Below are 62,189 nucleotides of genomic sequence, written 5' to 3' on the forward strand. Positions count from 1 at the left end.
AGTTGCAATAGTCTGCGGTCGTTTGTATGTTATCATCACGTTTTGATTCAATTTAAGCAAGTTTGGAAAGATTTTCGTCCAAATGCTTATGTTTTTGTTACTTTCCTTCGTTCTTTTTGTTGGTTGTCTGAACCGATCTTTCCATTTTTCTGTTTTTTCCAGCATCTTTACAACTAAACCCTCGCAAAAGTATGATTTTATGCACTTATCTTTCAATAGTTTCAAATCTTCCAAATAGTCACAATCCCGTTCACACAACCTTCTTAATCTTATAGATTCGCTAAATACAATAGATTTGTAAATTTAGCGAGGATAATAATATCTTCCATTGATGGAAACCCTATTGATAGCGGTAGGCTTTATGTAATTTCTTACATAAATGATAAAACCCACCTTTTTCTTCTTCATCTATGATGTGATTGACATATAAAAACTCCAACTCTTTGTTTTTACTTTGGTAAGAAATTTCTCAAAAAATAAAATTTAAATTATACTTTTGAAACACAAATTTAAGTTTGTCTTTGATATTATCTGTGGCTTGAATCAAAACGTGATGATAACATACAAACGACCGCAGACTATTGCAACTTTACTAACTAACTACAAGAAATTGGCTCATGAAGTTAATAATGAAGAAGGAATTTCATCCCCTTGTGGTAAATGTTTGCTTTGCAAAGATACAATGGTAAAAAAAACAAGCTTTGTAAAGTTAAAAAATAGAAAAAAAATACTTAAATTGCAAAAATTTTGGGATATATGCGGCGAAATGTAGTGAATGCGAAGAGTTCTATGTCGGCCAGACAACCACGTCCTTTTCGCAAAGATGGTGCTCACACAGGCACATCTGGAAGAGTACAATCACAGATGATGTTAGTGCTAGAGCAGCACTTAAACTACATTACGCCAAAAAACACAAAACATCAAAAAAAGATTTAAAAGAAGCTTTTTTAGTTATCTTTGTAGACACCACTAATAATTATTCAGACTTAGATTTTTTAAAAAGTAAATGGATCAATAAACTCAAAGCAACAATAAATATAAACAAAACTATATTACCACTTTACAGATAATTGACTAGAATACTATAATTTAACATGTTTTAATGTTTATAAAGTGTTTTGATTATACATTTCTAAATATCTTAACAAACTAAGGTAATACTCATTACTACTTTTATCGACTTATTTATTATGATTATTTACTCTATTTATTTTTGATTTTTTAACTTTAACCAACAATAAGCTCGATTACTAATTTTATTACTATTTTTATGGTCTTTTTACATTTTAAAGTATTATAAAACATTAAATTAAACACATCAAAGTTTAACAATTTAATTTCATTTAGTCCTTTGTCTTTGATTTTATTTTATATTATTTACTTTATTTCATATAGTTTTTGCGAGTTTAAACTAGAGATATTAATAAGATTTACTATTTGAAAAACTATTCAAATTTTCAAAGACAGGCATTAAAAAAAAGTTTACTTTAAAACTTGATTTATAATTACGTCAGTTTAAAATTTTGAATTTATTCAGTTCTAATTGCCTACTGAAGAAGAATTTGAAAGTACTTAAGGCAATATAACGAATATTTATAAATTTTTAGATTTTTTTTTGTAAAAAAAAAATTATTTAAAACGATGAATTATAAAAGGAAAGAAAGGTTATTAGTCTAAAAAAGCTGTTTTTTTTTTGTAAAAGCATAATTTTAAATGTTATATTTTCTTACAAACTAAAGCAAGTTTGATATTTTTTAAGACATGTTTTGTTTATTAATAAATCTTTTAAGTCATATAGTTTTATTAGAAAATTTGAATAGTGAAATCATTCATAGCTGAAATTAAAGACAAAAAAAAAATTAGACGTTTTTATTTTTATAAAGAAATTGATTAACAGTACATGTGTCTTCTATGTCTGTTACAATAGCGACGGGTGGAATTTTTGTTAAGGGCTGTGAAAAGCTTAGAAGCTTAAAAAATACTTTTTTAAAACTAATGTTGTAAGATAAATTTACATAGTTACAACAAATCGTTTATAAAAAAAGATTTAGTTTTATATTAATATGTTTAACATATTTATAGATTTATGAAAAGTTCGTTAAAATTTTAGATGAAGTATCTGATTTTTTACCCCACACGACGATCTTGGTCTCTTAATATTGCTCTTTTCGCTATAAATTGAATTTTAGTTTCTAGATATATATTTACAACTGTAAAAATCTAAAGTTTAAAACATGCATTTGTTCTAAAAGCATTTAATTTTCAATTTTTAAAGCCTATACTTGATCTATTTTTCAAATCATTAGAATTTAAGACGATTTTTGTTGAATCTCTTAATCATTTACTATTTAAGTAACATTTTTACTCATGTAAATTTAATATTAATTTAGTTTCATTTAAAATATTTATTTTTTAAATCCTTATTTTGTCTTTTTCTTTAAATATATTCTAAGTTTTAAACTGCTAAAAATAATTTTTTCTTAGCTTAAGAAAAACATTGTAACCTTGTAATTTTTATATTCGATTACCGTAGGTCTTTTTGTATATCAGGTTTTAACATTTTTGAGCATTTCTTTTTCGCGTTAAATAAAGATGTTATTTTATAAAAGTATTTTGCTAGGGTCTTAAACTTATTTCGTGAACAAAAACTTGAGTACTGTATTAAAGATTTTTGTTCAGTATAACTTTCATAAAGTATATTTTTATGATGACTAGCAATCACAGAAAAAGAAAGCACTTTTAATTTTTTGAGTATAAAATAACTAAACTCATTTTCATTACTGAAAAACATTAGATAGAAATAACAAACAATTTTTTTTTAAAGAAATCGCTACCAACTAATTTAATAACAATAATATCATACTAAGTTAATTCTAATTATCTATCTATAAGTTTTTAATAACGTTTTATTTCTTATATCGTTCATATATTTTTTCAAAGAGGATTGGAACTTTTTGTAACAAAAGAACCAGTTTGAGTGACTATAAATCTAGCCTGAGTTTACAAAAGGGAACAAATAAGATCCAAAAACTAAAAAATTCTAAAACTAATGAAGTTTAGAAATCATAGTTGTAAAAAAAAATAGAATAAAATACATACTTTAGAAAAAACATCAGAAATCTAGCCTACAATTCTGTAAGAAGTTCAAAATTAGCTTTGAACAAGCCTGATTTATATATTGAAAAACCTAATAAGATATTTTTATACTAACATTTAAAACCAGCTTGAGTGTTTGGAAGCCTTGTTTAAACACCATTACTTTTATATTTAAAGCAGTTTAGCATAATTATACTTAACTTTTTGTCAAGTATAAATTGTTAATTTATTGTGTGAGGCTTTATCTATCTGATGCTTTTGTACAAAATTTTATATTTTTAGCTAAAATATATAATTACATGCCCGACAATGTTGTTATAAACTTTTGTTAAAAAGTAATTGATCAGACACAAATTTGTAATCAAATAAATTTTAAATTAGTACCACGGCCTACGAACAAACAAATTAAAATCTTTTATGAACTTTTAGTTTTATAAATAAATTGTTTAATTAGTTTTAAATGTCAAGTTTTTTACTTTAAATTTTTGGTTGGAACCCGTCTGAGGGATGTAGTTTACCGACCACTGGTTTAAATAGATGTATTTATATGTATTAATAATTTTATTTGAATAATATTGTCAGTGTAACAAAAAAGTTTACATGAAATATTTTTTATATAAATATATTACTTTAAATGTTAATCATAACTTCAATTAGATTAGAACTTTTATTTCTATTTATAACGAAAATTCGCTAAAAATCTTAGAACATTTTTATATACTCTATAACTAAGCATTACACTAAAACTTTCTAAAAAAATTATAGGAATTAAAGTGATTTATGTAAATTTAGTTTAACTTTATTATTTATAAAAAAATCTAACTTTATTTCATTAAAAAAAACGATGTTTAAGTATAGCGACAAACTATTGAAGATTGTAATTAATATTGACAAGCTAATCATATCATTATAGTAAATTTATTGGCTAGGTGTCAAAAATGCACGAAGGGACCTTTTAGCGCAAAGACTCTTTTGAATGGGTTAATTTATATTTATTATCACTTTTACTCTTACTCTAGTCTTTTTTCCTCCAATTACTTTTTATTTTATCTAATTATAATTTATTATTACTGTTTTTCTAACTATCACCCCCTAACCCTTCGTCGGTATTTTTTTTACTCTCGTGCAAAAGTGTCTTCATGCATATTTGACCAATCCCTAAATTTATTATGTAGGAAAAAGTAATAAATACTGCTAACAAACATAAAATCCAAATAAACAATGATGTTATGTATTAGTTTTAAGCTTTATTGATGGGAGCTACGAGCAGTAAAGGAGCCACATGGGAACCAGGTTTTAATGGTAGTTCTAAAACTTATACTAGTTATTATAGAAATATTTTTGAAACTTACACTACATATTCTGAAGTTGATGATGAAGAGCAAAAAAAAAGAGACCTTAAGCGGTTTTTACGGTAGTTTTTAGAGAAATCTAGTTGGGGGGCATAACTTCTTTAACGGAGGCCCTTTGAAAAAAAGGGAAACCCTGATCTAAACAAACAACTAAAATTCACAGTTACAAATAATTTAATCCAATAAATTTTAAAGTATTTAATGTAATAGTCATTTATTTGTAGTTTTGTGAATTTTAGTTATTTGTTTAGATGGAAGATCAATTTTTGCACTGAACATTTGTACCCTACATTATCTAATAATTACGTCAGTGTTTTATGTATAACTTTTGTATTGTTGTTTATCAAAGTGCAATTCATTTCGAACCTACAGCTGATGACTAAAAATAATTTTATTGTTTTAATGAAACATATGTTTTGTTATTTTTAAACTCGAATTTTCTTAACAAATATCATATACAATTATGTTAGCAGTGCATGAAAAACTTTTTGAATAAAAATCTGGTCCGCAACTTATAGTTTTTCAGTAAATTCAGCCCTGCACTTTAATCAAGATGCTGAGTGCAGAATCCAGTTTTAAAAATTTCTGAATTAATGAACTAGAAAAGTGAGTAGGTGTCAGAAATGCACGAGTGTCACTTTGCACGGGAGCAATACTTTTTTCTAAACCAAAATTTTCGAAGTTTAGTTAAATCAAAATAGTCCAATTTAAAAATGATTTAGCAAACTTTTTATACTACTTTGTGGAAAACAACGTTTAAAAAAAAAGTATTAAATTATAAAAGTTCTGAATTCGAACAATTAAAGCAAAACTTTTTCTATAAAAATATATTGACCTTCTCTATTTCGTAGCTTTATTTTGGATTCTTATGTAAAACTTAATCAACCATTTTGAATAACTGAAAATAAAGTTAAACTAATTAAATTTAGTCCAACGTTGCGACCACAAAATTAAGTTTTAAGAAATTGTATGAATTAATATTGACGACATTTTAAATATGTTAGTGTCAATAATTTATAATTTACATTCATTTATACCTATATAATTAGATAAATTAAAGGTTAACAACAAAATTGAATAAACATACTTAAAACATTTATTACTAAAGTAAAAAATGCCTCAAAAACCATTTCTCTTGAACTCTAATAAAATAAAGAAATAATTAAATTAGCTTAATTATTTGTTTTTTATTTATCCATTTATTCAACGAACTTTAAAATTGTGTGTTGAATTAGTAGATCACAAAGAGTATTTTTAACAAAATTTTAGTAGACTTTAAACAAAATTTAAGCAGAAAGATTAGCTTGTTTAAATTTTTAGCTTTTTATTTCAATCTTGTTAGCATTAAATATAAAAACGCATCTCTACTATAGCATAGCTAAAACATTATTTTTACAAACTTAGAGAGATGGCAGTCAAAGTCAAAACATTAGTTAACAGAAGTATTTATTTCACAATTAAGGTTTATACTATACAAGTTTTTTTTTTCATATATATAAAACATAATTTTAATTTATTAATTGTTTGTAAACCTTGTTTTATTAGGAAGCTTTAAATTAATTTTTATATCTATTTAAATTCAATGAAAAAATATAATTTTGAAATTATAATAAAGTATAACTTTAAATTTATAACAAACTATTATGAAAAAGAAAATAAATAATAGAAAATTAAAGAAAAACATTTCAAGAAGTAGGGTACTTGCTGCAAGAAGCAGATGCAGTTTCATTTGATTCTGAACGCTCAGAACTTTCTTTGAGTTTTTTAAGATCATATTCTTGTTGTATTAAAACTATTTGCTCATGTTTTGTTTGAAACAACAACTTCTTAACAACTTCCTCTTCATTTGTGTCGTCAACCCAATCACCTTTAAAATTTTTATATTTATTATGTGCTTATCTTTCGTAATTTACTTAAAGTTACTATATTATAACGAGTAGGTGTCAGAAAAGCATAGCGTCACTTTAGCACGGAGTGACACTTTTGCACAGAGCGTCACTCTAGCACAGCGTCACTTTAGCGTAGAGTGACATTTTAGAACGGCGTGACATTTTAGCACGGCGTCACTTTCGCACTGAGTGACACTTTAGCACGAAGTGACACTTCAGCACGATCGATATTTTTAAGTAAATAAACTAAATACTAATTAAGAATATATTTGATAAAATGTTTAAAATTTAACTTTATTTAGTCAGCATCCTGTTGATTACGCAGCTTAGACTTTTTAAAGTGTGAGTTCAAGGGAAAGTATATCTACCAAAGTTATTTTTGCTTAACATAATAATTAAATAAGGAGTAAACTGTCTACATGTTACATAGTTTAGTTTTATAAGTTTAAACATAGCAGTAAAAATATTATGTAAGCATAAAAAAAGAATGTCAGTCCATGCTAAAGTGACGCCGTGCTAAAGTGTCACTCTGTGCTTAAGTGTCACCCTGTGCTAAAGTGTCACTCTGTGGTTAAGTGTCTTTCTGTGCTAAAATGTCATTCCGTGTTAAAGTGTCACTCCGTGCTAAAATGTCACTCTACGCTAAAGTGACGCCGTGCTAAAGTGTCACTCTGTACTAAAATGTCACTCTGTGCTTAAGTGTCATTCCGGGCTAAAGTGTCACCCCGTGCTAAAGTGACGCCCGTGCTTTTCTGACCCGTTCCCTTCATAACATACTTATGTATTCATAATTCTTACTAATGTTTAAAAACTGAAGTTAAGTATTAAATACCATTGAAAAAAGCATTTAACAAACTTATTTTTCCGAAATAGCTTTCGAAAGACTAGCTTTTGCTAAATATTTTGTATTTCTTAACAGTATAAACTTTTTGTAGCTACAGTAACTAATAATTAGTGATCTTCCGGGTTCCAAAATTAGGATCCAGCCAATATGGATATTTCAAACTATTAAAAACTACTAATGCTAAGCTTCAACCCAAGTATAATTTGTTATTTGTATAACATCTATTACTATGTTCTAAACCAGGGGTCGGCAAACTGTGACCCGCGGGCAAAATGCGGCCCTCAAAGTCTAAATCAGCGGCCTGCGACCTCTTTTTCAGCTAAAAATATATATTTTTATAACAATAAAAAATTAAAGATTTTGTAATAAAAGCTTACATTTAGGCTCTTAATTCAATAAATACTCATTACTAGTGCTTAACTATTGCTTAATTTATCAAATTTTTTTGATCTAAAATAATACTTTTCTACTGATTACTAGAAATTTATATAAATAAATGCGGCCCTTGAAGATTTTTTTTAATAAAGCGGCCCGCGAGCATTTTTTCGAAGGAAAATTGGTCCGCGAGCTGCAAAAGTCTGCCGACACTGTTCGAAACAATGGTGCGAAAATCTTTAAGTCAGCGGGCATGATGTACCGAAAAAAATCTTTGCAGGCCAGACTTGTTACAGAAAGTGTTTACGGGCAGCATAACTTTGAAAAGTATACTATAAAAGTTTTTTTAAATTAAGTGAGATTATAATAAATTGTTCTTTTTAAAAGTTCTTTTATGCACCGAAAATAAACTAAGGTTTTATCATACCTTTTCGATCATCAGACCACAACCGGTAGACTAAACCCAGGTTTGGCTTTTACGACTGTTTGGCGAGTTTTAATAAAATTAAAACCCGGGTCTAAGTCTTGTTGTTTGTCGAAAGCTTGTTGTTTGATAATCGAAATGGCATGATAACCTATATGTTAACTTAAGCTTGTTTACGGCATATGTTAGTCCAAATTTGGTTCTGACAGATTTCAGTCGCTATTTTTTCGTAACAAAAATAAAGTTTTATATTTTGCATGTTTCAGTAAATTTATTATAGAATTAAATCATTATAGTAATTATAATCAAACTTAATTAAATACAAAACTACAAACACCAAAAAAAATCTTTTTGAAGGCATAAGGAATGTTATCATAGTCGTGCTTTATTTAATTAATGTGTTGTTATAATGGTCTTTATATTTTTGTATCTAATTAACTTTGGTAAAACCAAAAAAGATAAAGAAATTTAAAAAAAATTGTTATACAAACTCTGTTTTTTTTTTTTTTTCAAACACAAAACGCATTATTGATTTCAATTAATAACTGGCTTATTATTATTTCAACATTCTTAGATGGTAACTAAAAAAACTGTTATTAAAAAAGAACTAAGCTTTTAGATAATGAAAGAGTTTATTAGGACATAAGTATATTAATCGAGTAAATTTTAGACTTAAAAAGTAATGTACATTTTAAGTAGACCCTCTACGTTTAGCTAAAAGTGACTAAAACTGCGCCCGAATCTAAAACTTGAGATTTGGCCCACGAGGACTAATTGTCTACCAACCCCTGCAGTAAATAATATTAAACTGATTTCATCACAGTCTTATATAATCTTATAAGATCTTTTTTTTTATCACGCGGCCCGATTTTTTCCAACAAGTAAGGCCCGCAAAAGACTTTCAGGGTAAGTACAGCTCGCCGACTAAAAGCTAAAATAGTAGAACAAATGAAAAACAACAATCAAAGTTTTTCTAAACAGTTTATTGTAAAAAAATAATAAAACTATTTTATTACAAGAAGTTACGTCAGTTGCAATGCTTATAGCATTTTTCTCCAATTTTGTGCAGTAGCGTGTGTTATTATGCGTGTTGAATTCGATTCGTTTTAAGCATATGAGGATTTGTTATCTTTATTTCTATGAATGATTATGAGTTATTATCTTTATCATTTATATTGTAACCAGTTATAATTTAGGTCTTGCTTTCTGTAGTGTACATTTAACCTTGTTTACTTGCTTTATTTTGTGTAAATACAGTATATCTCATTAGCATTTTATTAATAAAATAAAACTATTTATTCTTTCAATGACCCGATAGACAATGTACACACCCAATCTACCCCTTAAATATCCGTTATTATCCTGTAAAACTACTTAGTGCTTTTCACCCTTACATTAGTATATAAATCAATTACTTTTTGCAAAAGTATCTAATACTTCGGATTTTCAAATTTGATAACTTGCTCAAGGGACGTTTTGTTAAAAATCAAGTGTGAATAAAATTTCTCAATTTGACTCAAGTTTCTTGTAACTATTAGATTTAGTAGATCAGTATTTATACTTAAAACTTGTAAAATATAACTTCATCTACTTTAAAATGTTTGTATAAATTGTATAGCAATCTGATTATACTAAAAACAAAAAAAATAATTCTATTTCAAATAAAAAATACATAGTTTTAAAAATATTTCAATTTATTTATTAAATATTACTCAATTGTATTTATAGCTAATTAATTTAAGCTCTTTTTACAAATCAAAAGCTTTAAAACTACTACTTTTCTATATGGTTTAAGTTGCATTTACAAGTTTAAACGTTTTTATTTAAAACTAACTTTGTTCATCTAAATTATACGCATGTTGGGCTGATGTAGAGGCTAATTCATGTTGAAAACTCTGTGTAATAATTTTTTAAACTTTATTTCTACGTGTAATTTTCAAAAACATACAAATTTGAATTTTTAATACAATTAACAAAATATCTTAACTTTAATCTAAGGTTATGTCCTCTGAAATAGCTAAGCCAATAATCAATTGTAATGGAATTAAATAATTGAAATTAACTTACTGATAAAATATTATTGTTGTCCTTATTAGACGAGCTTGTTGCAAAAGACACCCTAGAATTATCACTAAATCTTTGTGGAGACGTTTCAGGAGTTTTTTGATGTTTTAAAAAGCTTCTGCACTTAAGAGACTTTTTCTTAAGCGGCGAGGCTTTAATTGTTCTGGTAAGAATATTTAAATTTTAGTATATTCATTATACAAACTTTTTTTAATTTGTTCATAAACTGTCAAAAAAACTTCATAAATAATATCTAACTTTGCAGTAGGCAACGTACGACCCACCAATAGAAATCTCCTGTCTGCAACGAACTTTTTACTTTAAAGACATCTTACATACAAAGACAACATACAAATCAAATAAAGTAGAGCCTATTCATGTGTTTAAAGTTGATTTGTAGTATACAGCTGTGCTCATTAAATTATCATTTAAATTAATTTATATTTGAATGGTTTATTTTTTATAATAATATTTTCACTCTTTTTTAATATAAAAACTAAGAAATAATATACTAAAAAAATACCTGTTAATGGTACAATAGTTCTTTAAAAAAACTTAAAACAAATATTTGATAAAATTGAAACATAGGATTTATAACAAATACTTTTTTAAGTAGACTACTGTATTTTAAACAAAACTTATTTTTACTTTATGAGTCGAACTAAATCATAGATAATTATTCTTACTTGTTTCTTTAATCTCTCGTACCAAAAAACTAAAAAGGGCACAAGTTTAAAACAAAACTCATATACTTCAAAAACTGTTTTAAAGTAACCAAATATATTAAATAAACACAGTAAAACTAATCAACAAAATACAACTCTAACACAAAATGAATTTAATTTAATAGTTTAATGGTAGTCGCATTCATTTTACACAATTCAAGTGTATTAATTTAAAGGTTTAAAACTGGCTTGAGTCTAATTAAATCAAAAATGTTAAAACATTGCTTTCAAACTTAGAAGTTTCTACACAAGTAGAATTAGTATTTAAATGTTCAAATATAGCTGTGAAACCCCAAGACCGTTAAAAATAAGAATTAAGGACCGTGTACCCTACTGCTTTCACTTTTATGTTGGTGATAAACAGAATAAAATTATTACAGCAGTAACATAAATGCTGTGAAAAGGCTCGGTAGTAGATAATTCAAATTTCTTATTCATATTTTCAAAATCTATATATCAAAACAAACTTTTATCTTAAAATTTTACTTTGCTATGTAGACTTAAAAAATAAATCGTTTAAATAACATACAGTTTAAATAAATAAACTATGGTAAACCTTACAGGAGGGGTCGCCACGAATTTGATAGTCGCAGGACAAGTTTCGAAAAAAAAAACCGCGGGCCGCAGTTTTAGTTAAAGCATGAACTTTTTCACTGTTCAGTGTTCATATTACTAATTTCAACAAATACTCCATGAATTTTCAAACAACTTATTTCAACAAAACACAATGTAACATAATAAACAATTAATTTACAACTTGGGGTGAATTGAACTTTTTTGCAGTAAGTGTGCACAGATTTTAATTACCTTCACTGATTTAGAAGGCCAGATCTACATGCTCGTGGGCCTCAGTTAACCCATATCTTCATTAGACATATTTAACAACGCACGTTATGAGTTAAAACTAAATACTACAAACATAATTATCATTAATTTAATCCTAAAGTCTTTAAAGTACTAACCTTTCTTCGTTTTTAAATTTCTTTTTTTGTTGCATAACTTGCATTTTTCTACAACTTTCAAGCGAATTAAATTTTGCCCTTCTTATCATTTCCTCCTCAGTTGTTTCTACATCCCTACTTCCGGTCATCAGCAATTTGTCCTCTAACATTTTTTGCTCTAACTCCTTCATTGAATCTTGTTTAACTTTTTCCATCATTCTTTTGTCAGCAGCCTATCACCAGTTTAAATGTTTTAAATATTCTTATATCTAAACTATATACAGTTGACTTTTAATTAAAACGGTATTAGATTAAAATTAATCAATAAATATACAAATTTAGTTATTATACAACGTGGTAAATTTATTTAAGTTTGTGAAAAAGTTTAATCAATAAAAAAGGTTTTATAGTTTCAAAGTGCATAAAAACGTACACAAAAATACATAATTTGCAACTAAGAACGTACCACTTCAATTTTTAAATTCTATTATGTACACAATGTTTCAAAAAAAAAAATTAAACGAGATCTTCAACTGCTAATAAAATCTTGTTTAAATTGTTTACAGGACTGAAACTTTGTTTTAATAATAAAATTTATACTTATTTGTCTTAACTAAATAATATTGTTCATTTTAATGTAAACAGCTTTTTCAAATATGATAACTAATGTGCAAATGAACTATTATATAACTACCCGGTTTCAGTGGAAAAAATTTGATTTTTCCAATTAAAATAAAACAGTAAATTGCATAGAGCAATGATAATTTAAAATATCATGTCAAAATTCGCATTTGCTTAAATCCTATATTCTTAGGTCATAATAATTAAAACTTTCAGTTTAAACTGTAATTAAAACTTTAAGATAATTTTTATTCAATCTACCGGATAACAAAGAAATTCAATATAATTACAAAAAAGCTTGAAAAATTTTAAATTAAAAAAAAAAAAAAAATGTATATAAAAACTTACAAAAGCCTTTATATAACAGTACATTTAATAAATGTTTTAAAAAACTAAAATAAAATATACATAACTCAATATCATAAAACAAAACTACAAGTTTATATTTTACTTTTAACATGTTATTATTATATCTAGTTTTAATAAAATATAAGAATTGATGAAATTCACTTAGTTATGAAAACAAATCTTTTTTTAACAAACAACTTTCAGTAACAAAACTGTAGTAAACACAGGAAATATAATTAAAAATTTAACATACAATATCTTAAATGATTATCAGCTACTATCAGTACTACTTGGCAGAGCATGATAACTTTTTTATTTTAAAAATTAAACTAAGTATATAATAACCAAGCGTGTAGTAATTAAAAATAAAATCTTTATAAAATCTTAAATTGCGTATTTTTAATATATATTAAGTTGATTATTGATTATAAAAAAATTTTAATAATATGTATTAAAGTTACTATCTAACAAAGTTATTCAGTTTTGTTAATTTAAGTAACATTAACTATACATAAAACAAATAGTGATCTTTTTTGTACGCAATCATTAAATTAAATTGGTGGCGTTTTGCGTTCCCAGAAAATATCAACAATTCTACAGAGTCTGTAAAGAACAACGTACTTTTAAAAAAATGCATTAAAAAATTGTATACAATACGTATTTATGGGACGCTTGACGATTTTCAATTTCTGAAAAATTGCATGTATTGTGAATCTCTTTTCACTTCAACATTAATTTTTATCACTTTCATAACCTTTTTTAATTGCACCTTCTGGTTCATTCTATTTTTTGATATTAGTCCATTAGAAAATGATTTAACAACTTGATAACTAGTGTTATTGTTTAAATGTTTTTGTGACAGCACTACTTAAACTTATTTCTAATTCTGCTTTTAGAAGGCATTTTTGATAGTTTTATCAGGAAGTTTCTCTCCTGTCTCTTTAAAATAGTTAACGGCATCTAGCAGAATTGCAAAGCTGCCATAAAGAACACCAACAGATCATATATAACACTTTTACTTTTTTGTTTTGAATAGTTCTTATGGTGAATAATTTTATTTTAGAAAGAATTTTCATTTAATAGTCATCTGTAAAGTTTAGTAGCTTTTAACATGTTTGTATTAGACTTAATGTAGATAAATTAAGTCCAGGATTTCTGCGTACGCACTTTTGCGATGTGTTCAAAGTCTTCACTGTGTTTATTTTTTACTGAAAATTGTTAAAGTTTTAATTATAAATAATTGTATAGATTAGAAAATAGTCCATCAATAAGCAAACTAAGTTAAATTAAGCATATTTATGTTTCAAATTTATCCAATACTTTTTTGTGTTTTATTTTGTAAAATACAGTTTTCTAGAGTCTTCCAGTGTAGTGGCAACCTTCTTGATTTTATTAATTTATTTATAACAATAAGTTATTTGTAATTTAGCAGTTGAATTAGCTGATAAGTAAATACTAACGTCACCAGATTCAAGACCAGGCATACCAAGCCCACAGCCAACAGATGGCTTACTAGGATCAACAACTGAGTTGTAGTGACATTTATTATGTCTTGATATTCTGATAGGAATATTCTTATGTTTATTATCTTCATTGTTGTTGCTTGTCCAACCTATCTTTTCCGGTCCTGTTTAAATATTACAGCATGAATGCACATTAAATTCTTATTTCTTGGTTGTTTACATGCAATTTTTAAGGGTGCACGACAATTCAAATTCTTGAAATTTTTCATAATTGGCCTAAACTCAAAAAATAAAACATATTTGAAAAAATTAATAATACGTATGTCGGTAAAATTACTACCCACTCACCATTTTTATCTTGTAAAGTTTTGATTATTTTTAGAGATATGGCTAAAACAAATTTTAAAATATACTTATTCTTATTAATTTTAAAATTAATTTTTTATTAGTTTTTATTTTCAGTTTATTTCTTTTATAACATAATTTTATTTATTAGATCTACAACCGTTTTTTTTTTATTTTTTTAAAACACTTAACACTTTTTGAGATATGGCCTATTAAACATTTTTTTAAGAACTTGAGTTGTCAGAATTTCAACTGTCATGTAATTAATTTAAAAAATAACAACCAATTAAAAAATATTAATTACAACTGATTAAATAAATTTTTTCCAGGTTTTCTGAATTTATTACAAGTTTTTGAAAACATAAGTTGGTAACTTGGTCCACTTTTAGTATAAAATTAAATTTAAGGTGAAAAACTGTCTTAAATATAAAATAGTATAGTATAAAATATTGAAAAGGTACTGTAATGCTACTTTAAATGTGTTGAAAAAAAAAATTCTAAATAATAATAAAAAAATGGTAAGATTTTATGTCTAATTAAAATTTAATAATTTTACGTGTAAAAATTGTTTAAAGTTCTAAGCTTTTCGAGGCTTTTTAGAGATTTCTGTTCATAATTCCAGGTTTGTAATCACATTTTTTCAAATTTCTCAAATTCCAGCTTTTTCATTTTTTTTTTGACTAAATTTTTAAATACTAAGTACTTCTAAGTTTTTGGCAACCCTGTTACTACAAAACTACTTAATAAAAAAAGTCTAGTCTGATAAACGAAATTTTTCTGCTTACATAAAATGGGGTTTAATGATTGATTACATAAGGCTTCCCGAATATGTAGCTGAAAAGAGTTCTCAGCTTGCTTTGTAATTAATGACACACTCATAATTATTACTAAGTGTTGCCCAATTGTAGAAAAATAGTTAAAGATAGTTCAACAGCGTTAAATAAGTCTTAAATTAGATTCTAGTGTACTTAAAACTTACTTATTTTGGTAACAATTCTGAAATATTTCCTAATAATATATATAACAAAGTTAACCAGGTTTTGGGCTCTGTTCATTTAAAACAGTTTTCTACACTAAACGATCTCTAGGTGTAATTTATAAAGACGTTTCTCGCATCCAACTTCATTTGAAAACTTAGTTTTCACTGTGGTAGTGACTACGTGCAAAAAGGTTTCAGAGATTTAACTTACAAATTGATCAGCATGTGCTAAAAATCTTAAATGCTGGTTTAATAGTTTATCAGAAAAACCTGGTAATAACTGCTTTTCTGCAATTGGACAACACTGAATTGACAGTCATGAGTGTGCCATAAATTAAATAGAGAATAGTTTTTCTGTTTAAATGAGAGCTGAGAATGTTTTTCAGCTACACATTCTGGAAGCCTTATGTATCCAATCATTAAAGCAAAGTTTATGTAAGCAGAAAAGTTCTTTTATCAGACTATATTTTTAAATTTTATTATTAAGTATTTTTATAGAAATCGTTTTCTTTAATATTTTATAAGTATAATTGCATATTGTTTATAGTTAATATAAAGTTTATAATTTTAAAGTTGGTTCTTTCTAACATTATTTTAAATCTATTAGTTTGTTAATAGTAAACAGTAATGTTTCTTTAGCTTTAACATTCAGTCAATTTTTAAAATCCAACTTCACACTCGACTACAATGTCATTTTATTTTTTTTAAACTTATAAACGTTTTTAAAACAGTATACTTTTGTTTTGGTTTAATTTACTAAGACACAGTTTTTGATAAGTCTTAGTTGAAAACACGTAGTTAAATAATAATAAAATTTGCATTGTTGTATTCCTACAGAGATTGTGAGTTTATTTATTGGTACAACTCATCATAATTAAAAACTTCATTATTTAAATAGTATCTCACAATTACAGGGTTCGTGCGCGAAATTTTTTTCATTTAGCCTGACTGAGACCAATTTAGCCTGGCATTTTTTCAAAGTAAGGAAAGTACCCTTTAGAAGTCATTTTAGGTATATGGGGGTCTTGATTAGTACTATTGTAGTCTCCGATCAACCAGCTTTATCTCAAAAATATTTTGAACTTTAAAAATCTGCAAAAAGCAACTCATAGCTTAGTTAAAACTAAATAAAATAAGACTAAATTGTAAAAAAGGTGATTGACCCCCCTATGCCCTTAAAATAACAAATTTAGTGATAAGTTTTAAAATAAGTGTTGTATCTAACCTATTAATAGTGTAAAACTTTTATTTATATTACTAAACACAATTGTTCAATATAATTAAGCACTAAGTAAAAACATTATAACTATAAGACTTATAATAAAACCACGTGCTTTGTCGTGTTTTATTAAAATTTAAAATGAAACGCTTACATATAATATAAATTAGTAAGAAAAGTTTAATATAATATTTTGACGAATGCTTAAAAATGATACATAGTTATAAATCCTAAACTCTAAATAAATCTGTATTCTAATCTCTAAATAAATACATTGATTGTTGATGTCGTATCAGATTTGAAAAGCTTACACTTAAATTGAAAAAAAAAACTTTAATATTTTGTTCTTGTATGGAAAAATGAATTGTACCTAAAATTTGTACTCCCACAAAACTTAGTACTTATATCTTATAGCTAAGTTTTAGTGTTGTGAATATCTCTAATAACTTTAAACAAACACTAAAATATATGAATAAACTGCTTAGAATTTTAATCTAATAAGTAATTGGTATAAAGCCTTTAAACTAGAGATTAAAACAGTACATCTACTCAAAACAAAATTATGATTTTTTTTTTTAATTTTTTAGAGATTCAACAAAAGTTTTAAGCATTTATATTTACAAAAACTGACTGATTTTGCCTTTAATAACTAAATATTTATTAAGAAATAAATTCACATCTCAATTTAATCTTAAAAAGGTTTCTCAATTTTTTTTATAAAATTTTTTAAAGCATTTGAGTTGAGAAAAACTGAGATTCTCAAATTTTTGAATAAAAAAACTGATTTAGCCTGACGTTTTTCAACTTTTTTCAAAAAAACTGATTTAGCCTGACTTAGCCTGATTTAGCCTGACGCGCACGAACCCTGCAATTACTAGATTATATTTTAGACTATTCATATTAAATAAGGGGTCCAGTTAGAGCAAATGAATTTATTCTAAAAATAAACCGCAATGATATAAGCAATAAATTTCAAAAGTACAAATTAATTTTGTAACTTTTATAAATTTATTGGCAATAGTTAAAACCGAATAATAAACCAAGTTTTAGTGAGTAGTTAACTATAAAACACTTAACGAAGTATCAAATATATAAATCTAAATCTAAAGATTTAAAATAATTAAATATAATCTAAATAACAACTTTGTATTTGAACAATAGGAGATAATAAACATACAAATATCACAGTTCTTATACAACTTTATCATTAGGTACTTTACACAGCAACATAACAACAAAAATCTAAAAATATTTTTTAGATAAAATTATGCTTGAATACACTTGCGTCAGAATTTAAACTTCATTATCTGATTACTAAAACTACATATTCAAAACTCAAAATAATGAAAATACAAGTAAAATAAGACGATATACATTGATATATTATTTGAAAATGCTATGAAAAATATATTTTTCATTCTTAAGTAGTTTGCAGAAAATCAAAAATTTTACTTAATAACTAAAATCAACAAAAATTAAAAACAAGATCATGAGTTAACTAATAAAAATCAAAAAAAATCAAAAGTGTCATTAAAAAAGGAACAAAAAACTAGCATAGCTTTTTCAGAAAAAATCTTAAAACTAGCCTGAACTGTAAAAAACAGTGCATTTTTTTTGGAAGGTAATAAAATAGTATGTTAAAGTTCAATTTATCATTTAATGTAAGTATTAAATTGAAAATAAATAGAATTAAGTTATTGCTAAAATTATAACAAGACCTTACGTAAAAAAACTTATGTATATAATAAAAATCACATTAACTTTTTGAAATTCTGTCAGTTTAGTGAGTCATTCATGTAAGTACTCCGTTTAAAAGTGTTTAAATTTAGGCAGTTTTAATGATGTATTTGTCTTTATGTGATTGTAATTTTACTAAGTATGTAAAACTGTTAGAAGCAACAATGCCTATAACTAGCTTATTGTTTGTTTATGTTTAATTGTTAAGTCTTTTATCACATAAAGTTCTAGTTTAGCTTTTATTGTGTACTTGGTTTTTAAAATCAGTTATCAATATATATTTTTTTTATAACATTAGTTGGTTTACTATAATCAAGAGCACCAAAATCAATCCAAACCTTTCTTGTCTTTTACTAACCACTAAAATACCCCTACAAACCATTTAGAGGTATAGACAGGATTAGAATAGGTTTTTGAAAAAAAAATTCTACCCACAGTGGGCCCGCAACTGGAAAAAGCAAAAAAAAATTTGAATTTTTCTTTAAATTTATGGGTAGTAAGCCAACATTCTAACGCATTTATTGTTTCAAATTAAATCAAAAAAAATCCATCTATAACTGAAGTTATGTCACTTGGCGCGAGGCGATTTGAATGTGTTTTTTAGTTCAAATTTTGATGTCTTTAAAAATAGAAAATCAACGCTTAAATAAAAATCTATTAAAAAACTACCGAAACATCAAATTATTTTATCACTTCTTTCAGAGTTAAAAGAAAATTTTAAGAACTGTTAAATTAATACAAGTAATTAAGTTTATAACTTTCTTTTACGTGAAAAAAGTTTTTGTATACTTATTTTAATCGACATTCTAGTTAACTTTTTAAGTAACAAAAATTCCAGGTAGGTGAATAAATATAAGTATATATTTTTTAAAATCCTCAGATTTAGTAGATTAATAAATCACTAACAAAACATCATCCACCTACCCGAAATTTTTATAACAAGAAGCATTTCAGATTGAAATAGCCAACAATTTTTCCAACACCCTATAGAGTCTATTTTTGAAATTTGGTTTAAAAATTTTAGTATAAAGAATTCTTTTTCATAATTAAAATTTTATATTTAGTATCTACTAAAAATCTAAAAGCTGTTAAAAAGAAAAAAATTATTTAATTATATGTTTAATTTGCCTTATATTTTATTTTTAAAACAAAGATATTTATAATTTAAAAATTCATAGAGCAAAACTATTTTATAAGAGCTACCACTTAAATTCCAATTAACTTTATTCTGTTAGAATTTTTTTTTAGTTTTGAAAACTTAACAGATACTACAATAGATTACATTAAAACCAAATACTGTAAAGAGCTACAAATGTTAATTTTTTAATGAAATCTCCCTATTTCTAGTTAAATGCTATTTGGGCCACTGTGCGACCTTTACTGAGTTTCTTCCATGTTTCTTAAATTTTCTTCCAAGTTTTAAAAGTGAATTTTTTTGAAAATTGTAAGTTAATCTTAAAATAAAAAAAAACGTGTTTTTTGAAAGTTTACTTAACTTAAATTACTTAAAATTTACTGTATTGCTTTTTTTTTCGCCTGTACTAACATTTTGAATTTATATCTTAAAGTTCTTATCATATGATTGTTCACTATACATATAAAACTATACTTTAAAAAAATTAACAAAACTTTTTTTTAAACTCATTATTATTTCTTGAATTACTTTCAAAACCGTCGTGAGCAAGAAAGTATAATAACAAATGTTAGTTCTTTAAGTATAACTTTTTTTATATAGTAAATGATAAATTCAGAAAAATCACAAATAACGGTTGACATACCATAAGGACAATTTGAGAAACTTAAATATAATAGTATTATTACTACATATAATTGTTAAAAAGCTTTTATACAAAAAACTTAAATAACCATAAATCTAATTAAAACTAAGATGTGCTTTTTAGAGGTTGTTTAGTTTTAGGGTTGCCAAATTGATTTTTTTTTTCCAGTTTTTCAAAAAAAAATTAGTAAAAAATTTAATTCAAGGTAAAAAAATACTGTCTTAAGTAGTATAACAACATCAAAAAAATACGGTAAAGCTACTTTAACAATTAGTTTTTTAAATGATTTTTGTTCAAAATTTCAGGTTTTTCTAGTTTTTTTTTTAATTTCTCAAAATCAAGGTTTTTTCAGAATTCTAGGTTATTTGAAAACTCTGTTAGTTTTCTTTATTGTTCGTTAATAAAAGACTTTAATTTTTGTAAAGCTAATAATAAATTTATAACTTTTAAGATTTTGTGTTTTGACTATGTATTAGTGGGTTTAAGGACCTATGTGTGACACATAAGTAAAGTATTTACTTTAATAAGTAAGCCACTAAACAGAGCTGGTCTTTCTGCAGCCTAGTAGTGACTACTTGTGCAAGCCGTAAAAGAACAACTTACTTTATTATAGCTTTTTAAATATAAAAACTGTTTTACAATAAATAGATAATGAGAAGATCGTGCCTTTTAATAATTGGTTTTTGTGTTTTACCTGTATAGAGTTCTGTGTTCATAACTTAATTGCTCTAAAGTATTAAATTTAGGTATTACAAGTATATAATGTATATAATAAATATATAATAATATATACAAGATGTAACGTTAAAAGGCATTAAATCCTGGAGATCCTGATAAACTAAGCTTATCGGATATATTCTTAGCGCTTTATTGAGACTCCGTAGATCTGTTCTTAAATTTATTTGAGAGCAGTGAAACGCCGTTAGTCGGAATAAAGTTTTGACACAAAAACATCTGTACTAATATATATATACATATATTTTTTTTTATCTACTTCTCAAAACGTGTTAATAATGTTCTTGTTTCTTTTATTATGAAGTAGTAGAATACTACAATAACAAAACAGTCAATAAATAATGACTCTCTTGTTATTCCAGTACTTTTCCACCTCACACACAAAATCAACAATAAAACTATGCTAAAATTTTGTTGTTACCATTACAAAAAAAAAATCGAAAAACTTTTTTTTTAATCATGAAATCTAACTATTTTTAATATATATTTTTTTAATATATCAAACTTTAAAGAACTTAAGCAATAGTAAAGGTAGTATTTTTACATTTCTTACTTATCTTTTCTATAAACCGATTAAACAAAACGAGCATTTAACTATAAACAGTATATCTTTATACAATTTAAAATAAATATAACTCATTAAAGGTACTCTAATACAACTCTAAACATATTTCTGCTTAAGTTTTTGTTAAACCACTATTATACATAAATATTATATATATAAGTAAATACATAAAAATTAATAACTTTTAAAATTGTAAAAACTAATTACAAAACAAATTACAGTTATGTATTGTTGTCATAATTATTTATAATAAAAATATTAAACGTCAAAACTATCATATGATTCATTATAACACTTACTTTTTAAACATTTTAGCTTTTTTAGAATATTGAACTAAAAATTTTACTTTTAAAAATAGAGTTTAGAACTAAAATAAAAATTATCATGGTACAAAAGTTTTTTAAACTTATTCTCCATATAGCAGGTTTTAAAAGTCGGGCGAATGTCACTTATACACAACAAATTTTTCATTTAAAATAAATGTATTTCGGAAGTAAACAATACAACTTCCTTAGTTAAAGAAATACTGGTATATAAAATTTTTTATAAGGATAATAGTTTTTATAGTCCATAAGGTTTTTGATTAACTTTTTTATTTCTTTTACAAATAAAAACTAATAAACACATTGCAAACCACTAAAGAAGGAGACAGACTATTTCAACATAAATTAGTTCAATTTTACTTCCTTTCAAAATATAAAAACAAAATATTAAAACTAAGTTGCGCGGTTCTTTTACTTTATTAAAATGACATATATTTATGTGTTATAAACGAGTTAACACAATTCGACGGAGTTCTGTAATAAAAAAAAATACCGCAAGGAAAGAATAGAAGGTAAAGCAGGTGAGTATGTATATTCTCCTAAGGTAACCGTAATTACTTAACTAATAATGCAACATTAATGGCATAGGATCCATTTGATTTTTACTAGTTATATTATTTTGCAGTGAGCTATCATATATTTTTAACCGCTTAACAAAATTTATAAGTAATTTTTGAAATGTAAGCGATCAAAGTCAGTGACCTCAATAAGTTCCTTTTGGAAGGCGCAAATTAAAAACACGAAAATACACTATTTCACAAATAATCTATCTTCTCCTTTATTTTATAACCAATTTTCTTCGAACTTTTACGGTAAGTCTATTACTATTATTTAAACTGATTTAATACAGATTTTTTATTTTTAATGAAAATAAATTTAAAAAAAAACACCTATCTTTTTATCTAAAAAATTTAATTAATTTAAAATTGCAACATATAAAGTCTCTTTAACTATAAAAGGAAGAAATTTTAAAGAGAAATCCTTGAAAAATGAAGAGGGTAGATTAATAATGGATAATTCAAACTTCTGAGAAAATTGATCCTAAAAAATTTGCGCTACATAAAATTGTATTGAAAACTTTTTACAAAAACGTCTATATCTCAAAAAATAATTAAAATCTTTATATTCTATAAAAAATGGCTTGTAGTTTATACTTTAAGCTTTCATATAAGAGCCAATGTATTTTTTGTAAAAATAATGTTGCCTCTTTATGCTTAAATTAATACTAGATACCATAAATGTTATATAATTCGACTGATGAAAATTAAAAAAAAATAATGAGTATATAAATTTAATAATTAATTTAAATTTAAGTACTACGAACTACTAGTTTTAAAGTGCTTAAAGCTATAAAAATTTGTAGTATTACAAAACTATATAATGTTACAAAAGAATAAATCTAAACTACAACAAATGTTTACTAAAATACAAAAAAAACAATGACAAGTATATAGCATTTTGTAATACTTAAATTTAAATTTACTAATTAAATTTATAAGTTCATTAATTTTTTTTTTTAATTTATAAGAGTCAGACTATAAAACATATTTGTATCTTGTATATTGTAACGTGTCAGAAAAGCACGGCGTCAGTTTAGCACAGAGTGACACTTAAGCACGGTGTGACACTTAAGCACGGTGTGACACTTTAACACGGAGTGACAATTTGGTACAGAGTGTCACTTTAGTACAGCGTTACTTTAGCACGAAGTGACGCTTTAGCACGGTATGACACTTTAGCACTTAATCTATTTTACAATTTTTTTTTTCTATGCTAGAATAACATTTGTACTTTATGTTTGAAAATCTTAAAACGAACTATGCAACATTTAAATTAAAAGTTAACAAGTTTTTAATCGGTTAAACGTTCAAGCTTTAATTAAAAATAAAGTTGATTCAAATTTGAAACCTTTATTAAATTATTTTACTTCATAATTTTAATAAAAATATTTTGATAATTTCAGTTTTATATTTTATGTTATGGTATTTGCGTTATAAAAACTATATACAGACTACTACAAGGGTAAATAAAGTTAGTTCAACAATTTTTCTACCTGTTCAGCTTTTATTTTAATTTTTATTGATTTGAAACTTTAAATTACGGCTTAATTTAAACTTACTAATTAAATTTATAAGTTCATTTTTTTTTTTTCTAAATTTATAAGAGTCAGACTATAAAACATATTAAATTTAATTTAGTTTAAAATTTAATTAATTTTTTTTAAGACGATACTTTTAAAAGTGTTAAAACTAATTTTTGCATTTAATTGTTAACCTAACAATCATTAATTAATTGAACATCATAAATGAACATTTTAAAAGACCTTAAGTTATTCTGTGCTAAAACTTCACGCCGTGCTAAAGTGTCACTCTGTGCTAAAGTGACTCTGTGCTTTTCACTTTTTTTTCACATACCCAAAATTAAATCTTAATCTATAGTAATTAGGCTTACATTTAATAATTACACATACTCACGTACTTAACCTTTTATTTTTTCCTTGCAGTAAATATATTTTACTAAACTCTGTTGAAGTGTGTCAACTCGTTAACAAGGATCTTTATTAACAAACGATTAGCTTGGAATTCTAAACATTTAAAACAAAGGAACTAATTTGAAAGAGTTTGCGTAATAATTTTTTTAATTTCATGTTATATGTTTTGATTAAGTCTGAAATATAAGCAATAAATTGAAAAAAATGTTTTAAGTTTTGGAAATAAACATACAAAGCTTTTAGATATGCTGAAATTTAAAAAAAATATTTTTAAATAAATACCACAGATGTTCTTGTGCTAAAACTTTATTTCAACTAACGGCGTTTCACTGCTCTCAAATAAATTTAAGAACAGATCTACGGAGTCTCAAAAAGCTCTAAGAATTTTGAGACTCCGTAGATCTGTTCTTAAATTTATTTGAGAGCAGTGAAACGCCGTTAGTTGAAATAAAGTTTTAGCACAAGAACATCTGTGGTATACATTCCGATAAGCTTAGCTTATCAGGATCTCCAGGATTTAACGCCTTATAACGTTACATCTTATTTTATAAATAAATAAATATCTTAAGTAGTGCACTGCTATAAGAACTGGAATTCCCGTGAATGAATAAATACATTGTTACAGAGCAGCTTCTGTTGGTCAAATTCAGTTATTTGAATAAAAAGTATGACAAAATGAAGTAGAACATGTAGTATAAACGTAGAAACTTGTAGAACGAAATGAAGTAGAACGAAAAAATGGATCGGCCAAAAGTGGGCACTATCGGTCTTTTAGTTCAGCACATAAATAGTTTATAAAAATTTTGTCTATATTTCTTCCAAAAATTATATTTTTTTTTATAATTCAATTCAAAATTAGTAAGGTAGCGAAAAAGTAAACGGGTATTTAACTAGTAAAAGGGCGATTATGATTAAATTTTCTGTCATAGGGAAGTTTATGAAAATGTTTATTGAAAAAACATACACAGCATATTTAATGCTTTTTTATATTTTCGTTTATACTACATTAAATATAATTCCTTTTCTTTAAAAATGTATTTATATCACTCTGATGATATTTTCTATAACTTATTATCAGTATCTTTTTTTCTTGAAGTATAAAAAAAGCATTTCAAACTCACAAAACTTCGAACTCAAGTAGAACAAATTACTATCAACAAAACTTTTTTTGACTTATACGAAACTATATAGCATGTAAAAAGGTAAAAAATAGAACTTAAACTTTGAACCAAGTTCCAAATAAAATTAAAGATAAGATAATTCCAACTATTTAAAGACTAAAGAACATAACAACTTTCTGGTCCTCAGAAGCCTTTCTGGTCCTAACTTTAAAATGGAAACAAATACTTGAATCACCCCTGACTATATAAAAAACTAAGTAAATTTATAGAAAAGTACTTAAAACCTAACAATGCCATTTTTCTAAAAATTTTATTTACTGGTAGAAACCAACCAACTATAAAATGCATACGCAAAATAAATTTAAAAGTAATAAATATTACACGACCAAAAAATTTATTTTAGGAAATTTTCAATAAAATTTTCATATAAATCTAGGAAAAATCCAGGGAAATTATTTTAAGACGATTTATCCGCCAGAAGTCCATGATATTTTTAACAACACATTTATTATCTTGAAATATTATCACTATTTTTGTTAACTAGTTAAAAAAAAAAATAATTATATAAATACAATTAAAATTTAAATTTATTAAAAATGTATTTACATACTTAACTCTTTTAGTGAGAGGCTTCTAAGTTTTAGCCGAGTTTGTAGCACTATAAGTGGCAAAAGATTTGACTACTTCATATACATGTAGTTTTTTTTTTCTTTTTTTTTTGGTAAAACTATTAGAGTTAAGGTTAGATCATGAAATATAGTACACGTTTAGGTAAGGATTAAAAATAAGATATAATTTATTAAAATTAAATAAACAAACTCACTCAAGCGCATCGCTTAAAAACTTCATATGTATATAGCAGTGCTATAAACATGGCTAAAACTTTGAAGCTCCACCTTTAACAGTCTGGTATGCACAAAACATATTTTACAATCTACAGTGCAAAAACTTTTAGGAGTTAAAGAAAAGAAGCACTGTTTCAAGCTACTCTTCATTTATATCTTAACCTACTCTTAATGGCAACTCATTTGTTGAATATTATTGTACTCATTTATCATATAACTAACCATACTTTTTTAACTATAGTTTGCTTTTAAAATTTATTTGTGAATATTTTATATAGTATCTAAAATAACACAACGAAAAGCAATTCAATTAAAAATTAAAAACTAAATGCAGCATTCAAATAGATAAAGATTATATTCCTCCTGAATGCTTAAAAAATAAGAACGGGTCACTTTTGCACGAGCGTCACTTTTGCACGAAGACACTTTTGCACGAGGGGACACTTTTGCACGAAGGGTCACTTTTGCACGAGGGGACACTTTTTCACGGCGTCACTTTTGCACGCAGGGTCACTTTTGCACGAGGGGACACTTTTGCACGGCGTCACTTTTGCACGCAGGGTCACTTTTGCACGGCGACTCTTTTGCACGAGCGTCACTTTAGCACGAGGTGACACTTTTGCACGGCGTCACTTTAGCACGCAGGGTCACTTTTGCACGAGGTGACACTTTTGCACGGCGACTCTTTTGCACGGAGGGTCACTTTTGCACGAAGGACACTTTTGCACGGCGTCACTTTTGCACAGCGACATTTTTACACGTCAAAACTTTTGCACGACGTTACATTTGCATGACGACATTTTTGCAAAGCGTCACTTTCGCACGGCGTTATAATTTCACGGGTATACTTATGAACTGCAAAATTTTAAATAATCAGTCAATTTTGAACGGAACTTCACTTTTGCACGCTTCTAATTTTTATTTTCTCAAATAAAAATATAAATAGATTTTTTTTTGTCAATTTAAATAATATTCGCTTTTAAACGCAAGTTGTTTTGAATCAATAAAATTGTTGCAGTTTTTTAATGAATTTTTAATGTAAAGTTTTTATGAAACTATTGTTGCAAAAATTTATTTTACAAACTAAGTTTCGGTCTAATACCTCGTCAGTGCTTAAATAAATTTCTTAAATAAAAGTTTTTATCTTAAGTTTTACGGAGAACAATATAATTACGTACCACAATTCATTTATTCATATTTATAATCTTAATCAAAACAAACTAGATGAATAACAAGCAATTTCGAACAATTTAAATAAAAATTATCTGAATCTCGTAAAGTTTTAAAGAGAAAGACAACCTTAATTTAGTAAGGCTTTGAAACACGAATCTTGAGTATTATTTTTTATTTATATTCTCTTGGTGTTAAAATTAGCAATATATAGTTGTTAAACAAATGGTTAAAATTCATTTTAATTTTAAACGATTGTTAAAATAAAACAAAAGATTTATTAATTTTTGAATTGTAAAGATATTTCAGATTTTACTTGAAGTTTATTTTTCAGTCTATTTTTTAATTTAGCGTGAGAATAAAAAGAGCAATAAAATGATTTGAACTTGGATTATTTCAGCATTATAACTTTGCATGATCATGATAAGCCAAAGAGAAAGTAACATTTGGAAGTTTGAACTTATGTTAAAAGAAAATATACCATATTAGTCTTCAACCGCTGCAACATTTCAATAATGAGGCTTGGCAGAATTTTTTTTATCGGTCAGTTGAAATATGGAACAAACTTACAAATGAATTAGTTTCTTGCAAAAATTTTAAAGAATTTCGATTGAAGTTAAAAATTTTTTATCAAAATTATATTTGTGTTAGTAAAATTAATAAGTAATTTTCATAAACCGTTGATTTAATTTTAAGATTAAGCTTAGTTTATAATTCAATTTATTATATTAGCAGCACCTTTACTCTATTAATAATGAGTCCTTTTTCAATGTATTTAATGATTACTCATCTAGCCAATCTATTTTTAATGTCCTTGGAGCGTTAGATTTTTATTTTTGTTGTTAATCAATGCGTTTAAATATTTGACGTTCATCGTTCTACATCAAAGCGTAAATAAGTATAAGTTTGTGCTTAACATTTTGCTTTTTATGTTAACCTATAAGTTTTATGTCAAACTATGTTTTTATCTTTGTTTTAATAAATAAACTTCTTGTATTAATTTTATTTTTTTATTATGTTTCTTTCAGTTTAAGTCGTCTAGGTTTTGATGCCTAGGTCCATCATATGGACAATAAACTTGTAACTGTGTAGTAAAATATATAATATGACATAGTTGTTGACTAATATATTAAAGTTCAAAATAAACTAGAACAACTTACTTACACTCAAAGTATTTTTTATCCTAGTTTCTAAATTATTTTTTTTTTTGTCCCTGGTATCAATTTTTTATAAATAATTATATTTTATCTTTCCTTAGTTTGTTTCTAACATTAACTTTTACTGTTTAAGATTTTAAATCTTTCATTTTTTGCCTTTAATATAAGTATGTTAAAAATTTGGTACTAGCTAAAGAACTTTTTACCCAAATGAAAAATTGATGTTCCGTGCGAAAAAATCATTGTGCCAAAATGTCGCTGGGCAAAATCTTCATCGTAAAAATGTGACGTTGTGCAAAAGTACCGTTGTGCAATAATGATGCCGTAACAAATGTCGCCGTGCAGAAGTATCTCCTCTTGCAAAAATGACCCTGCGTGCAAAAGTGACGCCGTGCAAAAGTGTCCCTTCGTGCAAAAGTGACCCTCCGTGCAAAAGAGTCGCCGTGCAAAAGTGTCCCCTCGTGCAAAAGTGACCCTGCGTGCAAAAGTGACGCCGTGCAAAAGTGTCCCCTCGTGATAAAGTGACGCTCGTGCAAAAGTGACGCCGTGCAAAAGTGACCCTGCGTGCTAAAGTGACGCTTGTGCAAAAGAGTCGCCGTGCAAAAGCGTCCCCTCGTGCAAAAGTGACCCTTCGTGCAAAAGTGACAGTCGTGCAAAAGTGTCCCTTCGTGCAAAAGTGACGCTCGTGCAAAAGTGACGCTTGTGCAAAAGTGACACCCACCCTTAAAAAATATACACGTATATAAAATCATAATAAAAATTGTAAATATGGTTAAAAATTGGTCTAAGACTAGCCAAAAAATTATGATCAAGGAAAACCCAGATTTTTATATGATTTTTTTAATTATATAAAGAAAAAAACCCAGTGTTTTAACTTAAGTTTTAATTATACATTGAGATCAAGGGAAATACAGGGATGTATGTGGGAAGTATTCTTGAAGTAAAATCTTGATTTTTTTTTGTTCAAAATAATTATTTTATTATAAATAAAAATTTTAAGTATCATGATAGCAAACAAAACTAGTCATAAAATTGTTAGACTTAAGTAATTAATTTTCAAATTAAAGATAACTTTGTGGTTATTTGTCTGCAACCAGTTCTCCTTTAATTTAATAAGTCTCTTTTTTTGGTAACCATTTTTAATTTTAAGTCTATGCATTTATTAATCTTAAACTTTATTATTTATTAAAATAATTATTTACTTAAATTACCAATTTTTTTAAATTTAAGCTCTATAATATTAATTTTATCTTTACACTTCAACATTTTTATTGTACCTTCTACAACTTGCAATAGTAATAGAGAAATATATTTTTACTACGTATACTTAAACTAAAACATCATTCCATAAAGCTTAAAAGAAACTGTTGCGTTTAAGTTTATGTTCTAGAATGGTAACAAAAATTTAACAAACTTACTAATATTGCAGTCGTACACTTCAATAACTCTGCAGTACATTTCGGCCATAGCTTGTATTTCTAAATGATTACCATGTTCGTAAGGTCTTCTTTTTCTAGTAATGTACTCAGAAAAAGTTTCACCTGCTATGTATTGCCTAAAATGGTCCTCATTTTTTTCCTGTTATTTTTAAAATTTGTTTTATTTTTTAATTTATATGAATTTGTGAAAAAATGATTGAATAATCTTAAATTTAATTCAGCTGTGATATATCTTCGAATTATACAAATGATGCTACTACAGAAATTTGAAGTAGTAGTGTTGTTTATATTGCAGAGCAGTGAAACGTCGTATATTAGTAAATATTTGCGTATAAAAACGGATGTTTTAAATTTCTAATGGCCTCTGCTTGTTTAGATCTCTAGAATTTAACGCCTTACTACATTATATATCTTATACATAATTTATCTGAGATAGAACATAAGATTTAATTTTAACAAGTACTAATAACTACATATAATGCCACTAATTGTACTATATATATATATAAATCCCTTAAGGGAATTTATAAATAGTTTCAAAGAAGTTTAACATTGGTTCTTATGTGATAGCTTTAAGTATAAACTGTATATCATTTTTTATAGAACGTAAAAACTTTAATTAACCTATGAGGTAAAGACACTTTTATTAAAAGTTTACAATACAAACGTATGAACTGCAATATTTCCATTTTCAATACTCAAAAAAATAAAAAATTCACTAAAATTCTATAATTAACTTTATTTTTGAGCTAATACCTCAAACTATCGAGAAACATGCTTTATATAGTTTAAAAGGCTTTGAATATTGCATTTTAAAAATATTTAAAACTAAACTTCAATTTTTTTTTCATCAAAGTTTTTTTTTTTTTTTAATAATTCGTGCAATAAAACAACTTAAATATTATTATTGGACTTACTGTGGAAATTGGAATAAGATTGGTTAAAAGTTAAGAAAATAAATTTTTAGTGAAACTATCTTTTTTCACGTTTTTGGATTGTGCCTTTCATTAGAAACCTCTTGAGCTTACCGACTTGTATCTCATCTCTTGATCGCTTATATCTCAAAAGTTTCTTTGATTTGGTTAAGCAGTTAAAAGTGTCTGATAGATAAGGTGTATATAAAAATATAACAACTTTTTAAAACAAGTTGGACCGCCCCCCTGTGCCCGTAATAAAATATTTTAAGAACCAAAGAAGACTGGAGTACAGTAACGAACTCTGATTACAAATTAACTTGTAAATATTTTCCAGTGTTTTAAAAACTGTTGAAAAATAACTTTTGCATGAATCTTTAAAATCAGATTATGTCTTTTTTATACTCAACTTATTCTTATGTTTTTATACCAGATTTGTGGCACCATATAAATAACAAGTAGATTTTTTAATCATTTTCGAAAATAACTTAAATTTCTCCAGTAAAAACTAACTCATAACACTGTCTTTCAAAACTGTTTCTTCATGGGACTAAAAAAGATTAGTCTGTGTATAGGAATATAATATACAAAAATTTGCAAAAAACTTTAAAAATCAGCAACTTTTAACAATGTATTGTAAGTATATAGATAAAAACTAACAGGTTTTCTTGCGTGGCAAAAAAAATCAGTAACCAAAAAACTTTAACATAAACCAAAAAATTTTAAACTTTAGTAATATTACTGTATAGGTCTTAGTAGAAAAATTATTGCTAAAACCTAACCAAATTATAATAACAACAAATAATAAACTTCACATTAATACCATCAACAACATCATCCGAGAAAACTTACGCCCAGTTTCGTCCTTAATAGGACTCATCAGTCAGGTATAGTTGCGAGAAACAATTGTTGATATCTAAACCAAGCGTGGAAGTGCATATGCACTGAAGAGACCGTTTGTGTGTAAAGTCCGAAAAATTGACGCAGCCAAATCGTTCACAGCCCAACGTCAAAGACATTGTCAGCTTATTGTGTGATTTTAGTCTACGCTCGTTTGTTCAGTTTTAGCCAGTATTTATTACGGCCATCATCAACTAAGTTAAATATTTTGCGCCATCAATAATAAAAAATGAAGTTCACTACAGACATTCAAATCTGTGGCAAAAGAAGTGAGCAAATAACACGAGCTCTCTTTTTGATGTAGCGCAGAGATCATTTATAGGCGCAGAATTATGTAAATTAGTATGACTTTTTTTGTTAGACGGGTTGCAAAATAATGTTGGTGTAAAAAAAAGTTGGGTTGTACAGAGACGATGGTCTAGCGGTACTGCCGAATTATTCTGGCTTTAAAGTTAAAAGATTTAAAAAACGCATGCCTTCTTCAAGTCTATGGGGTTACAAGTTACTTATATATCCTAATTAAAAATATAGTTTTATTCATTTATTTTTATATATTTACTCACACATGTTACTTTCTATTCTTCAACATTTTATATATCAATTTTATTCTTCGACTATAGTTCTTCATATTTTTCTATGTGTTAAATTCCAAGTTTAATTGGAAACCTGTATTAAAATCACAGATAAACCGTGCTTTTTTACCAATTACGCCCAATAGAACAGCTAGAGGTCTTTTTACCGCAGGTTTATAATTAGCATAAAAAACACCTTTCTGTTTTTATGTTCTACATTTTAACTTTCATACTGAACAAAAACCCGTAATTTATAACATAGTTTAATTATTAAATATTTTTAACATATGTATAAGACCTTTAATTTAAATACCCGACTGCTCCTTTCTAAAACAATAATTAACTAATTATTTTACTTATTATATAATATATAAGTAGTTTAAATCACGGTGGTTTTATGTATGACGCTGTAACTTAATTATTGGTCAGGGCTTTGAAAGCTTATTAACAAGTTTGATTTTATTGCTTTGTTTTTCAATTCTTTTTAATTTTTAAATTAAAATTCAATCTGTTTTTTAATTGTATCTAACTGAAATTTTGTTATAATCGGGATTTGCGTACTTTTTGCTATAAAGGTTGCAATCAAAGTTCTCGACTTAAAAAAAGGAGAATGATTCAATGATAAATTTTTTAAATTTTATTACAATACAATGTTTCACTCGTTTAAAAAAAAACGAGATCTTCAGTTGTTTAAAATCTGGATTTAACAATTATAAACATTCAATAAATGAAATATATATTATATCAAGTTCCTGTGGCTTTTATTGCCTTTACTATTGTTTAATTTATTAATTCAATAATTAATGTTTGTTGTTTTACTTTTTATTCACACTAGATTACATATAATTTTTCTAAATTAAAGCGCTCTACTACTTTTTCCAAACATAAAGAATAAATTATCTAACTTTGTAGTATAAATTAACTAGCTAGTCCTAATGTTTATATATACTGTAACGTAATTATCAGATACATTTTTTCAATGATTAGTAACCAGTAAGTACTTAGAATTAGTATTCCTTCATTTTCATGTAAGTAGTTTATATTATGATTTGTTATTTTATTTTGTTTTTTTACTTTACTTTATTTAATTTATACTTAATAAATAACTGTTAATTTTTTGCTAACAAATGATCCTAGAGAAACAAGTTCACTGGAATATAAATAAAAACGATTTATACAGTAATCTTCCTTTATTGTACCAACATATGTTTCTGTGTGTTTACAAAACACACTTCAACTGGGTTCTGAAAAAAATAATTACTGTAGTAAATAACTAGAATTATAGAACAAAGTAGGTGTATAAACCCTACATTATTCTATGCTTCTATTCTTTCATTGCAGTAATTATTTTTTTACAGATCCCAATTGGAGTGTGTTGATTTGTTAAAACACAGAAACATATGTTGGTACAATAAAGGAAGATTACTGTATAATTTGTTTTTACTTAATAAATACAAATATTATATAGTTTTATAAAAGTCGGATTTTACATTGAGTATTTTATCTATTATTAATCATTAATCTATAAAAATCTAAAGCAATTATTTTTATTTATAATGAACACATTTATATATCTACTTTAGCTTATATTATTTCCTTACAGAATTTATTTTTTTACAGAGCTCCGTTGAAGTGTGTTAAGGCCATAGGGGGGGTCCACTTTGTTTTTTACAACTTGATCTTATTTTGTAGAATTTAATCTGAGCTATCAGACACTTTTAACCGCTTAAAAAAACTCAAAGTAACTTTTGAGATATAAGCGACCAAAGAAAGGGCGTTCAATAGGTTCCTTATGGAAGGCGAAAACTAAAAATGCGAAAAAAGACTATTTCACTAAAAATCTATCTCCTCCTTCATTTTTTGGGTAATCTTTCTCAAATTTTTACAGAATGTGTATCATTAAACTTTAAAGAGATCTATTGTAGGAATTTTTTAATTTTGAGTAAAAAAAAATTATTGTCAAAAAACTACCCTTTTTTTAGTTTTTTTGTGGATAAAATTTTTATTTTTCAAAATTTAAAAAATTCCCACATTCAGATTCTTCAAAATATTAAAAGGAACATTTCCTGAAAATTTGAAGTCTCTAGGTCAAAAAATGAAGGAGAAGATAGCTTTTAGTAAATTTTTAAATTTCCGAGAAAATTGACCCCGAAAAATTTGCGGTCCATACGTTTGTATCGGAAACTTTTTACAAAAAAAAATATCTCAAAAGTTAAATTATATTTTTGAATTCTATAAAAACAGGCTTGTAGTTTGTATTTAAAGCTTTCATATAAAATCCAAAGTTATTTTTTGTAAAAAAAAAGTCGGACCCCCCCCCCCTATGGCCTTAATCCGTTAACATACAGAAACATGTGTTACTGTAATAAAAGAAGGATACTGTATAATTTGTTATCACTGTTTAAAAACATAGATTTAAGTGTTTGCTAATAAAAGATCCTAGTGAAATAAGTTCACGGGAATATAAATAGAAACAATTTATACAGTAATCTTCCTTTATTGTACCAACATATGTTTCTGTGTGTTAACGAATTAACACACTTCAGCGGGTTCTGTAAAAAAATAAATACTGTAATGAAAGAATAGAAGCTAAAGTAGGTGTATACATGTGTTCATTAAAAAAAAATGTGTTTATATTATGATTTATTGTTTTGTTGTACATAGGTTTATAAGAGTCGGATTTAACATTAAGTATTTAACCAATTATTAACTATTAACCTCTAAAAATATGTAGAAATAATATAATTTTAATGAGCACATGTATACACCTACTTTGATTCTATTCTTTCATTAACGTATTTATTTTTTACAGAACCCAATTGAAGTTTGTTGATTTGTTAACACACAGAAACATATTTTGGTACAATAAAGGAAGATTATTGTTTAATTTGTTATTATTTGTATATACATATTTAAATAAAATAGAACAAAAATAAACTCTTTTGGAACAACTGTTTCTGCGTTCAACACGCGTCTTCAACCAATTACTTTATTCAACTAAAGGCAAACTTCTAAGTAAAGTAAAAAAATTATAAAAATTAGATATTACGTAATAATAGAATAATTAATTAGTGCATTAAACACATTAAAAACATAGTTTTTATGTAAATAGTTTTCGATATTGTAAACAACCAGTTTGCAATTTTTTTTTGTTTAAAGTTTCAGATTTTTTTATGTTTGAAATTTCTATTTTTTCTGCGTTGCATAATTAATATCCATTTTTTAAACTGTATTTGTTTTTCATTCTTGTAAATATTTACCAGTAAATTTAAAAGTTAACTCTGTTATTTTAGAGTTTCCAAATATACTGTGATAAAGTTGTGGCATTTCCATGTTTTTCATGTTTAAAACTGTACCTGTATTTTGTGTAGCGATCGTTGATCGTCTAGTGAAGCCAATATAAATCTTTGTTTGGTTTTCAGTTTTCACGGTCGCTTTATAAATCAGATTTTGCTTTCAACACTTACCATTAACCGGACATTCTTGCTTTCTACAGTCACACATTCGCTTCTCTTTTTCTTGCGTGTCTAACATCTTTCGATCGTGTGCCATTATTAGTTGCCTAATGTTTTGCATACAGGAATAGGACACTTTTAGTGTCTTACTGTTAAAAACTTTAATATATGGTTGGTCTTCAGTAAAGTTTTTATCCACATTCTCTAGTAAGCGTTTTACTAACCGTGTTGCTACAATTTTGGGAAATGGAGCATTGAGATATGGTAAAAAATGTTCTTTCTTTTCTTGTTCTTAGTCTTCTCGTGTTTTTGGCTATAGGCTAACTTGTGATCATATCCTGTTCAGGATTGCCACAGATCAAGCTGAGAAAAAAATCCTAACTTTTCCTGACTTTTTACTAAAAACTGTTTGACTTTTCTAAACCAAACTCTTAATTCAAACTTATTTTAAAATACTTAATCAAACACTTGAAACTATCTAAAGCTCTCAATCTTATTTTTATACAGGTTAAAATAAAAAAATTTTGCTGAATTCAATCATCTAACTTCTATTACATCACTTGAACCATCTGTTAATGATTGATGTATTTTCAATAAACAGCTCTATCAGCAAAATATAGTCAGACTTAGCATTAAGGTTGTAAAATAACCTAAAGGTAATAATATCTAATAATCAAAATATTTATCTAAGACTTATAATACTTATATAAATTGTTTACTTAGTTTGATAAAATACTACTTAAATCATGTAATTTATAATCCTTAAATTAAAAATCAATTTGAAAAGTAAATACTAAAGTAACTGTAAAAATACATAAAAAAGTAAACTATATATCTGTTATATAAAATATTTCCTTTTATCATTTAGCATAAAATTAGAAGCGTCCTTGCCACAGACAGGGTTGCCAAATGTTTTTGTCACATTTTCTCCAGGTTTTTAAAATTTCCTAAAGGTTTTTAAAATCATACGTTTTAGGGTCTATTTTTACTTTAAAATTAAGTTTAAGGTATAAAACTGTGTTAAATGATATAATGAAATAGAAAAAATATCTTTAAAAGTCTTTAAATGTGTATTTTAATAGAAAAATGTTTGATGATGACAAAAAAAATAATCAATGTGATAGATTTTTCGAGTCAAATCGAAATTTTACTACTAAACATATGTTAAAATTGTTAAAATTCCAGGTTTTTTAAGGTTTTTAGGCAACTCTGCACAGATAATCAACACTAAAAAGCATACAAAAACTGCTTAATCAAGTAGGGTAGTTGTTCAATACGTTAATAGAAAAAGTTTGCAGTTTTATAAAGGATATTTTATTAATTTATACCAGATGAAAGCATTGGATTTCAAGTAATTTTGTACAGTTTTAGGAAAATTTCGCAATTTTAGTCTGACATAGGAATTTTCAATTGATTTTCACCATTTGAAGGCTTTGGAAAATAATGAATTTTGTAAATTAAACTGCCATATCTAACTTTTCTTTAAATTTTTTTAAATTTCTTGATTTTTGTCTTTTTTTTTTTTTGACTTTTCCTGATTTCCTGACCTTGTGGCAACCCTGCCACTTGTTCTTATAGCTTCCTGGTAGTGTTGGATTATTTCCTTAAATATGCTTTGATTGCTAGAATCGTTTGAAAGTGGTTATTCACCGCGACCGGGATATTTTTTAACACATGCTCTGGATGGTTTGACTTGCTATTCATTGTTATTATTTTAATTAAAATATAAATAATACTTTATATATAAAAATCTATGTTTTATTTATGTATATTTTTATAATATTAAGTTTTAAATGATACATAGGAAAACTTATTTTGATAGATTTTGATAATCAAACCAAAGTTTCAAATGTTACATTTAAAATTAGTTTGAAATTACAGATTCTTCCAGATTTTTTAGTTATTTTTGTTCAAATCCCTAAGTTTTTTAAAACTTCTTAACTTCCAGGCTTTTCCAGGTTTTTCTTATCTAAATTGTCAAATTCCAGAATTTCTTAGGATTCAAGATTTTTGGTAACCCTGTGTTAGCTCTGAAATATATCACTTTTATAATGAAAATTATTAAATACCGGACTTAATATAGAATATAGGACTTACCTTCATAATAAAATATTTAAATTATTCTTTGTAATTTTTGGATTTAAATAAAATTTAAAAAGGCTTTTGGTTGCGAGAATGTTCTATAAAGAATTGTAATCAATTCAAAATTTATTTAAAAACTCACTATGTAATTCATGCAATTTTTTCTGACAACATCATGATCGTTTTGACTACCATAAACTTGATGCGCTGAAAAAAAATGCAGTTTAAATAAATCAAATAGTACCTTATACAATTTAAATAAGTATATTTTATTATTTTATATTTTTATAAATTTTTACACTTAAAGCTTTTCGAATCGTACATTAAATTCATTTTCAAATTAATTGAAATGTACAACAGTTCTGAGGAATCTAAAACTTTAAATTTAAACTTATTATGACGTAATTACACAGAATATAAATAAAACAAATCGTTTAAACTAAAATTAAAAACGAAAATCAGTTTATGTATTGTGACTAGTGATCTACCGGATCCAGTTAGTTTGGAAGAACTTTGTTATCTACGATCATCTTTTTTCAGTTTTATATACTTATATTATTGTGTTTTGAATATTTAATATATATAGAACTAATCAAGCGAAACAGACAAATTAAGTGATTGAACTGTTTGTTGTGAACATACAGGTACATACATCCATTAGAGTAAAAATAATGGATCGTTAATTTTAAGTTTCTTGCAGATTAGATTCTTCTACTGACTCATTAATTTAGTTCTAATTATAAACTTAAAATATTTTATTTTGTTAGTATTTAAAATATTTTTGAATTTTGATTTGTTTATTGATTCAGTTGATCAGGAGATTGAGACAGAATTTAAGATTTTTTTGGCTGGAGAAAATTTATCATCTGTAGAAGTTAAAGAAGCTGAAGTCTTGTGTTGGTGGAACTCAAACAACAAAAAATACACACCACATCTTGCCAGGTTTGCAAGAAGGTATCTTTCGGAACCACCATCTTCTGTTTATTCTGAAAGGTTATTTTCAGAAGCTAGTAACTTGTACGAACAAAAGCGAAATCGGTTGGTTCCATAAACTGGCGAAACACTTTTATATCTTCAAAACAACTTGAAAAAACAAGAATATGTTTTTTGTAGCTTAATGGCGTTGATATAAGTAAATTTTATTTACTAAATATCTTTTTATTTTTGTAAACATAAGCAGTTGCTAAAAAGTCATTGTTCATCTTATAGTTCGAACTTATATAAATAAAATTATAATGTAAAGCTTAACATATTTAAAATAAATAAAGTTCGTTATTTTTAAAATCATTGTTACAATTAATTTATTTTCGTTTTATGTCATACAAGGTACAAATTAATTCAAGTTTAGTCGTATAAGTAGCTTGAAATTTAACATTTAAACTGAGATTTCATAAAAGCAGATATTTTTTTACAACGTTCCTTTTCCTAGTTTTAAAATACAGTATTTAGACAATAATATTATTTTTTTAAAGCATTTGTATCAAACAAATTTTATAAGTTAATGGTATTATAATAATTAAATTTTAAGAGTTCGTTCTTTATTAAAACTACATATAACTTAAAACATTTAAGATCTGGATCTTAAATATATAAAAATGACCCGGAACCGGATAAGGCTGGATTCTAAATAGTGGATCCAGTAGATCACTTATTGTGAGAAACAATTGAAGATACGATCCGAAAACCTTCAAGTAAATTCTTTTTTGAGAAAATGAAACAACTATTAAAACTGCGTTGATATGATTCAATGTTCGTTATATCAATACTTTTTTATTGACTTTCTACCTTTTTAACAAAATTTACTCTTTAAATTTTTTAAATGTTATTACTCCAATAATACTTCTTAGTACAGTTAGTTAAATAAAAAAACATAAGTAACTACTTAAGAAACTTAGTTTTCAATTTTTTAAAAACTTAAACAGTTTTTAGACTAGTTTTTGAAATGCAAAACTCTTGTTACCTTCTTTGATTGTACACAAACTATTGTGAGTATAAGCATTTAAAATAAATCAAGTGCATCTTAATCTGTATTTTTACATATCACTGTTATTAGTAAAATATAAAAACAGTGCTTTTGAAATTAAGGTATTTTATCAATTAGATCAAGATTATAAACATAAAAAACAAAAAATATTTGAAACAACAATAAGTACAAAAAGTGTATTACTTTAAAACAACCCTTTTATGATTTAAAACTAAATTAAAATGTTAGTGTTATATATTTTCAATATATCTAATCAACATTGAAAAATTTATATTGCAAAGTCTAGTCGCAGCAATGACTACCTACAGGGTTGCCACTCTTTGAGCCAAAAAATCTTCCCTGAGTGACCAAAAATTTCCCTGAGTAACCTTAAATTTCCCTGAGTTTCCCTGAGTATTTTTCAAATCTTAAAAAATATTTTTTCTCTTCTATCACAAATTATTAATACCTCATTCTCATGTTTCTTCTTTAATAATAAAAGGAAGGTTGTATGTGTATGCTTCTGCATTAAATTTATGAAAAAAACTGTTTTCAAAAACTCAATATTAAAAGGTTTAAACCAATTAAAAATTAAAAACTAAATTTTTGCACAACTTAGTGTAAACTTGTTAGTTAATTTTCTACATAAAAGAATAAAGTTTAATTTGTTTGACATTTTAATTGACAAAATTTTATTATACTATAATAATAATTTCACATGAAGAACTCACTTAAATGCATACATAATAACTTCATTATGACTTGTATGTCTTTCCTAGCAACTGTTCTGAATGCAGTAAATAAAACTTAAAAGCTTAACATTATTGTAAAAAAACCTGCAAAAAGAAAGTTTAAAGAAATAGCTAAAGAAATATCTCATATCAAAGTACAACTTAATACCTAACAACTGATACAAAATAATCTAAAATTAAATTTTTTTTTATGTCTTTTAGATGTTCATACACAATCTATTTTAAATAACTGAAAACATAATTTTGATTTTAAAACAATTTCACATTACCTAATAAAAAAATCTTAATACTGTTTTTTTAAGTATGCAATTTCTAAATCTATAGTTTTAATTTTATTTTCAAGTTTATTTGCGTTGTCCTTAGCAGCTATTCCTCTTGCTAATAATTCTTTCATTGCTTCTAAATCAGACTGTTTGTTGGCATCTGCAGTATATTTATCATAGTCTTCATTCAAACATTTGAGTTGCTTTGTAAGTTTACTTTTTTGTTCTCCTAACTTGCTCAAAGCATCACTTTTATTTGGAACATTTTTAGCAAAGCGCTGTTGCTCAAGAAATGCCAAATATTGGGCCCTAGAAGATTTTACAAATTTTAACAATTCAGAACTTAGTTCAACTGTGCCTGGTTCTAGACTGTTTGCATATAGATGATCTTTGATCATTCTTCGGAACCTTATTGTCATCTCTCCCATATTAGTTGATATTACTTCCTTATTTAAGCTAAAGCCCCGTTCAACACTTGCCTGGCCATTGTGAAGCACAAAAACAGCCTCAAGGACTCTTGTTAAATCTTTATACTTGCTTGGGATATTATTATAAAATTGGGATATTATATTAAAACATTCACACTAAAAAATTAATTACCATTACTGCTACTACTTTTGAAATTATCATTTATAAACAAAAATTTAACCTCTATTTTTTTAACAAAAGTAATACAACACTAATCTGTATTCATTTTAATTTTTTTTACTGAAAACAAGTAGTTGTAAACAAATAACAAATAACTTTATTATTTAAAAAATAAGAACTAATAGTACAACATAGTAACTAAAAATAAAAAGTTTATTAGAACTTTTCAATGAATAGTTAACAACAACTTTCATTTCTCTAAACTGTTTGATTTTACTTAAGTAAATATAAATTTAAAACTTAAAAAAACTACAATGTTAATACTAAGAATATTGATAACTAGCCGCAAGGCTAAAAAAATTCAAATAATCACTTAAATAATAAAAATTACTACTTTTGAACAAAATATTGAAACTGGATTAACTAAACCTCATTCTAGATCTAGAAAAAAAATTCCCTGAGATTTTCAAAAACTTCTCTGAAATTTAGAGAAAAAATCAAAACTTCCCTGAGTTTCCCTGAGTTAAAAGAAAAATGCCAAAATTCCCTGAGTTTCCCTGAGATTTTCTACAGTTTGAAAATTCCCTGAGATTCCCTGAGTTCCCTGAGTGTGTGGCAACCCTGTACCTAATAAATAAAACTCAAGTAGCATCAGGGGATGTATAGTTAAAATAAGCAAGCTAATCTTTTAAACAACCAAAAAAGTTTTTTAATCACAAAAAAAAAGTATTTTTATTATTTTAGTGTCAGTTAAGTTTACTTAAAGACATTTAATAAATTTTGAGTTTAAACAAACATTTTTGACACATTTATATACCATTTGCAACTTAATACCAATAGGTTCATTTTGTTTTTTATATTTTATTACACAAAGCTTTTCAAAATCATGCAAGATTTCTTTGTCAAGTGATAAATTTTAAATGAAATTTGAAAAAATTTTTAATTGCACATCCTGTCAAAACTCTGACATTGTTCAAAATTTTAAAGTTTTAAAACGATGTAAGAAAAGCGAACTTTACAGCCTGGAATCAATATTGATTGAAGAAGAGCGACCTAACTTAAATACGCAAGTAGCATTAAATGGCAAAACAAAGTTATTAACAATCCATTAATAAACATGCCTTTAGTTTTAATTACTGAATCTCTAATTTTTGTATTTGTTTTAATTTATTCATACGTCATAATTAAAAGTTATTTTTTAAGCTATTCACTCAACGAAAATTTTTTCAAATTTCATTTAAAATTTATCACTTGACAAAGAAATCTTGCATGATTTTGAAAAGCTTTGTGTAATAAAATATAAAAAACAAAATGAACCTATTGGTATTAAGTTGCAAATGGTATATAAATACATTCTAAAACCTTCCTACAATAGTACTTATTTTTGACACAATTTTCCCTAATTTAATGGTCAATATTCTAGAGCAGAGGTCCTCACAATGTGTACCTGTGCACAGAGGTGCACATAGAAATTATTTTACTGTGAACAGAAATTAAGTGTAAAGTCAAAAAAAAAGTTAGGTATGTTTTGATTTTTTCAATAAAAAAAACAATTTATACGATAAAGTAACAGTTCATAACACTTTATTTATGTACTAAGACACTACAAACATTAAAAAACGGTATTTTGTTATAACAATCGATATTTTTATTCTAGTGCGCAAAGAGTTTATATTCCAGTAAATTACTGTGTAAAACGCTTGAAAAGTTTGAAAACCAATGTTTTAGAGTCAACAAGATTAACTAATTTCATATCCTAAATGGTATGTTTATTATATTTAAAATAAATTTTTGTTCAAATTAGAAAAACTAAGATAAAATTTCAATATTTTTTAATTTTTACTATTTTTTTAATTAAAAAACTATTAAGAAACTAAAACATTTATTTGTTTTAGTCAAACTTGAACTCTTTTTATAATATTACAAAACTGGATTATTTTTATAATTAATAGATTCTTTTTTTTAGAAAAAAAATATTTTATCAGAATTTTTTTATTGTTTAGTTTAGATAATTTTATCAGTTTTTTATTAAAAATTGATCATAACAACTTTGAAGATGTTTTACACAAAACTTATTCTTGACAAGAGTCTTAGAAAATAAATAATTTTTGACACCAATTATTTGGAAATTAGCACAAATATATTTAGACTGAGATTTATATTAAATACAGAAAAGCTATATATGTTGTAAGTTTTTTGTGCAATAACTTGATCAAAAAATTATAACAAATAGTTTGTAACTGAAATGCTTTAAATAAAATTTTTACTATGCTTGAAATTTACTTTCTGTATATCTTCCATTTTATTTGTTCATTTTTATTTTCTGAACAAATAATATTTTTACTTATAAAAACGAAGGTACACAATTTAAAATCATTTAAACAAAATTTACACAACAAATAAGTTATAAACTTATTGATTGACTAATTTATTTATAAACAAATTTGTTTCATATCTTTAGATGCTAGTTGAGATCTTTGACTGTTACTCTTGAACTAATTTAAAAGTATAGAATAAAAATTCAAGTTTAAATTTATTTAAACTAATCTAATTTCTTAAAAATAACAACTACTTACACTAGAAAATCGATATTAGTTTTAAAGTGTTACTTGCAATAAATTAAGTTTATCATAATATTGATAAAAAATTTAAGTTTAAGAATTTTATTCAAAAATAATTAATTTTTCAAAATTATTATTTTTAGATTTTTTAATTGCAGCCACCTCTCGCAAATCTACGCACATTGTTTCTAAAAAGTGCTTAACTAAACGAAAATGTAGCAAATATACCTACTTTATTTTCTATTATCTTATAAAACATTTGATTGAATAAAATTTGAGAACTTTTTCACCTTTTTTGAACAAAAAATGATTTTCATTAAATTTGTACATAAATATGAAAATAGAAAAAAATTGTTTAGTGTGTACAAAGTATTTTTTTAACTTTGATTGTTGCCCACCTGAGATTTAACTTGTCTTGCATGGTAAAAGAGAAAGAATATTACTTGCAAGACTAGCTTAATCTTAGGTGGACAAGGAACAAATTAGGTAAAAATAAGAGATTTATTGAGTTGAAACGAAACTTAATGCCATAATTATTGTGAGGAATTGGACATTGTACCTCGTTTGATAAAAAAGGCCAAAATTTAAATTTTACTAAAAATCTATATTTTGCTATAATTTTCTAAATATTTACTTGTAATTACCTCAAAATTATTAAGTAATTACCTTGAAATATATTTAAAAAATTATATATTGTTAACTAAAAAAAATCATACAGTAATCTTCCTTTGTACCTTGTACCAACATATGTTTCTGGGTGTTAACGGATTAACACACTTAAACTGGGCTCTGTAAAAAATTAAATACTGTAATGAAATAATAGAAGCAAAAGTAGGTGTGTGTCGAAAATAGAAATAATTTCTACAGAGGTTAATAGTTAATGTTAGGTAAAATACTTTGAAATCGCACGTCTTTTATTTAGTAATTGTTTATTATCTTCTGCAAAAACTGCCATTCGTTCAAGATTGCATATTTGGCAGATCTTGTTCGCGCTACTGATGTTATTGTTGGCGTGGTGAAGGAAATGTATGATAATATAGGAATATGCAATCTTGAACGAATGGCAATTTTAGTACAATATAGTAAACAATTACTAAATAAAAGACGTGATATTCGAAACAACTGTGTACACAAGCGACGGTTCTTCTTCAAATAACACCTTGGCGCTTTCGCACTTTCCATATGTTTTTCATTTAACTTTTACATAAACACACACATTCACTTAATATATATTAATATATTTATATATCCTAGTTATGATATAGTTTTATTCATTTATTATTTATATATCTATATCACATATGTTACTTTCTATTCTCCGACATTTTATATATTTATTTGCCCTCCGACTATAATTCTTCATATCTTTATGTATTAAGTTCCAACTTTAATTGGAAACCTGTATTCGAATCACAGATAAACCGTGCTTTTTTACCTACTACGCCCAATAGAACGGCTAGAGGTTTTTTTACTGCAGGTTTATACTTAGCATACAACCACCTTGTTGTTTTATGTTTTACATTTTAACTTTCATATTAAACACAACCCGTAATTTACAACACAGTTTAAGGCCATAGGGGGGTTACCTTTTTTTTTCAAAAATTAACTTTGGCTTTTATATGAAAGCTTTAATTACAAACTATAAGCCAGTTTTTAAAGAATTTAAAATATTATTTAAGTTTTGAGATATTCTATTTTTTCTAAAAAGTTTCCAATATAGATGTATGGACCGCAAACTTTTTGGGGTCAATTTACTCAGAAGTTTTAAAAATCTTTAAAAATCTATCTCCTCCTTTATTTTTCAAGCAATCTTCTTCACATTTTTAGGAAATGTTCCTTACAATATAAGAAAAAAATGTTACTTATTAATTTTGATAATTTATTAAAATAAAAATCTTATGACAAAAATTTAAAAAAAGTCTTTTTTTTTCAATAATTTTTTTTTTACTCAGAATTTTTTAAATTCTTAAGTAACGTTTTTTTTGTAATTGTAAAAAGATTAGACTGTGAAAGTTTATAGAAGATTGCTTGAAAAATGTAGGAGGAGATAATTTTTAAATAAAACAGTCTTTTTTTGCTGTTTTAATTTTCCCATCCAATAAGGAGCCTATTATGCGGCCCGACTTTGACTGGTCATATCTCAAAAATAATTCGAATTTTTTAAAACCATAAAAAGCATCTTAAAGCTTAGAAAAAATTCTATAAAATAAGATCAACTTATAAAAAACATGGCTTACCCCCCCTATGGCCTTAATTATTAAACATTTAAAATATATGTATGAAATCTTTAATTTAAATACCCAACTGCTTCTTTATAAAACAATAATCAATTATTTTAATAATTATTATAGACAATATATATGCAATTTAAGTCATTTTGGTTTTATGTATGTCGCTGTAATTTAATTATTGATCAGTGCTTTGTAAGCTTAATAAAAAAATTGTTTTTTTTTGTGCTTTGTTTTCTTAAGTTTTTAATTTTTACATTTAAACTAAATCTGCTTCCGAACTACATCTAACTTTGATTTCGTTATAATTTATATTTAATCTTTATAAATATTTAATAAATAAATATACATTATATCAGGTTCCTGTGACTTTTATTGTCTTTACCGTTGTTAAATTTATTGATTCACTTATTAATGGTTGTTGTTTTACTTTTTATTCAAAATAGATTACATAATACTTTTCATATTAAAGCGCTTCACTGCTTTCCCAAACATAAAGACTAAATTATTTAACTTTATAATAGAAATTAAATAGCTGTCCTAATGTTCATATATATTGTGACGTAATTATTAAATATATTTTGTTAAATCATAAGCAACTGTAAATAAATTTGAGTTAGTTATTCCTTTCCATTCATGTAAGTGTTTTATATTATGATTTATTGTTTTGTTGGGTTTTTTAGTTCACTTTACTTAAATTAGACTTAATAATTACAAATATTATACAGATTATAACAGTCAAATTTTACATTAAATATTTTACCTATTATTAACTATGAACCTCTAAAAATCCAAAACATTATTTTTATTTAAATTAACACATGTATACACCTACTTAAGCTTCTATTCATTCATTGCAGTATTTAATTTTTTACAGAACCCAGTTGAAGTGTTAATCCGTTAACACACAGAAACATATGTTGGTACAATAAAGGAAGATTACTGTATAATTTGTTTTTATTATATTCCAGTGAACTTGTTTCACTAGCATCTTTTGTTAACAAACACTTAAATTTATATTTTGAATAGTTATATTTTAACCATATACATACTATGAATTTACAATAATAAAGATTTTTCAAATTAATGTTTTCAAAAAAACTAAAACGCGTAACTAAACGTGGGTGCGTATGTAATGAAACTACTGTATTTTACTTGTTTTTTTGTTTCAATATCGAATATTAATCAGTAAACAAAATAACCATATATGGAATTATGTATCACTTATCTCTAGGTCTTAGTGAAGTTGAAGTCTGATGTGCAATCAAGCGTAATATTAAATAACTCTATTTAGTTATATTTGTTATTGTTATTCTTGTTGATAAGACCTAGAGACTGAGAGTGAGAATATTAGACATATACTGTATAAAAATAGCTGCATATAAATATTTTACTGTATTTTTATGGTTTAAATATAAGAATTATTATTTGAACAATATTTATTTGTTTTAGAGTTCAGCAAATATTTTATAGTTCATATAACTTATAGTTTTTAAATATTATCATTTAAACTTTAATTGCTATTAAAGTATTATTTATTCCAATTAAATTAAAATAATTATTTATAGTTTTGAACTAGAGTTTTTATAATAGTGATTTGTTGATTTTTTTACAATGGATTCATTGCTCTAACTGCCTGTCTGATTTCTACTAAGTAGACTAAAGTAGAATCTAGTATTATAAGATAGTAATTAAATATTAAGGTAGTATTTAATTATGACTATTAGTAGTAATAAATTAAGTAATCGTCAACCTCTAGTTGCTCACACGTAGATTAACGAGAGGTAACTGTAAATAAAAACTTTCTTACTTAAGTTTATGTGAACTTAATAACTAACCAACAGCTCGAAACATACAAGCTCCATCGTCACCCATCACAATTATTTTATAGCCCAACTTCTCCTTTAACTCCTTTGCAAACTTACGTTCAACCTAAATGATTACATTTTTTACTTAAGTAAAAATCTGTTGTTACTCAGATAAAAATATACTTATCACTGAAAATAATCATTAGATAAAGATTTATAAATTTAATGAGCTATATTGGGGTGGGCAACGTTTTTAGTCGACGGGTTAGACGTGGAAAAATTTAGTATTTGGCAAGCCAGAGCATTTTAATTTCATTAAATTTACAAAAATTGTTCAATATTCCATCTTGACAAATTACTTATTTTATATGATTTTTTTTTTACTATATTTAGTTAAACTTTAACTATATTATTTTTTACTATATTAAGTTTAACTAAAAATTTCCATTATTTGTACCTAAAGTTTTTTTTAGTTTTCAATAATTTTTCAATTTAGTGTATGTTTCAAAATTTGATTTAGCGGGCCAGATTTATATGCTCATGGGCTGCAGTTTTACCTTTTGTGGGCCGGATTCCAAGTAATGAAAACATTGGCTGGCCACCCCTAAACTATATTCTCACATAAAAACAACATAACCTCATATAGACAATGTTGTTCAATTTTGTTTTTTTTATTTCAAAATACAATTAACTTCAGGATTAAACAGGTAAGTTACATGTTTTTGTAGTTCATATTTTTTTTTTAATTATTGATTTTTATGAGCAAGTTTTTCTTACTATATAATATATACACAACATAATAATTCTGAAAGTCATAAAACAGATAATTCAAAATTTAATTAACTTCAAAAAATTAACATCAACATATAAAACAAGTCTGATATTGAATACTTTTTTCATAATGAATTTGCACAACTAATGGCATAGGGGGGTCGGACATTTTTTTTTTACTAAAAATAACATTGGCTTTTATATGAAAGCTTTAATTACGAACTACAAGCCAGTTTTTATAGAATTAAAAAATACTATTTAGGTTTTGAGATATTGTAATTTCTATAAAAAGTGACCGATACAAATGTATGGATCACAAGTTTTTCGGGGTCAATTTTCTCAGAAATTTAAAAATCACTAAAAACCTATCTTCTCCTTCATTTTTTGAGATAGAGACCTTAAATTTTCAGGAACCGTTACTTTTATAGTTTAGAAGACTTTGAATGTTGATATTTTAAAAATACTAAAAAATAAAAATTTTAGATAAAAATAAATAGGTGGTTTTTTTTATTTAATTTTATTTTTCAAAATTAAAAAAATTATTGCATTCAATCTTTTTAAAATTTAATAATACACTTTCTGTGAAAATTTGAAGAAGATTGCTTAAAAAATGAAGGAGGAGATAGATTTTTAGTGAAATGGTCTTTTTTTTGCGTTTTAAGTTTGCGCCTTCCATTGGGAACTTATGGAGGTCACCGACTTTGACTGCTCATATCTCAAAAAATACTTTGAATTTTTTTAAACGGTTTAAAATGTCTGATAGCTTGGATAAAACTCTATAAAATAAGATCAACTTGTAAAATTCAAGGTGTACCCCCCTATGCCCTTAATTGGTTATTTAAATCTCAATAAGGTATAATTTTACTTAAATAAAAACAGCTAGTAACTAAAAGAGGTGGACTATTTTTCTATTTCAAAAAGAAATTATTTGAGGCGAATGTCATGTATAAATACACTTCTATGTTGGTTAAAAAAAATCTAATATTAAACAGATATATAACCTTAACTGAAAAACTGCATTCAATAGTAGAACTAATAAAAATAACGCAATATTCGACCATTAGTTTTATTTTTAACTTTGCAAGAACTTAGATATTGTAAGAAGTTTTAAAGTTTTAAAAAGATAAAGGAAAACTTAACTTTAAAGTTTTAATTCAATACTTATTGAAGGACAAAAACATAAGTTTAACACTTAAATGGAAAATCAGCACGTTTACTACTTATTTTTAGCATATTCTTACTTCAACACTTGCTTACACTATACATGCTTAATATTTGTTCATTTTTCTTAAAAAATATATAATTAAAAACGTCTATCTTCAACAACTCAAAGAAATGCTTAACTTAGAATGTAATTTTATTTTTATCTACTATTAAGGTTACTATAGCTTGTGTTGAAACACTTAGTGAAAAAAATAAAATAAAAACAAATTGAAAAATAAGTAGTTTTTATATAACAGTTTGAAGTTGGTAAAGATACTTTACGACAACTTTTAATGTTAACAGTAAATAAAGTTTTTTCCAAGATATTAAAGAAAAAGAATACATGTTTTATGGTGTCAGCAAACTGCAGTGTGTGGGCCAATGGGCCCCACAAGTACTTTTTAGCTCTAAACTTACGTTTTAAAAACAATTAGAAGAAAATAATTTTATCTATTAAGCTTAAAACTAGGCTTTAATTTAATTAAAACCCTTTAATTATGCTTTTTAAATGCATAATGTACCACATTTTAAGTTTGAAATGGTATACACCTAAATATATCACAACAATTTTTCTTAAATAACTCCAGCCTGCAAGAGAAAATTTTTATACAGTGCCGCTTGCAATCATTTTTTTAAAAGAAAAACGGCCCGCAACATGTAAATGGCTACCTGACCCTGTTCTAAGCAATTATGTTTTTTTCTTCAATCACCATGATTACATTTTAGGGTTGTCAATAATTGAAGCAAAAAACTAGCCTAAATGACCAAAAACTGGTCTGAGTAACCATAAAGTAGCCGGAGTCAGTCTGGGTTCATTAAAAATCCTTAATAAAACTTCTTGTCACATTTTACTTTTATATAACAAGTACAGATAATTTATTCTAAAAATCACTATGAGCATTATTGTTAAGTATATGCTTGCACATTCTATGCTTATAAAATGTTATTAAACATACTTTTGCACAAGTCTAATGTTCAAAACATTGAAAATTTTCAAAAGTATTTATGCAGAACATGCAGAAAGCATGTGTGTTTATTTTGTGTCTTTTAAACAAAAACTTAGTACCAAATTTATTGTCAAACAAATTATTTTCATTTTTTCAAATCATCATTAGCTGATCTTTTTAACTTTTCATTCTAAATACTCTTTTGTATGCAAACTGGACAACCTAATCCTAAATGTGAAATATAGTTGTTTTCCTAATATGAAATAGAGATATTTAATTGTATTTTAAGGATAAATAAATAGTATAAAGACTATAAATCTAAACATTTAACATTAAATATTCAAAACAACCTCAAAATCAAAATTTTCTTGACTTTCATGTTCATCTTCTGAGTTGCAGTTCTGATTTTGTTGTGCATTTGAAATTTGGTGAACTCTGTGACGTCTTTGAGTTGGACGGTTAGCCTGAAACATCAATGTAGAATTGTAATTTAAACTTTTAGAGCTACTAGGTACTGATTCCTGAGATAAGTTTGATTTAGGCAGCTTTATCTTTGAACCATCTAATAACTTCCTGCTGCGTCGTTTGTTGCCTATATTATAATTTGTAAAGGCTCGATTTCCAAATATTTCAGGACTAACTCTAGGCTGACGATTTGAAATCTGACCACCCCTAGATCTGAAGCTCAAACTTGTACTTGTCCTTGAGGCTGATGTATTGCTAGGCTGTTTTAAATTTTATAGTCTCAGTTGGACTTAACTTTTTTTACATTCTTACTTTCCAAATAAACTCTGTTAATATTATGATAAAAATATAAACTTAAGAAGTAAACTTTCAATTGCATTGCTTTTGAACTAACAAGTAACGTAAAATTTCATTATAATTCATATTGAGATTTTTTTATATCCATAATATTATTGTCATTTACAGTTATCTAATGATTTTATCGAATATTATCAAGTTTATAAAATTAAAACTACAAACAACAAAACTTAACATAAACATAGAATCATTTTGGACTAAGTTGAAACAAATTAATTAAATCAAATATTTTTTTTTAACTTTAAGGTATACGGTAAAGCCTAAACACTAGACTTAATCTATATAACTTTATGACAAAAGTTACTATTAAACTATTTCCTCTATATTTAATAAAAAATCATTCTATGTTTTAAAATTATTACAAAATTAAAAAAGGCTTGCTACTTTTTTAGAAAAAATAAATAACTTATGTTTCCTAAATAAAAAAATTGCGCCTTTTGATGCAGTTTACATTTACCTTAGGCATCTTTTAGAATATCTATGACTGTGCAGATACAAAAATGTCAACAATCTATGTTTATAAACAACTCTAAAATATACCTCAGTGAAAGCTTATTTAAAAATCTAAACATTACAGGTTTGAAAAAGTGTGTAAATAGCAAGAATGTTTTTTTTTATCTTTATAATTATAAAGTGGTACTCAAATTAAAACATATTCAGAAGAAAATACTTTTACGTTTTAATATATTTACTTGCTACTTATTTAACTTTTCTATTATAACTTGAATTAAAATGTAATAAGCAACAACAACTTTGTAAGTTTAACTTTAATTTTTTATCTAAACCAAGGTTTTACAAACTCATTTTCATAAACACTCCCTTGCATAAACTTATAAAACAGTTTCCATCATTTATTAGAAACCACTCACCTACTATTTTGTAGCTTAGTAAAAACTATATAAAATAAAATCAAAAACCAAAAAAAGGGTGTTTACCCCCCTATGCCCTTAATTAACTATTTACTTTTTTGCTGCTTTACTAATTAACACCACCAAAAGCCAAAATAGTTCCTAAAGGAAATCTTGCCCATTTTTCAAAAACCTTATTTTAACCATTCAAGTTATCATCATTTCTTAAATTTAGCATTCAAACAAAACTTAATTGTTATTTAAGAAGATCTTAAGACTCAAAACTTGAATTAATAATTTTAATCAACATTATTTAACTAACAAGAACTTAGTGTTAGAAAGTTATCAAAAATGAAATATTAGGCCATAAGTTAACAAAAAATATTAATTATATCAAATAAATCATTTTAATTTTAATTCACTTATTTTAAAAACATAGCCTGAGAAAGGTAAACTTCAACTAACCCTATTTTCTTTAATAAGTTCAAAATAGCCTGAGTTAGTTTTTCAGAAAATAAAACAAGCATGAGGTTAGCCTGAGTGGCCAAAGTGTGTGGCAACCTTAATAAAACAAAACATATGAATAAATGATAAAACTTTTGGTAACTAACAAAGGCAATTCAATAAATTTCATATGGAGTGTAAGAAACATAAAGTACCTTAAATGTTATTGTTCAGTTTAATCTTTATAAAAAAATGCATGCTAGGAGATAAAAATAAAAAATAGAATAAAACTGTTTAATTTAAGTTTTGGTATTTATGAAATGATTTTTTAGCACTACCTAATGATTTTAAGTGTTGTACCTTGATTACTTTTTCATCTCAAAAAATATTACAACTAAAAAAAGCAATTTTTTTCTAATAATTAAAGCTTGAAAAGATAATTTCTCCATATTTTACAACAAATAAAATTTTACAAACTTATATTGAAAGTATGGATATAACGGGAGTTGTTCAAAATCTACCCAGTTAAATTCGAGAACCGCTTATCAATCAAGGGAAAGGATAGGGGTAACAGTGATAGTGAAAAATAAATAAATAAAAAAAGTAAATAAAATGCTAAAAACATATTACAAAAATTTATTAAAAAAACTGGGTTGATTTTGAACGTGGATGGATTTTGATCAAGTGTATTTTGAACGCGGGTGGATTTTGATAGTATACTGATAAAACAACTATAATCAAATTAATTTACAAAACAAAAGTTAATACTTTCACTAACAAACATAAAAAACTAATAACATTTTGAAATATAAATGTTAAATACTCCTTTTTATAAATGTACTTTAAACAAAATCTATGTATACAACTAACTTTAAATGTTTAATCAATTTTATGCATCTCTAAGACAAATTAAAATAAAACTGTTTTTGTAATTTCATTAAGTGTTAAATATTACTATTAGAAATTTATTTCAATTAAAGTTAATTAACATAACTTACCAGTTGAAGTATTGATGAGCTCTGGTTTGAAGATGGAACTTTACCACATTTTTTCTGGTCATTCTTTTTAATTGTCATTTTTTTTTACAATACACTTTTATTAGTTTTATTTTAAACTGTAATGTAATTCAAATATGTAGTAATTTTTGATGCAAATATGTTTGAGACAAAAACACTGATTATAGATAATTGTATGTTATATTAATGCAAATTCCATTATGTTTTTGGATAAATACTTTATTTTGATATTTGTTGTTCTTTAGATGGCTTTAAGTCTCATCCTTGTATATTTGCATGAACCTAATGACTTTGATTTAACTGCAAAGGTTATACAGTGCTTTTTCTTTCATGTTTTTACTTCTTCCATGTTGGGCAACATATTTCTGTAAACATGTCTGGATAAGCAATTTTCCGGATAAGTACAAAAAACACTTTTTTTTCACAAAATAATATAACTGCTGTATATAATGCAATGCATAATGAATAATAAAAGCTTATATCCTCTTTTTCTGCTTAAAAATTTTCTTTACATTTCGAAATGTCAACCTGCTTATGCTAAACTGCTCCATTATTAACTTTGGCACATATTTTTTTAATATTTTATAAACGTATAGTTTATTTTCAATAGTTATTGCAAGTCAACTTTTTATTTTGATGTTTTCTTCATTTTTATAACTTGGTAAATTGAGTGTCTCAAACTTATATAACTTTAAAAAAAATTGTCATGCACCTCACCTTAAACAAAAAGTGTTTGAACTAAACACATTTATAATATAATTTAAATAAATAATCAAACATAAAAGAACTGTTATAGTATACATTTGTTTTTCTAATAAAAATTAGAGTTTAATCACCTATCAAAAAACTTGAAAAGTATAAATATTTTTAACATTATATAAAAAAAAATTTAAACTGACTTACTTTACATAAGGCTTTTGATAACTAAACTAGTTTGGAAAAAAGTTTGAATGTAAGCTTTAGTAGTATTCAGGGTTGCCACTCATTTTTTCAATTTTTTTTTCAGGTTTTTCAAATTTCTTCCAGGTTTTTAAAAGTACACATTTTTGGGTCTATTTTTAGTTTTAAGTTTATTTCTAATTAAGAAACTGTGTTAAATAGTATAAAAATATTGAAAAGATACTGTTAAGTTACTTGTTTATGTGTTTTTATGTGTTTATTAATAAAAAATTTTTTGATGATGACAAAAAATTTTAATTATATGATAGATTTTTTGTGTCATATCAAAATTTTACAATTGAAAATGTTAAAATTATTCAAAATTCCAGGTTTTTTGATCAAAATTCCAGGTTTTTCCAGGTTATTTTAGCCTAAATTGTCAAATTCCAGGTTTTTCAAGGTTTTTCCAGGTTTCCAGGTAAAGTGGCAACCCTGAGTATTTTTACGTCATAATGTTGAACTAAATTGCAGTATTTACAAAATCACATAAAATTTTCTACAGCATAAAAGCTTATCTATATCACACAAAAATGTTTTTGTTTGATATTGAAAAAAATCTCTTGACTGAAACTGTCCAGTTAAGTGAGTGTCCGGATAAGTGAATAAGGACTGTACTGACCTCAATATGACTATAACTCAGGGTTACCATAGATTTTTTTTTTCATGATTTTTGAATTTATTCAAGGTTTTTGAATGAACATCTTTGTTTGACCATAGTAGCATTTTAATTTCATTTGTTGTTTGATAAATTTAAATTGTTAAAAAATTACTGTAATGCTATAAAAAATTTGTTTTATTTTATTGCAACCTTTTTATCGTTAATTCTAGATACAACCCTATGGAATAGAATTTGGCTGATTTTCTGAGATCTTTAGAAAGTTTGTTAAAATTCTATCTTGAACTTAATTTTCAAAGTAATTTACTTCAAATTTTTAGGAAACTTTCCTTGAAATATTTGAAACAACTTAAATGATTTTTTTCTATCAAAAATTTCATGACCATAATTGAAAAAAAAATGTTACATATTTTTAATTATTTATTATAGAAAAAATTAAGAAAAAAAAATATTCCCACTGGTTATTAAAAAATTATTGAATATCAATAAGGGTTTGTGCGCAAATTCCACAAAAATTAGCCTGATATTTCACAATTTTGGCCAATTTAGCCTGATGTTCACCTTCCTCTTGTGTATTTGTTTTGAGTACACACTTTTTGTTATATACACATTTTAAGTGCGCAATTCCAGTATGCCTGTTTTGGAAAAGTATGCACTTATGTTACGCACTTTAAGTACACATTATAGTACGCATCTTCTTTTATTAGTAACAAATTTTTAAACCAAGATAAAAAAATTCCTGTCAGTATTCTTTTTTATTAAGACTAAAAATTCTTGTTTAAAAAGTAGCTGCTGTGTTCAGAATGTGTTAGTCTTGTTAATAACTTTTAATAAACAAACTAATAAACAAATTAAAATAAATTCTATTTGAATAAGGTTTTATATAAGTAAAAGAGATTTATTAAATGAATATGGGTGAGTGAGTTACTAGTGTTATGTTGAAAAGATTGATAGAGAATTTGACTTTAGTGCATAAAGAGTCAACTGATAAGCTTAGTACTCAAATGAAGGAAGTTACTGATAAGTTAGCTGATCAAAAAAAAGTGATTGACTCTTTGCAGCATTCACTTGATTTTTTGTATTCAAAGTTTGATGATATGAGGACAGAGAATGAAAAAATCAAGGAGGATGTAAAAACTGTGAAATTGGAAAATGAGAAGTTGACTAAAAAAATGTTTGATATGGAAGAAAATGGCAAGCAAGCAAACATTAAGCTGAATCAGATTGAAAACTGGATGAAAGGCAATAATGTTGAAATACAGGGTGTACCAACTTGTGAAAATGAAAATGTTGAGATTGTTGCAATGAAGGTTTTAAAGAAAGTAGATCCAAGAATAGAGAGACATCAGGTCAGAAAAACTAGGCGCCTTGAGGACCATAGATGCTGGAACCAACCAAGAGAAGAAGGAAGGAAAGAGGATGTTTAATCCTGTATTAGTTACATTTAAATCTCGAGATCAAAAAATTAAAGTTATGAAAGAAAAAAAGAAGTTAATTAATGCTGATTTGACTGACATAAAGGCTGAAAGGGTTTATCTAAATGAAAACTTGTCAAAAACTAGTAGGAACCTTCTTTATCTTGCTAGGAGGTTTCAAAAAGAAAAAGGTTGGAAATATGCATGGTCCTCAAGTGGTACAGTTTTGTTGAGAAAGGATGAGAAGTCGAAAGTGAATGTTATCAACTCAGTTGAAGATATTGAAAAACTGCAGAACTAAGAATAATTTATTTGTTTCAAGTTATAAATATACTATTATTTTTTTTTTTAATTTGTTTAAATGAGTTCTTTAAAACTGAAGTTAGATAGATTATTTGATCTAGAATCTGTTTGTAGTGTATGTCAAAAAGATTTTGAATATCCAAAAACTAATTCTATTTGTTGTGATAGTTGTGAAAAATGGTTCCATTTAAGTTGTTGTGGAATATCTGAACATGAGTTTAATTTTCATGTTAATAATGAAGATCCTTTTTATTGTATAGACTGTGTAAATAACCTAGGACTAATTAATGTTGGGAGTGATGATTTCTGCAAATCTTGTTTTAAAAATTTCTCTAATTTAGATGATTATTTGTTTTGTGAAGGCTGCTTTAAATGAATACATCTTAAATGTTCAAAAGTACCAAATAAAAAGTTTGCAGTAATGTGCAAAAATGATTTACCCTATTTTTGTGAAACCTGTGAGCTAAAAATGTCTGTATGCCTTAAATGTAAGTTGTTTTGTAAAAACTTGAAAAATTGTTTAACCTGTTTTATATGCTTTCAAAAATGTCATGTTGAGTGTGCTTCTGAAAATAAAATGAAACTAAGCCTATACAAACAAGGTGATTACAAGTTTTATTGTGAAATATGTAAGGAGTCTGTTTTTCCCTTTCAGAATGTTAACAACTTTGAATTTGATTGTTTTTATGAATCTGTTAAACCTAGTATTTCTGAATGTAAGAATAAGAGTTACTTAGATCTGTATAGTGTGAAATTTAAAAAGAATAATTGTATTAGTATTGTCTTTATGAATATAAGAAGCTTGAATGCAAGTCTTTATAAAATTGAGGAATTTTTGAGTGTAACTGAGGGGTTGCCTGATGTAATTTGTGTGTGAAACATGGCTAACAAATCTGAGACCTTTTGTAGGTAAGTTGTATGGATATGATTTTGTAAATAAATTGTCTAATAGTAATCAATCTGGTGGTGTTGCATTTTTTTTTAGAGCTTGCCACTCTTATGAGATTGTAGAAGGTGTGTCTTTTGAGCGGTGTGATATAGATGATTTGTGGATCTCTATTAAACTTGAAAACAATAAATCTTTTGTAGTTGGTAATGTATATAGACATCCAAGCACTACATTTGATAGTTTTAAAGAAAATTTCCTTAAAGTTTTAGACCTGTTAAATGAAAAGAATAAATATTTTATAATTGGTGGTGATATAAATATAAACTTGTTTAATAGAGATCAGCGTATTTTTGACTACTTGGATTGTATTTCTAGTGCTGGTGCTTTGCAATTTGTTGATTTTCCAACTAGGCATTCTGCTGATTATTTGTCTAGTTCTTTGATTGATCATGTCTATTCTAGTTTTGATTGTGAAAAGCCAAATGTTAATGTTGTGGATTATGATATATCTGATCATATGCCTGTTATCTGTGAAATTGAATGCAAAAAGTCCAAAAATGAGTATTGTGATCTGAGGTCCTTTCAGGACTTCAGTAAGTTTGAAGTTGGAGCTTTTCTGAATGACTTGAGTGTGAAATTGAGAGGCATGAACTTGTGTGCTGAAAATTGTGAAGATGTTAATAAATGTTGGGATGAGTTTGAGAGTATTTTTAGTGGGACGGTATTTGATCATGCTCCAGTCAAAATTTTAAGTAAAAAAGAACAAAAACTAAAAGCTAAACCGTGGATAACAGAAGGTATAATAACCTCAACTAACTTTAAAAACTTAATGTTTAAATTTGCCATTAAAGATAAAACAAAAAAATTTTTTGTTTGTTTTAAAAAATATCAAAATATACTAAACAGAGTAATATAATGTTCCAAGTGACTTTATTATAAACAACTAGTTAAAAAGAATAAACAAAATAGTAAAAAATTATGGAAAATTGTGAAAAATATCGTTTCCACTAAATCTACATCTAGTTGTAAAATAAAAGGTGAGCTTGATGAGTGTGGTGAAATTGTGAATGACCCAAAATGTGTAGGCAATCTAATGAATAAAAATTTTGTAAATATTGCTGACAATTTGTTAAAAAAGAGAAAAGATGTTGCTGATGTAAAGAATGATGAGTATTTGTCTGGTTCAGTTGAAAATGATTATGTCTTTAATGAAATTTCTGATAGTGAGATTCTGAATTATATTAAAACTTTAAATCCAAACAAAAGTGTGCGTTCTGATGTCCCTAATATTCGTTTTGTGAAGCTAAGTGCAAAAATAATTTCTCTTTATCTTTCTAAATTGTATAATAAATGTGTTGAGTATGGTGTGTTTCTTGAGTTGCTTAAATTTGCCGAGGTAATCCCTATTTATAAATCTGGTAAAAAAATAACATTAATAACTACAGACCTATTTCTCTTTTATCCCCATTTTCGAAAATTTTTGAGGTTTTAGTGTGTGAGAGATTGAAAAAATTCTTTTTGTTGAATGAGGTGCTACATGAAAAACAGTATGGGTTTAGAGAGAATAGTACGACTGAACTAGCTGTGAATCAGATTGTTGATGAGTTAATTGAGGCTGGTGAGAGAAAATTAATAAATTGCTCTGTATTTTTGGATTTGCCTAAAGCATTTAACACGGTTAATCATAAAATTCTAATATCTAAACTTAAAAATTATAATATAAAAGGTTCAATGTTAAATTTACTTAAAGATTATTTAAAAGATAGAAGTCAATCACCGGTCATAAATAATGTTGTGTCTGAGCGTGAAATTGTAAATGTTGGAATACCACAAGGTTCTTGTTTGGGTCCTTTGTTGTTTCTTGTGTATATTAATGATACTTTTTCCTCTACTGAGATAAATATGAGATTGTTTGCGGATGATGCCTGCTTGAGCTACCAACATAGTGATCCTGAGTATTTAAATGAAATTATTAATAAGGAATTGGTTATAGTTGATAAATGGTTGCATGATAATAAACTTTTTATTAATTATTCAAAAACTAAATGTTTGCTTTTTAATAAAACTTCAAAAAATTGTGAATTTAGTGTCAAGGTTAATGGTTTTCTTATTGAGCAGAGTGATAGTATAAAATACTTAGGTGTGGTTTTGGATGATAAGCTGAATTGGAAGAAACATTTGAGTTCTCTGAAATCGAAATTGTCTAGGAGTTGTTATGTTTTGTCAAAATTGAGATATTATTTGGACACATTTACACTTAAAATGGTATATTATAGTTTGTTTTATTCGCATATCCAATATTGTATATCTGTAGTGCTGCTGACTGTTACTTAAAACCAATTGTTTGTATGCAAAAAAGAGTGATCAGGTATGTTTGTCGTGTGCCTGCCTAGACAACAACAAACCCTTTATTTAAAAAAACTGGTGTGCTAAAATTAAAGGATGTGTATAAATTGCAAATTTGTAAGTTGATGCGTAATACTATAAAAGGGTTTGATGTAGAACACAATAGATTTACACTTGCTAGCTCTGTTCACACACACAACACAAGATTTTCAAAGAAAATGAATTTTGTAACTGAAAGACGTAGAACGAGACTTGGCCTAAACTGCTTTAGGTATTTGGGTCCCAAGTTTTGGTCTAGTGTCCCTGAAACTTTTAAAAACTTAAAGAAAGATCTTTTTAAATTTAGATATAAAAACTTTTTGTTGAATAACTACATGGAGTAGATCTAGAGTGCTTCTACATGTATGTTTTGTTTGAGTTGAAATTTGATTTATGTTATTTGGGCATCAGATTGTGATGTGTAGGTCTTTACTTTATAATTGTCCTGGTAATGAAAGAGTGATTGTTATAAATTTTTGTTTATTGTTGAGTTATTTTACTTGTTTTTTTTTTGTTATTGTGTTAGATTTAAGAGAGTTTTTTATGTTTTTTATTAGAAATTAGATGTAGAAGTATAAATTTGATACAAAATTTTTATGTATTATTTTTATTTTTTTTTTTTAATTTTAGTATTTATTTTTTTTTTTTTAATATTCTATTTATTTTATTTTTACTTATTTTAATTGTTTATTTTTTATTTTATTTTTATTATTATTTTTTGAGTTTTGTACAAACTTAATACTTACAAATTTTAAAAACTCTTATTATTTATTGACTTTATTGTTGATGTATATGTATATATTATTATCCATACAAGTAATATTTTTTTTTCATACTACAGTATTTCTTTATTCTAGTTAGTTTTTTATGTTTTTAGAACTAAATACTTTTAATTAGATATTTGTTTATTTGAGTTTGCAACAGCTGATTGTGAGTTCACACTGGTGGCAGTGATCACATGATTGGATTGTTGGTGTGTTTTTTGTTGTAGCTTCGGCAAATACTTACTTGGGGATTTGAGCTTCATGATTTTCCCACACTTTGTGGTTTTTAGTGTTGAGAGTTTAACCTTGTGAGTGTTTGCTAAATGACGTGTCACCAAAGGTTTTTTTCAATAAAGGGTTAGGATAAGTTTTTATTTCAGTTAGTTAATTTTTTTTATCTTTTATTATTACATAGACATTTTTATTTTTAGTTATAGGTAATTTTTTTTTTCTTAGTAAATTTAAAGATAGGGCAGGTGGAATAACATGTGATGAGCTCAAACTCACTTGCTTGACCTTCAGAAAACGTTTATTGTTGCAGAGGGGAGAGTGAGTATTTTCTGATGTTTTTCTACCTTAAAAAAAAAAAAATAGTAAAAAAAATTATTAATAAACTACAATGAGTTTTAGTCTAAAGTGTATTTGGTATTGAGTTTCTGATTTAGTATATATAGTAGCAAATTTTTTGAAGTCAA

General features: G+C 25.8%; 1 protein-coding gene across 3 annotated transcripts; it reads right to left on the reverse strand.

Moving 5' to 3' along the window:
- Nucleotides 1–5,655: 5,655 nt before the first annotated feature.
- LOC145835934 (OTU domain-containing protein 5-A-like) lies at nucleotides 5,656–54,283 on the reverse strand. 3 transcript variants are annotated; one of them, XM_082943699.1, is made up of 11 exons: nucleotides 54,166–54,283; nucleotides 51,695–51,778; nucleotides 51,404–51,517; nucleotides 48,163–48,256; nucleotides 38,112–38,176; nucleotides 30,026–30,185; nucleotides 14,140–14,306; nucleotides 11,732–11,943; nucleotides 10,048–10,207; nucleotides 9,815–9,875; nucleotides 5,656–6,315 (listed from the first exon to the last, which is right to left on the reverse strand). In XM_082943699.1, exons 1-11 carry the CDS (start codon nucleotides 54,241–54,243, stop codon nucleotides 6,134–6,136), a joined length of 1,377 nt encoding a protein of 458 aa, XP_082799825.1. In that variant the 5' UTR covers nucleotides 54,244–54,283; the 3' UTR covers nucleotides 5,656–6,133. The 3 variants fall into 3 exon arrangements, with proteins under 3 accessions (XP_082799825.1, XP_082799824.1, XP_082799826.1); XM_082943698.1 differs by having other exon boundaries at nucleotides 51,404–51,778; XM_082943700.1 differs by lacking the exon at nucleotides 51,695–51,778 and having other exon boundaries at nucleotides 54,166–54,282.
- Between the last annotated feature and the right edge of the window lie 7,906 nt (nucleotides 54,284–62,189).

The sequence above is a fragment of the Thalia democratica genome, chromosome 5 (assembly GCF_965202585.1).
Source record: "Thalia democratica chromosome 5, ktThaDemo2.hap1.1, whole genome shotgun sequence".
NCBI lineage: Eukaryota > Metazoa > Chordata > Thaliacea > Salpida > Salpidae > Thalia > Thalia democratica.

What these genes read in the sequence shown, in the direction of transcription:
- LOC145835934 (XM_082943698.1), bottom strand. Translation starts at nt 54,243, where the DNA reads ATGACAATTAAAAAGAATGACCAGAAAAAATGTGGTAAAGTTCCATCT. An exon ending in GCTCATCAATACTTCAACTG is followed by an intron (nt 51,779 to 54,165) that starts GTAAGTTATGTT and finishes AATTTAAAACAG; the next exon opens with CCTAGCAATACATCAGCCTC. An exon ending in GTATAATTTAGATGAACAAA is followed by an intron (nt 6,316 to 9,814) that starts GTTAGTTTTAAA and finishes AAAATTTTAAAG; the next exon opens with GTGATTGGGTTGACGACACA.